The 71,624-nt window shown below is 43.1% G+C and overlaps 2 protein-coding genes across 6 annotated transcripts in view; both read left to right on the top strand.

The window, feature by feature from the left end:
- NARS1 (asparaginyl-tRNA synthetase 1) overlaps positions 1-13,108 on the top strand; it is an 18,625-nt gene extending 5,517 nt beyond the window's left edge. The window contains exons 8-15 of the mRNA XM_032802579.2: positions 107-193; positions 2,140-2,361; positions 2,534-2,733; positions 3,680-3,815; positions 6,540-6,653; positions 9,414-9,545; positions 10,611-10,742; positions 11,477-13,108. Of these exons, the coding sequence (XP_032658470.1) occupies positions 107-193; positions 2,140-2,361; positions 2,534-2,733; positions 3,680-3,815; positions 6,540-6,653; positions 9,414-9,545; positions 10,611-10,742; positions 11,477-11,608 (1,155 nt within the window). The 3' untranslated portion in view covers positions 11,609-13,108. The remainder of the gene's footprint in view (positions 1-106; positions 194-2,139; positions 2,362-2,533; positions 2,734-3,679; positions 3,816-6,539; positions 6,654-9,413; positions 9,546-10,610; positions 10,743-11,476) is intronic.
- A 26,143-nt stretch (positions 13,109-39,251) lies between these two features.
- Positions 39,252-69,688, top strand: FECH (ferrochelatase). 5 transcript variants are annotated; one of them, XR_012656070.1, is made up of 12 exons: positions 39,252-39,500; positions 45,289-45,406; positions 47,102-47,221; positions 47,659-47,807; positions 55,707-55,841; positions 56,737-56,843; positions 59,036-59,134; positions 61,379-61,486; positions 62,643-62,807; positions 63,254-63,313; positions 63,812-66,125; positions 69,508-69,688. XR_012656070.1 is itself a non-coding variant. In XM_032802580.2 (11 exons), exons 1-11 carry the CDS (start codon positions 39,437-39,439, stop codon positions 63,944-63,946), a joined length of 1,260 nt encoding a protein of 419 aa, XP_032658471.1. In that variant the 5' UTR covers positions 39,252-39,436; the 3' UTR covers positions 63,947-69,688. The 5 variants fall into 5 exon arrangements, 2 of the variants coding, with proteins under 2 accessions (XP_032658471.1, XP_032658472.1); XR_012656069.1 differs by having other exon boundaries at positions 63,812-66,227; XR_012656068.1 differs by having other exon boundaries at positions 63,812-66,237; positions 69,490-69,688.
- The last annotated feature ends 1,936 nt before the right edge of the window (positions 69,689-71,624 follow it).

The following is a 71,624-nucleotide window of genomic DNA, read 5'->3' as shown; positions in this document are numbered from 1 at the left end:
TCACAGAATGAGTTAATAATGAGATTATGAACCTTCTTTCTTTGTCCCTGGACCGTAGTATTCTAGCTGTAAATTAAAATAGTTTTGTCTGTCTCTTTTTCTATAGTGTCAGTGTTACAATGGAGTGATCCTCTCTACAGAGAGCAGTGTGGCGGTGTATGGTATGCTAAACCTTGTTCCTGAAGGCAAGCAGGTGAGGGAGTTAGTTGCAGCTGTGAGTTTGGGGTTTCCCTCCCACCGACCTATCACTCAGTCAGATGGCACAATATGGCTCTTTTTGGGAGGGGCAGGGAAGGTGGAGGGAATGGGGGAAAGAATTCCATAATTGATTTCAATGGGGATTGCTGCTCAAAAATTGATGGCATGATATGGTTGAGAGAGAGCGTGTGCGCGCGCATGGGTTTGTGCTTGTGTTCGTTCTAACTGGGTAATATTTCTAGTTTATCTTTTAGCTGAAGTTGCATTTCCTTAGTATGGAAAAGTATTGTCTTTTTAAATGTAGACACAGCTTTAATTTTCCTAAGAAGTTAGATGAATTTTTTTTTTTAAAGAATTGTTTTAGTGGTAATATGGTGATTCTCAACTCTCCCTTCTAGCTGAGATTTGTGCTTGTAGGCTCCCCTCTATGCAGGATAACCTGTGGGAGCACAGAGACCTTAATCTGGCCTTCCTTAAAAATTTTATTTAAGGAGAACACACAACCACATAGCCTGAAAACTGAACTTTAACACTGTTCATGTTCTTTAATGATAATTTCAGCATCATTTATAACTGCTGGAAATGTATACAAATACAGTAAGGTTGTAGACCAAAAACCAAATAGTGTTTATACTTTGGTGCCTTTATAATTGATCATGTAAATTTGAGATTAACATTTACAAAGTCTTTCACATCTGGAGCTAGGGTCAGTTCTACAATAAGTAGCTTCGTAAAGGATGCCCATAAAAAGAGTTCAAACTGAAGGTAGAGCTGCAGAATTTTCCAGGAATTCATATGTGGAGAGAAACTGGATGAGGATGATCCAAAGTTTCAGGATATTCTTTAAAATATAGTAATGTATAGTAGATATAACTCTCAAAAAACTAACTAGTAGGACATTTGTTTTCTAATATCTTCTCAGTTGCTCTTTGTCTAATTAATTCAATTATAAAATCTCTTCTGCAGAATAAATATAAATCCATATTGTAAAACCGATGCTTGATGTAGTTTCTTGATGTTGGATTTTTCTGTGAGAAAAAATTCAGAGGATGAACAACAAAAGAAGCTATCCTGATAGTGCTCTAAATAGCTACTCAAGAGCCAATTTTGAAGATTAGGCTGTTCAACTAGCGACTGTTGTTGGGACAGAGTGGGACAAATTCTGCCTAATTTACACTCTCAGTACCCCCATTGATATTCAGTATACTGGGTTCTGCCCTCTGATTCACTGAGTTCCCATTAACTATGGCACAATCTGCGGTGAGACTTTTATGTTGTATACCCTTCCTGGACAATAGTTAAGTATGAGCTTTGTTAGAAAGGTGTTAATTTATTCAGAAATTTCATCATACAGTGAAAATCTGTTTACTTGTACACAAACATTTGTGTGTGTTTTATTGAGTCTAGAAAGTTTGAAAAAGGGGGAAAAAGAGAGTCCAGATTGTGACTTGTTTGGCCCTATCTGCTCTCTTTCACAGAGTTTAGGAGCCATGTTTGAATACAGTTCAGCAAATCTGTTTCCAAAATGCACTTGCCAGCCAGTGTGTGAACAGAGCCTAACAGTGTTAGAGTTGTGTTTTTAAAAACCTGGGCTACAACATGCTGTCTGGCAGTGTCCACGCTGGTGGGCAAAACAGAGCTAGAAACCTGTTAGCTGGAACCCTGTGTTTAAAACAGGTTGTAATCCTCTCTGTCACTCTGAGGAGACTGACTGCATCCATAAGAGAACTTGTCTAAAGAATCCAGCCCCAGTTGTATTGGAGCTTATAGCTGCTAGTATCAAGTTAAGTTATTTCTGACCTTATAATATCATTTTATTTTAAAAGCACAGTAATATCCTTTGTTAGTAATACCTGAGGATATTAAACTCTAACTTCTAATTATTTTTAGGTAACTGTACCAAACTTCTAATGTGTATGTTGTTTCTTCTAAAACCCATAGGCTCCAGGGGGCCATGAGTTGAGTTGTGACTATTGGGAGCTAATTGGTCTGGCTCCAGCTGGAGGGGCTGATAACCTGATCAATGAGGAATCGGATGTTGATGTGCAGCTTAACAACAGGTATATGATGATCCGAGGAGAGAACATGTCCAAAATCCTCAAAGTGCGCTCCATGGTCATACAGTGCTTCAGGGATCACTTTTTTGACAATGGATATTATGAAGTAAGTATAGTTTGCTTTCCTTCTTCAGAGCCTCAGTGACGTTTCTAGATATACTGTATAGACTTTGATATTGAAGTGAATTACACAAAAATTAATTGTCTATTGGGAGACCACTTTCTGACTGGTTTTATGGACGCAATTCTTATCTTAATAATGAGGTTTTGTTTAACAGATCACTCCACCAACACTAGTCCAAACGCAGGTTGAAGGAGGCTCCACGCTATTCAAACTGGATTATTTTGGCGAAGAGGCATACTTGACACAGTCATCCCAGCTGTACCTGGAGACCTGCATCCCTGCATTGGGAGACACGTTTTGTATTGCCCAGTCGTACAGAGCTGAGCAGTCCAGGACACGCAGACACCTGGCAGAGTATGGGAATCATTTTAGTATAAGTATGCATGTGTTTAGAGGGCAAGGGAGCAGCAGTCAGTCAGGAACAATAGGACTCTACAAAAAGGAAAGTAGAGCATTATGCTAATATGCAAGGGGCTGACCTAAGCTACTTGGGAAATATCCTGTTCCCAAGGTCAGGGGGTGGGAGGCAAAGCATTAGAGGAGACTTTGACTACAGGGAACACTGTTGGCATGTAAATACCTTGCGATACCAGTTACAAAAGTGCCATGCGAATGCCTATTCTCACTTTCTGGTGATGTAAATAAGAAGCAGGTAGCGTTATGTCTCGTAATTTTGTTTCTTTGCGATTGGCTGAGCAAGAGGTAGGACTGAGTGGATTTGTAGGCTCTAAAGTTTTACATTGTTTTGTTTTTGAGAGCAGTTACATAACAAAAAACCCCTACATTTGTAAGTGCACTTTCACAATAAAGAGATTATTACAGTACTTTGTATGAGGTGAACTGAAAAATGCTATTTCTTTTACCCCTTTTTAGAGTGCAAATATTTGTAATAAAAGATAAATATAAACTGAGCACTGTACAGTTTTTGTATTCTGCATTGAAATTGAAATCAATATATTTGAAAATGTAGAAAAACACCCAAAATATTTACTAAATTTCAGTTGGTATTCTATTGCTTATCAGTGCGATTTAAAAAAAATGAATCGCGATTAAAAAAAGCAATCACAATTAAAACTTGATTTGAGTTAATCGTGTGAGTTAACTGCGATTAATCGACAGCTCTAGTTATAGGCTAAGAGTGTAGGGATAGAGGGGGAAAAATAGCAATTGAGATGAAATCCTCCCCTCTCATAGGGAGATTGTCTTCATTACTCAAGTCCAATTGCTTGTGCATGGCTGATGAAAGGAGGGGAAGTGTCTTCATTCTGATGACTAATGGTGATGTGACCTTGTTCTTCAGATATACTCACATTGAAGCTGAGTGTCCTTTCATGACCTTTGAAGACTTGTTGACCCGTCTGGAGAATTTAGTGTGTGATGTAGTGGATAGAGTCTTGAAATCATCTGTATCAACCTTCCTATATGACCTAAACCCGGTATGTGGTGGTATGGCACACAGCCCTGAATATTCATCTCTGTTTGGTGAGAAATATGACTTAATGTCCCTCAAAACCTCAGCCTAGCTTCCTTTTGGCAGCATATTCTCATGGGGGATGAACAGAGCACAGCAGTGAGCTATGATCATTTGTAAGACACTGAATGACGTCAAAAGGAGTCCAGCCTCTGTAAGGCTGATACCTACGTCATGCACGGATTGGGGTGGTGGTTTATATCTTAAAGTCTCAGGACAAGCTGTTGCTGTTTGAATTCCAGAAGTGCTTAGCAGCCCTATTCATGGATCATGTAGCCTTTTATTTTGCTTAGAGTGAATTTGATGATGTATTACACCACTATGCGTTCAGCTTTGGTTGCTACAGTTTCAAACTCACCAGAGTGAAATTGCATCTGGTGCTTTTCTCAAATTTTGGAGACTCTATGAACACACAAAGCTGAAGGATAATGACCACAGACACGATCACAAGTACAAAGTCTTATCTGTGCTGCGAGCTTTATTAAGCAATAAGTTACAATTACCCATGCATAAAGAAATCTGACGACAACCTATGCAGTAATTATAACTAGTCACACTCACATCCTCAAAGATATTCTAGGGTCGAATGGACCTCTTAATAGATGATCATCGCTAGAGGGATGGTTCTTGCTAGGGCTTCCTGTGGGCTCATCCCTTGGGACTTCCCACATTTATCCAACAATGGAACGCTCTTTTGTAGAGTAATTCTTACCACACTTAACACCTTTCACATATGCATGAAGGTGTCAAACTCTCTTTTCCTTATCTGTACTTCCACACCCCATAAATATGTCCTGTTTTTCATAGGTTGTGTTTAGTTCCTTTTATTCTCATTAGCATCTATGCATGCCATGTATTCTGTGGTCAAGACAGTCATTGAAAGATGTTCCAGTCAGGTGTTTTGCGGTCTTGGACAATACATTGTGGTCTATTGCAATCCATTTTTTCGTAATATCACCTATTGGCACAGGGTTATTCCTATGTCACCCCTCATGTCAAGTCTTCTTAAGGCTATGGCCTAGTATGGCTAAGCTAAAATCTTATAGGTCTCCGCCTGTAGACCCTACGTTCTAGTCATGCTTTTCTTATATACTTAATACACACTCATCACTCCTAAATATTTATCAGTCCTATACTTCTGTAATCCTACAATTTAAATCTAGTTAGCATAAATTGATTATATATGAAATGGCATATAAAGTGACCATAACATTCCATCATACAGTGACAAATGGATAGTAACATGAACTAATTGGTACAGCAAAAACCCCACTGTGCTAGGTACTGTACAAACAGAACAAAAAGCTTGTCTGCCCCAGTCTAGTATCTGACAACAGACAAAAGTGAGAGACAGACAGGGAGCCTGAGGAAACAGACAATATTAGCCAGTTACTTGTGTGGTTCCTCCTCCTCATCCTGTCTGCAGTGACCCACCTTACTTCACTGTCTCCTTAATTTCCCCCCAAAGCCAGCCAACAGCCTCCTACAGCCAGACAGTCTCCTCTCAGTCACTAGCCAACTCCTTCATGTTGTACAGAGACTAGAGCATCTCTGGTTTCCTTGGTTTATTCTGATAAGCACTGCCTTCCTCCTACTTGTTTAGTCTCTGCTCAGGACCTGGGAACAGGGTAAGTGAGATACAGCACAGGCCAGAGAGTAGATCTTTCCTTAAAGAGATGGATATCGCAAGTCTGAACTTGTTGCAAGTACCCAGCCCCGTGTCTCAGCAGATGGAAACTTTCTCTTGGCATAGTGTCCTGTAGTGCTATCTGCAGTACGCTCTGGAACTGGTGCTGATGTACCAATGCATCCATGTACAGAGGGGCTCAATGGCCTGAGTGGTACTGTATCCCGGTTCCTGCAGAGAGCATTCTGTGGGTTCAGAACATTGCATGTGGAGAGGGATAGATGCTTTGTGTGCACACACTCATTCAGCACCCCAGACATGACCAGGTATTTACCTAAGGCTTCCATAGAGGCAACTGCATTGCATTAGTGCACACATCATGCAGGTAAGGTCCAAGACCTATAGAGGGAGCCTCATTGGCACAGCTCTTCTGGCTGGGAGGTGTAAGGGAGACCGTGGAGGCGTGAATTAATTATTTAAAAAAATACACAATTTGAAACAATCCACAATAACAAAAGTAAGTTAGAAAAAGCAATTCCTCTATGGTTTGTTGTTACAAACAATTAATGGAGAAATCATAAATTTGCTATATATTAGCCCAGAATTGGTTTGTTGCCCCTCTCATTCAGACAATTTAAAGCATGGTTCAAAGGATTCTTTGTCAAATTTGCCCCGTCTGTAAGTTCTTCCTAAGCATCACAGACTTCCTGGGATCTGAAAGCCAAGCTGTATTCATTCTGGCTGCAGCATCTTTTCTAGTTTGTTTCAGGGGAAGAATCTTTATAACTAATCTGTTAAAGCATGAGCTAGAAAAGCATCTGGTATGCTCTTTCTATGCCCTACTGGCTGTGCACTGCTAAGAGAAAAGCTTGTGGTGTTCACCAAAGTGAACAGAGAGGACTCTGAAAACAGACAGAGAATAGATCTCCTGAGTAGGAACGTGCTTTTTTTTTTTTAATTTTTTTAGCCTAGCTACTTTCATAACTCTAACTGCACTGCTAAAAGAAAATGACCTTTCAAATAACACTAATGTTTTCATGTGTGTCTAATCTTACATTGCAGAACTTCCAGCCCCCAAAACGACCTTTCAGACGAATGAACTATACAGATGCCATTACATGGCTAAGGGAACATGGTGTGAAGAAGGAAGATGGCACCTACTATGAATTCGGAGAAGTAAGACCCTTTTGCCCTGTATTGTTTTGATATCTTAAAAGAGGTTGGAGCTCAACTCTGGAAGTGTATCATACTTTGGTTTCTTTCCTAATTTTGTGACTGGATCATAATGCAATAAATGCAAACAGTGGTTTTATAAAGTACTTACTGACTATTTTTGGAGTATGGCCTGGTCTTCTAGCTGTCTAAAGGGTAATGTTGATCAGTGGCACCAGGATTTCTTTAAATCAATGTCTTTGTCCTCCTGAATACTGAGTTTCAGAATCTATTCTTTAGTTTGCAGACATGTGGAGGGAATATGGCTTTTAAGATGCTCTGAGCCTGAGGATCCATAGAGAAATGCACGAGTCTTGAGTGGAAGAGGAAACCTAATGCAGAGACACATCCACTCTGCATGGCATTCCCTCGTGTGTTGTGCTAACATTTTCCTCCCACTGCTGTGTACTACATTCGAGGTAGCACAGGATAAGTGGAAGGAACTGATGTCACTGGGTTTGGAAGGGAGCCTCCCTTGTGGGCAAACAATTAAAATAAAAATGGCAAAAACATATAGTTTAAGATCAAAATTTGAATTAAAACTTTTGGTCAAAAATGTTTCAGAAAATTGAGAAATTTGAATGAAATGTTTTGGTCAAAAAATTGTATGTAGGGTATACTGAGATATAGGATGAAAATGTAGGTTAAAAAAATTGGATAAATTATATTTTGCCTTTAAAAAAAAAAAAAAAAAAAGTGGCCAAAGTTGTAGTATTTCAGTCAAAAACCCAAGAAATTTGGATCAGGAAAATTTTATTATTTTGGCCCAAAAAGCTTTTGATCGAAAAGTAGAGAAATTTGGGTCAAAACTTTCGGTGAAAAGGTCCAACCTCCTTCTTCTCATTCTCTTTTAACCTCCAAACTGTACAGTACCTGTGCTTTTAGTTGTGGGTTTTTTTCCCTCCCTGGGTTTAGGGCCCTTTGTACCCTTTTGTCTCCTTTACTGTGCACAGAAAATTGCACTTTTGTGACCTTGATATAGTCCAAATCCTGAGAGGGGCTGTGCCTCTGCAGCTCCTGGTGCAATCAATGAAAGCCCAAGGTGCTCCATCCCTTTTCAGCACCTAGCTCTGAGTTTCTAGTGTCTGGTTTATCTTTTAAGTTTTGCCACACAATGTGGCATTCTTTATTCATCGCAAATAAGACTGAAGCTGCCTTTAGTTTGAATTGTCATGTTTTTGGTGCTGTCAATGCCTGCCTTAACCCAGGATTAAGAGAGAAATCATGTTCTATTTTAGATTTCTAATACTTCTACATGTATTTAAATCACAGGCAACAGTGGAAGTGAACATTGACCAACACAAATGGTTGTTACATTTGTCATTAATTGAAGACTCATTGCTTGTATCTGTTAGAATTAGACTTAGACCTGGTCTACGCTACAGAGTTAGGTGAACATAAGGTAGCTTATGCTGACCTAATTATGTCAGTCTACACTACGGCCTTGCTCCCACTGATGTAAGAGCCCTACTACATCGACATAAAACTCTGCCTCCATGAGAGACATAGGGCTTATGTCAGTTAATTAGGGTGATGCAGTGCTGGAAATTGACAAGAAAAGCTGTTAGGCTTCCTGCTGTGAACCCTGTGCCTGGCACACAGCTTGGGCTGTCACCTCAGGACAACTAGGGGGCTCCCAGCTCCCAGCCAGGCTACCCCTCTTAAGCTGGTGGAAGCACTGCTGGTGAGGATATGCACCGCTGAAGGAGGGCATTATGGACATGAAATACTGCAGCTGTAAGTCAACCTAACATAGGTTGACTTAAGTTTGTAGTGTAGATGTGCTCTTAGTTTCTTTGCATCCTGCACCACCTATTGCAATCGAAGGGAGCCATTTAGGGAATGGTCATAAAAGGTGGAATTCCAGCCTGGATGAGTTGAAGCTGTGCTTTGATTTTGATGGAGTTGAGACCCCATGCTGGTGATGTTACATTTTTGTATAAAATAGATGAAATACTACAAAAAAGGGATATTTCATTGTAGTTGCATTTTATGTTAGATCATGTGAAACATATGTTACCATAGATTTGACTGTATGATACTTAATGATTATTAAATAAAGTTACTTATAGCATAGGCAGAAAATACTAGCAATCTAATAAAGATATTAAACTGTGCCTGGTTTTTTATTAATAGTAAAACTGCTGAATTGGTTTTTAAAAAAAACAAAAACTTCTGGAGTGTGAAGGTGTCCTTCAACATTCCATAGTAACTTCAAAGTTAGGAGGGTTTTGATGCAATGGTACATATAATTGGTCTTTAACTGGTCATTCAAGATATTCGTATTTGCAATATATAGATTAAAGGAGGTGCTTAAACAGTTCTCAGCAGTGAGATCTGATTCCCATGGAATGTATAGCATACCTGAGTTTTTAGGGCCAGATAAAACTAGCCTCTGTGTAACAGTAACTGATCATCTGAAAGAACTCCACTCTCTTCTCAGCTTCCAGTCTGTGACTGGCTTAGTTTTTCCTAGTGTCTTAGTTATTCCTAACTGTTACCCTCTGATATGTAGTGAATATTCTGATGCAAAATAATTTTTTCCTGATTTAACTTCTCAGAGTTTGATTAAAATTGCTTCTCCCCACCCCTGCCAAAAGCCTTCCTCATATTTCTGTTATACTGTATGTTCTTTTTGCCTGACATCTATAGGAGAAAAGCCTAGTGCTGAACTCAAGCAGCGTGTCTGGCCATAAATGTTGTTAAAATCTTGTTTAACCTTAGGATATCCCAGAAGCTCCTGAGAGACTGATGACAGACACCATTAATGAACCAATCTTGCTGTGTCGATTTCCTGCAGAGATAAAGTCATTCTACATGCAGCGTTGTCCTGAGGATTCCCGGCTTACTGAATCTGTCAGTTTGTGTCTCAGAGTATTTGTAGTTTCTTTCTGGAAGGGGGATGGGTGCTTGTGTGTGTTTAATGCACAGGAAAATATAATAAATGACTAGTGGGAGAGTCAAGTGGGATAGCTTTCACTGAAATTATATTTGTGCATGGCCTGTTTGCTTTAAAAAAAAGAAATATTGAAGTAACTGTATACCTGCCTTGAAAAGAATAAATGTCAGCACTTTACTAGGGCTTTCGTTTAGTCTGATCACACACAAATGCTATATAAAGATAGTATTCAGTCTAATAGTGAGAAAAAAAAGAACAGTCTTACCGTTAAAGCACAGGACCAGAAGTCAGGAGAGCTGGGTGCTATTCTTAGCTGTGCTACATTTTGAGTGTATGAGGAAAGATTAAAAAGACAGGGACTGCTAAGCTTGGAAAAGAGAAGACTAAGTGGGGATATGATAGAGGTCTATAAAATCATGAATGATGTGGAGAAAGTGAATAGGGGTCATCTGATGAAAATAATAGGCAGCAGGTTTAAAATAAAGAAAAAGAGGTGCTGCTTTACACAATACACAGTCATCCTCTGGAACACGTTGCAATGAGATGATGTGGAGGCCAGAAGTATAACTGGGTTAAGAAAAGAATCAGCCATTGTTGGACCTATCCTCCATGAAGCTATTTGCCAAGATGGTTGGTGACGCAACCCCATGTTTTGGGTGTCCCTAAACCTCCAACTGTCAGAAGCTGGGACAGGATGACAGGGGATGGTCACTCAAAATTGCTGTGTTTTGTTCATTCCCTCTGAAGCCTCTGAGACATGATAGTGCACTAGGTGGACAGTTAATCTGACCCAGTAGGGCCATTCTTATGTTCTTGGATAAGTCAATCAGCCTCTCTGCTCAAATTCCCCTCCTGTAACATGGGGCTAATAGGACATGCCATCCTCCTTGGAGTGTGCCTTAGAAGTGCTACCAGGCTAACCTTTTCAGCCTATGATTGGTTTTGGGTTGGCTTTTCTTTTTTTTCCTGTTGCAAGTAGTTTATATGTAACAGTTTGTGACCTCCTGTCTTGTCTGTTTTAGGTTGATGTGTTGATGCCCAACGTTGGTGAGATTGTTGGAGGCTCAATGCGTATCTGGGACAGTGATGAGCTATTAGAGGGTTATAAGCGGGAAGGTATTGACTCCACACCTTACTACTGGTATACGGATCAGGTACGTGAATAGACTTTACTCCCTGCATGTCAAATACAGAGAGTGTGGCTTTTTCAGATCATGCTAAAATGATAGTAAAAACTAATCCGGGCAGTTCATTTGAGAGAGATCGGGACTTCTCTATCTTTTGGCGACTTGACCCACTGCATCTTGCAATTGGTTGCTATCTGTGGCAAGGTAGTTTTTAGGCTATTGAAATTGCTTTTGCTTGCTGCGGTGCATACAGCTTCTATTAGAGCTCCCTGCTTGGAGGCTCCAGTGCAGCCTGGAAATGGCTGGGCATGTGAGTGCAATCCCTCGGAAACTCTTCTGCCTGCTCTGCCTGTTTGAAAGGCAGTAGTTCCTCTTGGCAGCTTCCAAGTATAAAATATTTTTGCTGTCAGTGGACAAAAGAGTAACTTAGTCTGTTGGAAAATTAACAGTCCATCAGCAGTGGTTGCAGGGGGAGGGGAATGGGGTGGAGAAGGACAAAAGGGGGAAAGAAAGGAGTGTAGTGTAAAGTTGTCTTTCACCTTCCTCTTTCCTTCCTGCTCCGTCTTTCCCACTCCTCTCTTTTCTGGATAATAAATAATCAGGAATCAGACAGACACACACTCATTCAGTAGGGTGGGCCCATTTTAGTTTCCCCATTTATCATTCAGGATATGAGCCCAAGTGTGATATTTATCCCAGTGTAGATGAGTAACAGGCTGATGAGTTTTAAAAATATTTCATCTTTGCATTTTGTTCCATAGCGTAAATATGGCACATGCCCTCATGGTGGGTACGGCTTGGGCTTAGAACGCTTCTTAACGTGGATTCTGAACAGGCATCACATCCGTGACGTATGTCTGTACCCACGCTTCATTCAACGCTGCAAACCTTAACCACTTCCTCAGGAGAAATTCAACAGAAAATCAAAGCAACTTCTAAAATCCTACATGTTGGGGAGGGAAACAGTGCACTATGTCATCCGACAGTCCGTCTAAAGGCAAGAGCTATTGCTCCTTGTTGCTTGAGCCATAAAGTAGTACAGTTTTACTAAAACAACTATCTAATGTAGTAGCTGAAAAGGTGAAATTTTGCTTATTTGGAAGGTAAAATCACTTAAAAAAAATCTACAGAAAAATTGCTCTTTTGTCATTTTAAAACACCATCTGGTTGGGGCATTGCAGCTTTTAGCTCATAGCAAAGTTTTCATATTAGATTGACATGTGAAACATGCAGTGTGTACCATACTTAACATGCAACATTTATTTCTCCTGTGACTTTAACATTCACTCTATATGTATCTTAAAACATTGGGGCACTTGATTTTCTTTTAAAAGTAATTTGGTTTATGTTCTATCTGTTTTGTGGGTTGTTCTGGTTAAATTAAATGATCTGCCTTTTAAACAAATTCTGTTTTGTATTAATATGAGAGTGTGCAGCAGAAGTTAATAAAGATGGAATCATGTAAACTGTTAAAAATACGTTAGAACATTTGGGCCAAATCCATCACTTACCTAAGCAAAACTCTCACTGCAGTCAGTAGGAGTGTAGAATTGAGCACATCCTCCTAATACAAAAAGATCTGCTTTTTTTTGAGAGAGTTCATTAATTTGGAAATGATGGCTTCAGTTTTGAAAGGTACAGAGCATCCTCCGCTGCTTTTGATGTCTGCCAGAGATCAGAAATCTATACCTTGCAGAACTGGGCCCTTTAACAGGACCAGCCATTGTACAGCCTACGTGCTGAAATAGAGCGAGGTGGATATGTTAGAATGTTGTGTCTAGCTTCTTAGAATGTTGTGTCTAGCTTCTCCTGTACACCTGCATGTTTGAGTTCCCTTCATCAGTTGCTCACTGTTGCTTGACACATAGGAAGAAAACTGAATTTTAAAGACACTGATGCAGTTTGGTAACTTTGAAACTGAAATAGTTTAATTTCAGCATTATATGATTATTTGGATTCGTGTCCTCTTTAAGAGTATTTTAATCTAAGGAGCATTTTTTCATAGGTCAGTAATGTATTGTCTCCTAGATGGCTCTATACTGACTAAAGTTTTGGTAATGGGTTCAGTGTACTGTTTCTGCTTCTCCTCTGTGGGTTCCCTCAATGATTGTAAGGAACTGTTACTTAATTATTAAGTGTTTTGAGCTGTCAGAATGCATTTTAGTCATAAATTAGATAAATCTTACTGGAACAAATAGTAGGTGGGTTATTTGAGACCTACTTGGATACTTGCCTTGGGACCTAGTCTGGACTTTTCATCTACACTGTGTATGTAAACTGTTAAATGTCACGTTTCTGTAGCAAAACTTCATTTTTTCTTTTAGAATTTTGCATGTTGTGCACACACATCAGTCCAATCTGCCAGTCAATAAATTTAGCATAACATACAGAAATGTGTTCAGTGTAGTTTTTGGCCTGTCCCCTTTTTGTATTTGTCCATTTGTTTTCCACTGGTATGTTACTTCCTTAACATACTCCACCCTGTCAAAGGACATGTCTACACGGAAGATTCGGGATAGTTTAACTGAATTAACTAAAGGTGTGAACTTAAAGCACATTAATTAAATAAAGTACAATAAACTTCCTCCTCTCACTCAGAAGTAAAATGGCATTATTGCTTTAGTTTAATCTCCTTTGAGTGTGGTTACATGGGAATAAAAAATCTGCAGCTGGCCCAGGTCAGCTGACTCAGGCTCACGGCCCACAGGCTCTGGGGCTGAAAAATGACTAGATGTTTGAGCTTGGGTTGGAGTCTGAGCTTTGGGATCCTCAACCCTCACAGGGTCCCAGAGCTTGGGTTGCTGTCAAAATCTGAGCCCCGCGAGTTTGAGTGAGCTCACCTGGGACAGCTGCAGCTGTGCTGCAGGGCCTTTATCCATCCCTATGTAGATGGACCCTTTGAAGGCACTTAAGACTAAAATGAACTAAGGTTACTTCCGAATGTGTGTGTCCACACAGGCATTTAATGTGCTTTAACTACCGTACTTTAAATTCATACCTTTTAGTTATTTGCCTTAACTTTCCTAAGAGACTCTGTGTATACATGCCCAAAGAAAAGTGGGATACTGCCTCATTTTTATGTGGGAAAATTCCACATGGTGGATAATGTCAAGTGGCCAAGGCATCATCTGTGCTGGGTTTGTATTGGCAGGAGGAAGAGAAGAGTCTTAGGTGCTCCAGGAATTGCAGACATCTCGTGAAATTCCCACTGTTCCTGTTCAGGAGCCATGCTGCCATTAAGGCCCACTGCATCGTTTGAGTAGTGCCCCTTTTGAGGAGGGGGTTTAAAAGCTACTGATGAGTTAATGTTTCTCCAAGAAATTAGGATTGCGCAGGTAGCTGATTAGGATAAAGTTTTTTTTCTTCTCCAAATCCTCCCTTGACCTCACTTCTTCCTCCTTATTATCCACTATTAACTGCTACTCCTTTGTGGCCTATTTCTTTCTTCTGGACCTACCGCACCCTGTATGGAAAAATACCAGACCTTACAAGATTCGCTTACTATAAAAATAACTACCATTAGTTTAGTTTCCTTCATCTATTCTTTTTCCTGGTTCTTCCTGCATTTTTTTGTCTCCATGTTTGTCTACTTGAGGTTACAAAACTCTTCAGAACGAGGTGGTTGGTATTTTAATCTGTGTAAAAGTCCAGGCAAAGTTGTAATGCTATATAAATATTTAACAATAATAGTAGACTTCCCAGGGTTTTGAGGTGCTTTATACTGAATTTATATATAATCTGATGCAGGGGCCATAAAAGAAAAAAATCAATATTAGTTGTCTCGTTTTAATATACCATCAGTAGCAACCTCCTTTCAAAATCTGCGCTTGACATTCTAAATTATATAACATTCAGACTATATATTAACTAAAAACTGGAAAAATATAATCCCATTCCCTGGAAGGCAAACTAGGCCCACGGGCCAGATCCGGCCCATCAGGACTTTCAATCCGACTCAGAGGATTACCACCTATGTGCGGCCCCTGGCGGGGAGGGGGTGTGTGCAGAGGGCTCCATGAGCTGCACCGCCCACCAAGCTCCCATTGCCCGGGAAGGGGAACCACAGCCAATGGAAGCTTTGGGGATGGTACCCACAGACGAGGGCAGCACATGGCGGAGCCACCTGCCCCACCCCACCCCCAGGAACCACTCCTGGACATGCTGGCCACTTCTGGAGCAGTGCGGGGCCAGAGCAGTCAGGTCAGTGGTAAGGTAAGCAGCGCTGGGCCAGAGCCCACGTCCCAAACCCCTCCTCACCCCCTGTCCTGAGCCCCCTAACGCCCTGCCTTGAGCCCCCTCCTTCACCCTGCATCCCATTCTGCACCCCAAACCCTTGCCCTGAGCCCCTTCCTGCATACTATAGCCCTTCCCACACTCCCTCTCTCCTGCACCCCAACCCCCTCGCCCAGCCCTACATTCATGGGCCTCCATACAATTTCCCCACCCAGATGTTGCCCTCAGGCCAAAAAGTTTGCCCACCCCTGGGCTAGGTACACCTAGAGAATCCTGTTGCATCCCTCATCGTCTTGACTAATAGTCATTGATGGATCTATCCTCCATGAATTTATGTAGTTCTTTTTTGAACCTTTTTATAGTTTTGGACTTCACAACATTCATGGCAATGAGTTCCCCATGACTGAGTTGTGTAAAGGAATGCTTTTGTTTGTTTTAAACCTGCTTCCTGTTTATTTCATTGGGTTACCCCTGGTTCTTGTATTATGTGAACAAGTAAATAACACATCCTTATTCCCTTTCTTCACACGGTTTGTGATTTTTATAAACCTCTATCCTAACCCCCCTTAGTTATCTCTTTTCCAAGCTGAAAAGCCCCAGTCATCTTGTTCTCGCCTCATCTGGAAGCTGTTCTATAGCCTTAATCATTTTTATTGCCCTTTTCTGTACCTTTTCCAATTCTAATATATTGTTTTTTGAGATGGGCTGATTAGAACAGCTCACAGTATTCAAGGTGTAGGTGAAGCCTGGATATATGTAGTGGCATTGTGATATTTTCTGTTTTATACATCTTTCTTTGTCCAGCTTTGTAATGTTTAAAATCAGGACTGATGGACTAGCACCATGGTTCTCAACCAGGGGTACGCAGAGGTCTTCTGGGGGGTATATCGACTCCTCTACGTATTTGCCTACTTTTACAACAGGCTACATAAAACGCACTAGTGAAGTCAGTACAAACTAAAATTTCACAGAGACAATGGACTTTATACTGCTCTGTCTACCATACACTGAAATTTAAGTACAATATTTATAGTCGTCTTCGAGTGCTTGCTCATATCCATTTCAGTTAGATGTGCACGCACCGCGTGCACGTTTGTCGGAAGATTTTTACCCTAGCAACACTTGGTGGGTCAGCAGGGCGCCCCATGGAGTGGTGCTGCTATGGTGCTGGATATATACCCCTGCTGACCCATCCGCTCCTCAGTTCCTTCTTACCGCCCATGTCGGTCGTTGGAACAGTGGAGCGTGGCTTAGCTATCCTCCACTTCCCTAGCTTTTCATTCGTTTCTAATCGTTATTGTGTATATAGTTCAATATTCTATATTGCTAGTTAGTTTTATTAGTTCTTTGTAGTAGTTATTGTATATAGTTAACAGGGATCGGGGATTAGCCCCTTCCCCTCACCCGGTACCGGGGCCCATGCCCAGTTCACCGGGCTTCAAACTGTGCTTGGCCTGTCGTAGGCCGATGCCCACAGGAGACCCGCACGACTCCTGTCTCAAGTGCTTGGGCGAATCCCACCTTGCAGACAAGTACCGCATCTGCAAGGCTTTCAAGTCCCAGACGAAAAAGGAGCGGGACATTCGTCTCAAACAGCTCCTGATGGAGGCAGCTTTAACTCCTCCATCTTCGGCACCGACTGCCGCACCGGGGACACGTGCCTCTTCCGCACCGGAGCGCATGAGCACCATGAAGGGTCCTCGGCACCAGCCATCACTGGCTCAGGCTCCTGCCCGGCACCGCTCTCTCTCCCCAGGGATCAAGAAGCATAAGACTCCTGTGGCTCCCATGCCAACGCTGCAGTCAGAGCGCCTAAGTCGGACCGCCCGGCACCGTCAACTGCCGCAGCACCGACGTCTTCTGCACCGTTGATTCTGGTCTCGCAAGAGCCGTCGAGTCCGGTGCCTACCAGCTCCCCGGCACACGCTGTGGTTGAGCTTATCGTGCCCTCCGCACCGGAGACGTTCTCTATGGCAAGGGAGTTGATTGCCTTGACGGAGCCCAAGCTGCCTCAACCCCCGGCACCGCTGGTGCAGGTTGTTCAATCATTAGGCAAGCCCACCCTGCTGAGACCATTCTCGCCCGGCACCACTGAAGGTTGCTGGTCACAATCCAGGTCCCGCAGACATTCTCGGTCCTGTCATCAATCCCGGTCCTGATGCCGCTCGGAGTCCCGGTACCGCTCTCCATCTAGGTACCGGTCGTACTCGCAGCACTGTTCGAGATCCAGGTCCTGGCACCGCTCGCGGCACCGTACCTCTTGCAGCCGATCTTGATGCGGAGATTCAAGGCACCGGTCGACCTCCCGGCACCGTGTCGATCGCAGGTCCCGGTCTCATGGTACCAGTATGACTCCCGGTACCATGCTCCGGTGCCCCATGGAGATGGATCGAATAGACACAGAGACCCTCCCCAAACGGTCTCAGCTCCTCCGTGGCCTTCTCATCATCCATCCGTATCATCCCATATGGACAGTGCTTCCTATGGGGATTCGGATACTCCAGCAGGTTCGCCCCAGAAACCCATGGCCCAGACCAGGCACCTCATCAGTGGTCCTTTTGGACGCCTTGGGCTTATCACCAAGCCCATGGTGAACCCGCTATGCCATCACGCTCCATTCCTTCAGAATACAGCATGCCACAGGACACCGTCAGCCGACCTCCCCCTGCTGCTACAAAGGAAGCTCCTGTCCCCGCACCGGACCCCCAAGATCTTCCAGCTCTGGATGTCCCCCAGGATCAGAATTCAGTACAGGACCCACTCGTCCCGGGACTTTCATCCTCCTCCTCTCCGGATGAAGCAGTAGCGGGGACATCATCGTCGGGCCTGCCTCCAATGGACCTCAGGTCACACCAGGACCTCCTGCAGCATGTCGCCCAGAATATCAACTTGCCAGTAGAGGAAGTTCCAGAGGTGGAGGACCCAGTGATAAGTATATTGTCAGCGGAGGCTCCAACCAGAGTGGCCCTGCCGTTCATTCGTTCGATTCAGGCTAAGGCAGACACCATCTGGCAATTCCCAGCATCTATCCCATCCACAGCCAGAGGGGTCGAACGGAAATACATGGTGCCCTCCAAGGAGTATGAATACTTATATGTGCACCCCCCTCCCTGTTCATTAGTTGTACAGTCCGTCAATGAATGGGAGCGCCACGGCCAACAAGTTCCTTTCACCTAAATCAAGGGAGGCTAGGCGAATGGATCCATTGGGACAGAAAATCTATTCTGCGGGAGGCCTCCAACTCAGGGTAGCGAACCAACAAGCCCTGCTGAGCAGATACAATTACAACACCTGGGAGGTGGTAGGGAAGTTCACAGAGCTGGTCCCGCAAGACTCCCGCCAGAAATTTACAGCATTACTGGAGGAAGGAAAGAAAGTAGCATGGACCTCCCTACAGGCCTCACTAGACACCACCAATTCTGCAGCTAGAACGGTCGCCTCTGGAATCACCATGCGACGTATATCATGGCTGCAAGTGTCAGGCCTGCCACCTGAACTTCAGCACACTATTCAAGACTTACCATTTGATGGCCAAGGTCTATTCTCACAGAAGACGGACCCTAGGCTACAGAGTCTGAAAGACAATCACATAATTATGCGTTCGCTTGGAATGCATATGCCACAGACTCAAAGAAGATCCTTCCACTCCCAACCTCAGCGCCCTTACCCCCCACCTAGGCCAAGACAAGACTTTACCAGAAGGCGAGGTCGTACCAACTGCAGACGTCAGTCTGGACCTCAAGGGGGTAACAGTTCTGGTCCCACCAAGCCAACAGCAGGACCCAAATCAAACTTTTGAGGGTGCGCCCGAGAGCAGTGTACCAATTGTCTCCCAGGATCCTTTTCAGTTTTACAACTGCCTTTCCCCGTTCCTCCCTGCATGGTCCCGATTAACCTCGGATCTTTGGGTCCTACGCACGGTGGAGTTTGGATACAATCTTCAGTTTACTTCACCCCTTCCCTCCCATCCCCCCTCCTCGTCCATCTCACGAGCAACTCCTCCTGCAAGAGGTTCGGAGACTCCTTGCAATGGGGGCTATAGAGGAGGTACCGAAGGAATTAAGGGGCAAGGGGTTTTATTCCCGGTATTTCCTAATCCCCAAGGAGAAAGGGGGCCTCCGGCCTATCCTAGACCTGCGACGACTGAACAAATTCATGAAAAAGTTCAAGTTCTGCATGGTATCCCTGGGGACCATCATCCCTTCCCTGGATCCCAGAGATTGGTACGCTGCTCTCGATATGAAGGACGTGTATTTCCACATTGCAATTTACCCTCCGCACAGAGGGTATCTACGCTTTGTGGGTGAACCGTCAACACTATCAGTTCACGGTCCTTCCCTTTGGCCTCTCCACAGCCCCTCGGGTATTCACGAAGTGTATGGCGGTAGTCGCCGCCTCCCTCCATCATCATCGAATACATGTCTTCCCATACCTCGACGACTGGCTTATTCCCTGGCATGTGCAGGTCTGCCCTTCCATCCGCCACAGCCTTCCGCGTCCCTAACAACGGACGCGTCATCTCTTGGCTGGGGTGCTCACCTAGGGCACCTTTGCACTCAAGGCCTTTGGTCGTCTCGGGAGTTGGCGTTGCACATAAATGTCCGAGAACTGAGAGCAGTCCGACTGGTGTGCCAAGCGTTCCAGCGCCATCTACAGGGTCGTTGTGTTGCACTGTGAACAGTGCAACACAACGGCCATGTATTACATAAACAAGCAGGGAGGGACACGATCCTCTCCCCTTTGTCAAGAGGCGATACAACTATGAGACTTTTGCATAGCCCACTCCATAGACCTGGTGGTGTCCTTTCTCCCAGGAGTCTGGAACACTCTGGCAGATCAACTGAGCAGATCCTTCCTGTCTCACGAGTTCTCCATCCATCTGGACATTCTCCATTCAGTCTTCTGGAAGTGGGAGTTTCCCCACATAGACCTCTTTGCCTCCCGAGAAAACAGGAAATGCCACGTGTTCTGCTCCCTGCAAGGTCGCTCCCCGGGCTCCCTCTTGAATGCATTCCTAATCCCGTAGAAGGGGCACCTATTTTATGCCTTCCCACCCTTTCCTCTCATCCACAGAGTCCTACTCAAGCTCCGCAGGGACAGAGCCCAACTAATCCTGATCGCTCCAGCATGGCCGAGACAGCATTGGTACACCCTGTTGCTCGACCTCTCTCTGGCAGACCCGATCCCCCTGCCGTTATGCCCGGACCTCATAACACAGGACTTCGGCAGGCTTCACCACCCGGACCTGCAGTCCCTTCATCTGACGGCATGGTTACTCTCTGGTTGAGCCAATCGGAGTTGCGTTGTTCCACCTCAGTTCAACAGGTGGTACTGGGCAGCAGAAGGCCTTCCACGTGGACGACATATCTCGCCAAGTGGAAGCGCTTCTCCCACTGGTGCGCTCAGCGTAACTTTATCCCCGAAGGTGTATTGATCCCCATTATCTTGGACTATTTATGGTCCCTCAAGGAGCAGGGCCTGGCAATCTCTTCTATAAGGGTGCATCTTGCAGCTATTTCCACTTTCCACCCTGGGGAAACTGGCAGTTCAATCTTTTCTCACCCCATAGTTTCCAGATTCCTCAAAGGCTTGGAGCAGCTGTACCCTCAGGTCAAGCACCCGACCCCTACCTGGGATCTAAACCTGGTGTTGGCTAGGCTTATGGGTCCCCCCTTTGAGCCTTTAGCCACATGCTTGCTGCTGTACCTGTCCTGGAAGACAGCCTTCCTCGTCGCTATCACCTCGGCTAGACGAGTCTTGGAACTTCGAGCGCTAACCGCGGATCCCCCGTATACGGTATTCCACAAGGACAAGGTACAGCTGCGACCACACCCGGCATTCCTCCCTAAGGTAGTCTCTGCCTTCCACGTTAATCAAGACATATTTCTACCACTCTTTTTCCCGAAACCGCACTCATCGCTTCGGGAGCAACAACTGCATACCTTGGATGTCCGCAGGGCTCTCGCCTTTTATATCGAGAGGACCAAACCCTTCCGACGCTCGCCTCAGCTCTTTGTAGCTGTTGCAGAGTGCATGAAGGGCATGCCAATCTCTTCCCAATGAATTTCGTCTTGGGTGACATCTTGTATCCAGACATGCTATGACTTGGCTCACATTCCGACTGGCCATCTCACCGCCCATTCTACTCGGGCTCAAGCCTCATCTGCCGCTTTCCTGCCCCATGTTCCCATCCAGGAAATATGTCGCGCGGCTACCTGGTCTTCCATCCACACCTTTGCATCACATTACGCACTGGTTCAGCAGTCCAGAGACGATGCCGCCTTTGGCTCCGCGGTCTTACATTCCGCAACGTCTCACTCCGACCCCACTGCCTAGGTAAGGCTTGGGAATCACCTAACTGGAAAGGATATGAGCAATCACTCGAAGAAGAAAAGACGGTTACTCACCTTTGTAACTGTTGTTCTTCGAGATGTGTTGCTCATATTCGTGCCAAACCTGCCCTCCTTCCCCTCTGTCAGAGTATCCGGCAAGAAGGAACTGAGGGGCGGATGGGTCGGCAGGGGAATATATCTGGCACCATAGCACCGCCACTCCAGGAGGCACCCTGCCGACCCACTGAGTGTTGCTAGGGTAAAAATCTTCCGACGAACGTGCACGCAGCGTGTGCACACCTAACTAGAATGGATATGAGCAACACATCTCGAAGAACAACAGTTACAAAGGTGAGTAACCGTTTTTTCCCAATTGGTTTATTTTTTAATGACAAAGCTAAAAATGAGAAAACAAGCAATTTGTCAAGTAATAGTGTGCTGTGACATTTTGTATTTTTACGTCTGATTTTGTAAGCAAGTAGTTTTTAAGTGAGATGTAACTTGGGGGTACACAAGACAAATCAGACTCCTGAAAGGGGTACAGTAATCTGGAATGGTTGAGAGCCCCTGTTCTAGCACAATCACATTAAATGCTCTTTATGTCAAGTGATGGAAAAGATCTTTAAGATTATAGTTTAGTCATTAAGAGCAAACATGGCCACAAGTGCTGGGATGTAAGCTTGGTAGAAATTTGTTACCATGCCTTGAAGACAATTGCTTCTCCTTTTAATCACTGTAGTCCTTACTGTCAGATAAACTCCAGTGATGCAAACACTGATGAGCTAAACTACTGGGCCAAGCATCCAAATGTATCATTAAACATGAGCTAAGAATCTGATTTATAATTTATGTGGGGGGAGGGAGGTCTGAACACACCTATTTTGGAATCTGCACACCAAGACTAAACTATATATAAAATCGCTCAAGAATGTAACACACTCAGCACTGAGAGACAATTTATAATGACATGGCTTTTTTACCAGAGACCGTAGCCCAGCTCCACGTCAGCACTGCAACTAACTTTTAGGCAGCGAGCCACCCACTGGAATCTGCAAACCTTGGGTTAGGCACCTAGGCTCCCTGTACAATGAATGGGGAGAGAGACACCTGAAAACGGGATCCACAAATGCCAGCACTCTGAGGGGGGAGCCACCTAAGCTAGTCAACAGCAGATGCCAGTGAAAGGGGTGTGTCCTAAGCCCCCTCCCTCTCAAGGAGTTAGGCATCTCCTTGAAGCCCAGATGTAGGTGCCTATCTCTGCTTGCGATTAATAGCCAGGAACCTCTTCCTGTATCATGCACCTAAGCTTTTCTTCCAAGAACAACTGCGGTGCATGCCAACTCGGCACAAGTGGATTCCCTTATAGTCTTTACCCAGCGGTTAGAGCACTCACCCTGGATATTCAATTCCACCTGCCCCATTCTGCCTAATAAGAAGGGATTTGAACAGGTGTTTCTCACCCCTGAGAGGTAGGAGTTGCCTAGCCCTTGGACTATGGGACATTCTGATGTGGGTCTCTCTCAATTTCTACTGTTCAAGCTATTTGATTTGGTTTAAATACAACAGACTGTATTTATTAGCAACCTCTCAGTTGCCAGCAAAAAGTTGCTGCTATTCTGCAGTTACTAATAAGTAGAAGTCAAGTGATTAAAAAAATTAATCACTATTAATCACATGATTTTAAAAAAATGGTGTGGTTAATTGTGCTGTTAATAATATATTTAAATATTTTGGAAGTTTTCTACATTTTCAAATGTATCTATTTCAGTTACAACACAGAACACAGTGTAGAGTGCTCACTTTATTTTTATTACAAATATTTGCACTGTAAAAAACCAAGAGAAATAGTGTTTTTCAAATCACCTAATACAAGTACTATAATGCAGTCTCTTTATTCTGAATTGCAACTTACAAATGTAGAATTATCTACAAAAGATAAGTTTTACATTGTGTTTTATTTTTAATGCAGTTAAGTCTACTCAGTTCTTGTTCAGCCAATTAACCATAGAATACTAGGGTTAGAAGGGACCTCAGGAGGCCATCTATCTAGTCCCACCCTCTGCTCAAAGCAGGACCAATCCCCAGACAGATTTTTACCCCAGTTCCTTAAACGGCCCCCTCCATGATTGAACTCACAACTTTAGGTTTAGTAGGCCAATGCTCAAACCACTGAGCTATACCTCCCCAAGTAGGTTTACATTTGCAGGAGATAATGGTGCTCACTTCTTGTTTACAATGTCATTTGAAAGTGAGACTAGGCATTCACATGGCACTTTTGTAGCCAGCATTGCAAGATATTTATGTGCCAGATATGCTAAACATTCATATACTCTTTCATGCTTCAGCCACCAATCCAGGTGACATGCTTCTATGCTGATGACACTTGTTTAAAAAAAAATAATACATTAATTAAATTTCTGACTAAACTCCTTGGAGGACAATTGTATGTCCGCTACTCTGTCTTACCTGCATTCTACTATATATTTCATGTTATAGCAGTCTCAGATGATGACCCAGCACATGTTGTTCGTTTTAAGAACACTTTCACTGCAGATTTGACAAAACACAAAGTCTGAAAGGGACAACGTGTGGAGTATGCTTTCAGAAATCTTAAAAGAGAAACTATAGAACATGAACCACCAAAAAATAAAATCAACCTTCTGCTGGCGGCATCTGACTCAGATGATGAAAATGAACATGCATGAGTCTGTACTGCTTTGGATCATTATCGAGTAGAACCCTCATCAGCATGGACGCATGTCCTCTGGAACGGTGGTTGAAGCATGAAGGGACATATAAATCTTTAGTGCATCTGGCATGTAAATATCTTGCAATGCCGGCTACAACAGTGCCATGCGAATGCCTGTTCTCACTTTCAGATGATGTAAACAAGAAGGGGGTAGCATTATCTCCTGCAAATGTAAACAAACATATTTGTCTGAGTGACTGGCTGATCAAGAAGTAGGACTGAGTGGACTTGTAGGCTCTAAAATTTTACATTGTTTTGGTTTTGAGTGCAGTTATGTAACACATCTACATTTCTAGGCTGCACTTTCAGGATAAAGAGACTGCACGACAGTACTTGGATGAGGTGAATTGCAAAATACTATTTCTTTTGTTTATCATTTTTATAGTGCAAATATTTGTAATAAAAATATAAAGTGAGCACTGTATGCTATTCTGTATTGTAATTGAAATTAATATATTTGAAAATGTAGAAAAACATCCAAAAATCTTTAATAAATTTCAATTGGCATTCTATTATTTAACAGTGCAATTAAAACTGTGATTAATTGTGATTAATTTTTTTAAACACAATTTTTTTTGCATTAATTGCATGAGTTAACTGCGATTAATCGACAGCTGTACTAATAAGCCAAAGGCATGTTTGTAGAGGCAGCAACCAGGGACAGAAGCACTGAGACATGCTTTCCCTGGCTGCAGCCCTGCAAACCGGTCTGCATAGAGGGCAGGAGAGACTGGGACTTTTCATGGGGAATGGGTCCTGGGCCTACAGAGCTGCGTGTTGCTTCCTGCATGCTCCGGGGGGTCATTGCTCAGCACATCCCAGTTTTCTTTCCCTGTGAGAAGTCCCATGGCAGAAAGGGTTGCCAAGTTTGTAATATTTAAAAAATGGACACACTAGCAGGAGTGCCAGAACCACCTCTTCCTCCTGAGGCCCTGCTCCTTGCCCCCACCTTGCTCCCCTTCCCACCCCACCTTTTCCCACCTTTACTCCACACAGTCAGACTATGAGAGTACACAGCGTTCTCCATGAGTTTTGACCACATGGGTCTCTCATTACATCTACTTCCAAGGATTCTCATTGAACTGGCCTCTAGGGATTCCACAAACGCTCTTTACATCTGCATGGCAGGCCTTTGTGTGGTAGCCCCCTCTGATGTACGAACACTCCTTTACCCACTAGTCCAGTAGCTCTCAACCTTTCCAGACTACTGAACCCCTTTCAGTATCCCCAAATTACATCTCACTTAAAAACTACTTGCTTACAAAATCAGACATAAAAAATACAAGTGTCACAGCACGCTGTTACTGAAAAATTGCTGACTTTCTCATTTATACCATATCATTATAAAATAAATCAATTGGAATATAAATATTGTACTTACATTTCAGTGTATAGTATACAGAGCAGTATAAACAAGTCATTGTCTCTATAAATTTTAATTTGTACTGACTTCAATAGTGTTTTATGTAGCCTGTTGTAAAACTAGGCAAATATGTAGAGGAGTTCATGTAGCCCCCAGAAGACCTCTGCATACATCCCGGGACTGAGAATCATGGTGCTAAAAGTCAAGTAAATCTAAAAACAAAAATGAAGGCAAGAAATGCATGTTCAGCATCTCTAAAAGAAAAGTTGGTAAAGTTCCCTGATTCTAAGATATGTGGTCTCTATAGTTCTCCCAAATAAGGAGACACAAATAATTGAATTGTTTTCGGAGCATCTATTAGATAAATAAGTAATTTGTTTTGGATTGAGATTAGATTAACTAAACAGGATTTTCTGGACTAATCATATTAATTTTATTTTTAAATTAATTTAAAACACTGAAGAAATGAAGCTGTCGGAATTTTCACTCAGCCGCACTAGTGTGGTATAGAATTCAGAGACCTTGCTGCAAAATTTAGGTCTAGCTGGGTGCATGGCCTTATTGTTATATATACACTATGGCAATGCCTAGTGGACCCAGATGAGATCACAGCTTCCTTGTACTAGATGCTGTATGTACACATAGTGAGAGCTAGTCATTGCCCCAAAGAGTTTACATTCTAAATAGACGAGACAGGGAAAGAGTGGAAGGGAAACAGGCACAGAAAGGTTACCCTGCAAATCAGTGGTAGAAATAGAATCAATGTATCCTGACCTCCACTTCAGTGTCCTATCCACTAAACCATGCCACCTCTGCTTAATATATGGCATGTACAAACAATATTATGACATGAATACATGCAAAAATACACCCAGGCCTGTAATGGCATGCAGAGGTGCTAGAAGTCATAAATCTAGACATGTGGGTTTCTGCTACCCAGCAGAGGGACTTTGTTCCTCTCTGTGTGTGAAGGGAATCTCATCATAAATGTATCCAATAAACAGTGTGTATCTAGCTGTGCAGTCTCAATGCAAAGCTTCCCTACAGTGCTCTGTCAATGGCAAATTTTATGCTTTGAAAAGAGTATCCTTTCTATGAATTAGAGAAGATTTCAGTCTGCAGAGCACAGAAGTGCCAATCATGGCAAATAACGATTCAGATCTTGTTCCTGAAGCACTGAGCTGAAATCAAGATTCATTTTATTTAGGACTACAGGCTGATAGCAGATCTGGGGTCCCATTTGTGCCAGGCTAGAGCATTATCTACTAATTAAGCCTCCCAACCTCAGGTAAAGTCTCCCTTGCCACTCCCCGCCCTGAATTCCCTGCTTATGTGAATGCACACAGATTATTGTTTTTCGATGATCTCTGATTTTTGTTCCTCATTTGCATTCTCAAATATCTCCACCCCTCACACACCCCGCTTTCCTTAAGTACATGCAAAGTACTGAACTGTGATTTCATCATGGCAATTTAAAGAATAGCTTAATGGAAGCGATCATGGTGCAAAGCGTTGCTTAGTGCACTACAGAAAGGTGCTCAGCTGCTACGCTGTGAAGACAGTAAAAGAACCTATATAGAATAGAAAGGGCAAAATTCAGAGAAATACTCTGTCATATAAATAAATGGAAAATGCACAGGTATTGCTTTTGTACCCAAATTAACCCTTATTCCTCCTTATTACTGCACATAAGGACATGTACTCAGATAACATTTCTAAACAAGAGCTGCTATGGTAGAACCTACTTTTACAACTCAGCCCTCCAACTTTCCCCTTTAGGTAAAGGAGAGTAGTACCTCCAATGCCTCTTGGGGAATTAAAGGGGCACAGTCAACTTAAAAATCAGACTTCATTTTAACTGTTGTTACAAGTATCACCTAAGATTACTATGACTGACAGCAGAATATGATATTTTCCTGTTTTTTTCCATGTTGTTTACTATGTATATAGTTCATTTCACTGTTTCCCTTGTCTAGTCAGTCACTTGATTCTGTTTGTGTGGATTTTTCACATAGCAGCAGGGAGAGGAAAACGTAGTTGAAAACCCATAAAAATTGGCGAAGGGACTCACAGACAGGTCTAGTATCATTTTTTTTTTTGAAATAACTCGGTTAATTCCGAAATAACAGGTTAGTGTAGACCAGGCCTTAGTTATTATTTCAAGTTGATCATGTCCCTTTAGAGTATCCTTTATGTGTCCAGAATGAGGCAGCATAGTCTATTTGATAGGGAATTGTACCTTGTCATAAACAGATAGTAGAAGTTAATAGCACAGAAGTACTTTATATCTCTTTGACTGTAAAGGGTTAACAGGTTCAGTAAGCCTGGCTGTCACCTGACCAGAGGACCAATCAGGAGACAGGATACTTTCAAATCTTGAGGGAGGGAGTTTTCTGTGTGTGCTGTAATTTGGTTGTTGTTCACTCTGGGGGCTCAAAGGGACCAGATGTGCAACCAGGTTTCTCTCCAATCTCCCTGATACAGGCTCTTATAAGTTCAAAAATAGTGAGTACATAGATAGAAAAAGCGAGTTAGGCTTATGTTTGTTTTCTTTATTTGCAAATGTGTATTTGCTGGAAGGAGTTCAAATTTGTATTTTTGCTGAAAGGATTTTAATTTATTTTGAATACTTAGACGGAGGGTATTTCCAGTGCCTATAGTTAAAAACCCTGTACCTAATCCATCTTACATTTATAAAGATAATTTTTACTGTTTTTCTCTCTTTAAATTAAAAGTTTTATTGTTTAAGAACCTGATGTTTTTTTTTTTTATTTTGGTGAGACCCCAGGGGACTGGGTCTGGATTCACCAGGGAATTGGTGGGAGAAAGGAGGAAGGGGGAAGAGGGAAGGCTAATTTCTCTCTGTGCCAGATTATTGTCTCTCTCGAGGAGAGTCTGGGAGGGGGAAAAGAGAAGAGAGAGGAAGGTGAATTTTCCTCTCTGTTTAAGATTCAAGGAGTTTTGAATTACACAGTGATCTTCCAGGGTAACCCATGGAGGGGAAGCCTGGGAGAGGCAACAGTGGGGGAAAGGGTTTTCTTTCCTTGTGTTAAGATCCAGAGGGTCTGGGTCTGGGGGTCCCAGGCAAGGTTTGGGGGGATCAGAGTGTACCAGGCACTGGAAATTCCTGTGTGACACTAACAGGTTCCTAGGAGCTGTAATTAGCTTAGAGGAATTCATGCTGGTACCCCATCTCTTGGATGCTAAGGTTCAGAGTGGGGAATTGAATCATGACATACCTGGAGAGAGGTAACCAGGGTTCTGTTAGCAGCTTTGGCGTTCAGTTGCAGTGTGACATAGGGCGAGTCACTTAGCTTACCTCTGCCTGGAGACAAGCCGCATTTACCCTGTGGCATCCAAGAAGAATTCGGCTTATTACATCTATGAATTTACCAATCATAGCAGAGGAATTCATTTTTGTGTACATAAGAAAGCTAAGTAAAAGAGAAACCTATTTAGACCTTAATTACCCTATCAAAACATGAATTATTTCCCAGTGAAATTATTAAAACGACCTATATACAGTGTGGCCTATAATCTGCATTCTTGATTCACGTTTATATCTCTGACATGTGTTAAGTAGTTAGCAATGTGAAATGTGACAGCAGATGAACACGCACCACATTTTTTTCTCCCAGTTGTCTGTCTGCATAGCTGCAGTATTGCATCTCTCTCGCATGTAAAACAGGAGGGTGACTGCTGGAGATTTTAAAACCATCTAAAGAATATCCGGTAGACTTTTGTTAAACATTACAGAGGAACAGCTGTTCCAATGAAGGTAGTAATTATAAAGCAGACATTCAAAAATAAACAGGAACTAAGAGATTCAGCGAGCCACTCCTTTAGAACCAAGGCCTGATGCAGCAAACCTCCCCTCCTTAAGGCCCCAGCTCCTGAAGCCATGTAAATACAAGAGCATCTCAGCTTTATTATTTTTTTTTAAGTACATGTTTAGCTTTTTTTGGCTGCAAAGAAAAGTTTAAAAATGTGACCAATGTAAGCTAAAGCCTCAAAACCACAAGGTGGCTAAAAAGAACTGTTTAAAAGAAAAATCTTTTGGTTTCTAAGCCACTCCATGCATTTTGAACAGTTGGAATTGACAATAACTGTTGTATAGGAATATAGCAATATTCATACCAGGACAGCCCACTAGGCCATCTATTCTAATATTTTGCCTGTAGCAGTGGCATTAAGATTCTGCTGGATACTTCAATGAAAGACAACTCTCTGCTCTAACCCATAATGCATCTAAGCAGACGCATAATACTATAATCTTTGGCAGGGATGATTTACAGCTGTAGAGATTATGGTCCATTGTTAGGAAGAAGCTTTATGAACTCATCCTGCCAATTTTTTCCTTTGTTAATGAAATCTTAGTTATGTAATTAGTAAATAATGGGAATTAGCTTTTTGAGTATCTGCGACAGGAACAGAACGGAACTATCACATTTCCTAGCATTTACTTGCTAGAGTTTTATAGGCTTTGACTGTTCTAATAACGGAGTGAACTTCTTTTGAACAATATGACATTGAGTCATGAGAATATCCATGCTATGGCAAAATAGGGCAGGGTAGAAGTCTATTTGACGTGCCCTTCATTCCATCAGGTACTTGGGCTATTAAAAAGTTCTGTGTTGTTATGAGAGAACTACAACTAAAGTGATATTGTTGCCAGTGAAAGTGGATTCAGGTGCAGAGTTCCAGAAACGAAAGAGCAGGAGGATGAACAAAAGGTGGCAGTCATGATAAGAGGAATATGATTTCCAACTGTTCTTTTATAAACTGTGAAATGCCAAAGACAAGGAACAATTAGGGGTTTTGTGGACAAGGAGCAGGGCTACTTACTTTGCATTTGATGGAGCCAGGATGAGAGGCAGTTTGCAGCCTGGCAATTAGTGAAACAGAGATCTGCTTGTAAACATAACAACATGGGAACAGCTGTGAAATAGTGACCATGACCTGACTGGGTTTACAATGTAGGATCAGGGAAAGTGTCTCCCTCTTTCCCCCCACCCCATTAGCATTTTGTTAATTCTATAGATCCCTGTCCCAAGGATCCTACAATCTGAAAATAAACAAATATCCCACAAAATATGGAAGTATTCATGCATTACTGAGCAAAATCAACTGGGAAAAAAGGAATGGGAAAGACGCCATGGGAAGACAAGAATGAGTCAGAGAGAAAGAGAGAGAGATGTGTAGTCTGAGTTGAGTGTGAGCTGAGAATTCCCACTTCTAATTCTGAATTCTAGCTCTAGCTCTGACACTCATACAGGCAATCTCCTATTCCTGTCATACACCTCTCACTCCTGAGACCCCAGGTTTTCTCCCATTCACCTTACCAATTGTAACCTTTCAGCAATATCTCTTGGGGATGGGCAGTTCATTGCCCAGGGTCTTTGAGTGAGTCTCCGGTTGATGACTTGGAGGAATATTCTAGCTCGTCTTCATGAACTAGCCCCAAACATCTTAAAAGTTAAATCTCTTAAAGAAAGCAGTTTAATCAGAGAAAAAATATATCTAATGTCATGAGGGGGACAACCTAGCTACATAAGAGCCAGTGTTTACTTACATAGTATTGCCAACTTCAAGAGGATCAAAAATCCTGAGTCAGACCCCGCCCCCAAAATCATGACATTTTAATACAATATTATATTGTGTTTTTTAGGTCAGTCTCTTGATTTTTGACCTCCCCTTGCCCATCCCCAGGGCGTGTGCATGTGACAGTTAGTGTCACTCACTTTCTCACAGGTCCTAGATAAGGTGATTTTTTTTTTTTTTGGCCCCTGCTGCAGGAGCTCTCTCACCCTCACATCTGCCTGACTCCTGCAATTAATCCTGTCCCCCATCATCACCACCCAACAGTTCAGCCCCCCTGCCCCATCAACCCCCACCGCCCTCAGTTCACCTTCCCAGCACTTACCCCATCTGCTCAGGACCCACCATCAATACAGCCCTCCCACCCCATGAGCCCTCACTCTCCTCACTTCAGCCTCCGGAGAGCCTCCAGCTTCACCTCTGCTTCTTAGGGTTCATCACCCTCCCCTGGCCTGGGGGCGGGGGCAAGCTGCAGTGGAGTCCTCTCTTCCACTTCCCAGGCTGGCAGCGGAGCAGCTGCCGGGGGCGGCTGACAGGATTTCTAAGTAAAATTAAACCTCACTTTTAGAATGCTCAGATGGTAGATTCCAAATGTACTTTGGAACTAACTGCCTTGTGGAGAAGCCACATTCCTTTGGTTAAGGTGGGGTAACTCCTGTTTGACAGGAAACACATTAATCTGTGCTCTGGCTGGGAAAAAAAATCCTGACAGTTGAGAATTGTATCATGAGATCATGAGTGATGCTTAGGCCAAGTCTATATAGGTACAGCACTGCAGCAGTGCAATACAGCTGCACCACTGCAGTGCGTCTGGTGAAGATGGTCTATATAACAATGGAAGAGAGAGCACTTGGATCAAGAAATCCAATATTTACAATACAGATGGGCAAGAAATTAATTTTTTTCCTGTGACATTTTTTAACAAACACAATTACTTGTTTTTTAATTTTTGTCAAAAACCTGTTTTTCTTTGGGGAAAAAATCAAAACATTTTGATGGACAATTTGTGACCATCTCTAATTTACAATAAAAGGCAGATTGCTTAAGAAGGGATGACAAGCAATTACAAATATATAGAGCAAGAAGCAACAGGGAGGGTATGGCTCCCTGAGGGGATGGTAAAGCAAATGGTGACAGAACAAGTAGTTATTACAGAAACCCAAAGGACTTCTTTGAGGCAGTGGGGGGAACATGAAACTGAAAGGTTTCTGGGGGAAGTAAAGCTTTGGCTTCAACTATGCACAAAAGGAATTGTGGTTTAACTATACCAGTATCGTTAAAGAAATACAATTCCTCTGGTGTGGACAGTTATGTCCATATGAAAGTGCTTATATACATCTATTCACAAAAGGGAAAAAAGTTACTCCAGTATAAGCATATTTATATGGGTATAACTGCATCCTGCGCTAGGGGTTGTACCAGTATAACTATTCTGGTACAAATCAACATTCTACCTGACACAGTTCTACCATACAAAATCTTGGTATAGATCAAGCCTTGCTGCAACAAAGAATTTCACTAAAGCTGGTCAAAAATTTTCCAGCAGGCCATTTTTCCATTGGAAAGTGCCATTCCATTCAATTGAGACTTTCTGCAGGAACATGTCAATTTTGACGAAATTTCATTTTGGAATAAAAAAAGGAAGAGAATCACTTTGATGAGGTTGAAATGTTCCTGTTTTGACTTATCAGAATGGAACATTTCAATTTTTCATTTCAAAACAGCTTTTCATTTTGAAATGTATTTTATTTGCTACGGTATGATGCAATATAATATATTTATAAATAATATAAAATAAAAAAATCAAAATAAGAATGAAACATTTTGATTGTATTAAAACAGAACATTTATGTTGACCCCAAACACAACATTTCTGAAAATTTCATTCTATGGAACATTTTGAAATTTGTTGATTTTCTTCCAATTTGATATGAAAACAAATTTCAAAACATCAGAATTTCCTGTGGAACGGACATTCTGAGTTTCTGCCAGCTCAAGATCTCACCATGTTAAAAAATCAACAGAGCAATTGAAAAATAGATGCTGCAGGACAGGAGGCTGAGAAATGCCAGAATTCTGAAAGAAACAGCAAAAACAAAAGGAGGCGCAGAAGCAGATAGTTTTCAGGTCTCATTAGAGAGCAGAGCGAAGAGGTATATCTCGGGACTTCAGAGAAGTTATCTTTGACACTCCTGTTTAAAAAGGAAATAAGGGAAGATCTGGGTAGCTTCAAACATGTGAGTATGACCAAGAGCCTACGGTATAATTATTGATTAAGGAAAGAACACAGAATACTTGGACAGGTGTATGCTAGCCAAAAAACCATGGAACTGGATAATTGCAGAGATTGGTAATAGTACTGTATTGAGAGTCTTTGTCTGTAGGGCATATCTACCTGAGGTAGGGATTGAAAGTCATTACCATTTATTGACTCGTTAGCAGTTTAGATGAAATGAACCGATGGTCTCAGTTCAGTTCCTAGTGAATAGCCTTCAACATCACAAAAATAACTATCAGAACTGACACCGGCAGGAGAGAGGCCAAGGTTTGAATAAGCAGAGATTAACCTGCTCTCTCATCCCTACCAGTGATCCTACTAGACCAGGTTTAAGATGAGGTAGCAGGGGAGCTTGCACTCCTGCCTTTTGCTAAAGCTGTTCTGAGGATGGACAGAGAACTTCAAGAAGCAGTAAATTATCTTAACCGAGAGTTAAGTTGCTAGACTGTATAGCCCACCAACACAAATCCTAAAAAGAAATTAAATAATCTCCGATCTAAACCTTATTATTTAGTTCCCTTTCTCTGCCTCCACTGCTTTGGTTCCCTCTTCCACAGCACACAGATCGCCACCCTCATCCTGAACATAAGTGTTCTATCTTTCTCTCCTGGACTTCCATAAACAACTGTGTTACATAGTGGAAAGATATATGGCATCATTAGTTTGTTATATATTTTGAAATGTGAAATAAAGAGCCAGTCTGAGGCAATAAGAAAAGCACAGATAATTCATCTCAAGCTTATCCTTCATGTTTAGAAGGCCCCTCTGCTCTGCCCTCTTTTTTCTCTCTCTCGCCCCTGATGGGAACTTTTTAATCATAGATCTCTTTAACAATTTAAAAAATCTGGCTACTCTCTGATCCATGCCCTTTATAGCAAAAAGATAAAGTTTAATTGACCTCCTGGCTAGATCCTTACTGGTTATTTGAAAAGTGCATCCTAGACAAGTTAGGTGGGGGTAACACCGACTGATGTGTCTCCACTATGTATTTGGCTGTCTGAATTTAAGATTATTTTATTGCCCTTTGATGTCTGGGCAGTCAAGACACATTAACTGTGCGATAACAGTTAATGTTTCTGGCCTGTTGGACACAACAGGACTCTCTGGGGGGTGCCATGTTTACTGACCTGATACAATCACCACACTTACCCTTGTTTAATATCCTTGAATATGAGCATGTTTATGCCAGTTTCCCCAAATACAATACATCCCCCACCAAGACATGACAGAGTCAATTAATACACACCTCTGGCTTTTGAATAAACTTAGCCTGTGGCCTAAACCTCAGACAGTGTGTGAAATGTGCATTAATGGCTCCAGAAAATACACCGTGGAGTATTGGATTGTTTAATTATAAAACAGACAGAGGAACTGAGTGATCTGATGGAGTGTAAGAATTCTGAACTATTAGTGTCATCAGTAAAATCCACTGCCTACTGCCTTGAATTTTGAATTGTTCTGGTTATTACGAACAGATCAGAATGTAGGAAACTCTATTTTGACTATTTTAATTTTCTTTAAAACCAATGTTTTATAATTGCAATAAAATACTCCATTACCAGAGCTGGGATACATTTTAATGCATGCCTTGTATTGTACCTACCAACAAACGAGGAGTCTGATCCTGTCCCTTCATCACAAAAGTAGTCTTTTTTCCCCTGAATAATCCTGGGGAGTTCTGTACTATGAATGTAATATTGCTCCCCTGGGTGGGTTACCAGTAATCAAACCTGGAACTTCTGGGTTTTAAAGCATGAGCCAGTGCTAATCTGAGCTAAGAGATTTATCTCTGTTAGCCAAGCCTGTAGGAGGCTCATCAACTTCTAGATGTGGCCCAGTTACCAATAGAGGGGGACAGATTGATTGGGGTTACTTCTACTTCTTCCAGTGATGGTCTCTATTGTATTTCACTGAGGGCTTATGCATGCGCTGCCACCACTCCCCAGCCAGGTTCTCTCAGACAGCTGCTGCAGGTAGCTCAAGTAGTGACCTGGGAGGGGGAGAGCTTGAGCCGTGTGAGAAGCAGCTCTCTCCTGCTCCCTGCCCAACTGCCAGGGAGAGTGGCTGAATGTAGCGTGGTGTGACGTGTTGGGATAAGGACAGAGCCCCCCGCCCCGTGCAGGTAATGTGGGGTGGGAAGAGTGCGGCAGCCCCTGGCTGGGCACAGGTGGGAGGTGTCGGATCAAAGGTCAACTATCCTGTTTGGTTAACTATTTTGTTTTTCAGAAACCTAACAGGTCTTGGGTTGACTGCCTGTTATCTTAGTTGCTCCCTATAAGCACGTATGCTATTTTCCCATATATGTAACCACAATAGCCGGTAACAGATGTATCCTAATGACCCTAGAACGGAATTCAAGAAATGTATAGATTAGCAAAATGTAAGCACGTAAGGTTGTTTGTCACACAGTATAAAAAGGCATGCTCTGTGTTATTATGGTGTGTATCCTCCTCTAGCAGTAGCTGAGGGGAACACCCAATNGCCTTGGGTAGCCCAGCCGGTGCAACCCAAATGGTGGGTTAGTAACTTAAGTATAGTGCATGATGGAACAGAACTGTGGACTGAGGATAGTAGTCCCTAGCGGCTCTATTCTTCGGGAATAGGCATCTTTTGCCTTAATCGGACAAGACGGGAGGGAGTGTATGTAGGGGAAAGCAAGTGTGATTGGACTCTATCTCCAGGATTTACCCAACTATTACCCGTACGATTGTTCGGGAATCACACGGTATGAGTCTATCAATGGGCATGGCAGCACCCTAATGGAACTCGTACTTATTTCAAACTGTTTTGGTCTAATACCAATCGACCAAAATGGGGCTGTAATTGTGTTTGGAAGATAGGGGCTGGGGCATGGAAGTGTGATTATTGCGATTCTGATGGTTCACCGTCAGCAGTTATGGGGGGGCCCTTAGGGCCAGGCAATTATTTATACTATGAACAGCCAGCGGATTCCGAATCCTGGGATGGTCCCTTTGCCAATGGAACTTGGGCCCTAAAAGGCCATTATTGGATCTGTGGGTCCTACGCTTATCGCAGATTGCCTCCAAATTGGTCAGGAATATGCTACATTGGATATATCAGACCCTTGTTCTTTTTATTGCCCCAACTGCGTGGGAGTAAATTGGGAATCAAAGTATATGATGATCTAATCAGGGAAAGGTGGTTCGTGGACTCCACTTTAGCCGCTGGGAGCTCCCAAACCAGGGGAGCTCAGGAATGGCCCCCTGAAAGGATCATACAACATTATGGACCGGCCACTTGGAACCCAAATGAGTGGATATCAGGGGCAAGAGAACCCATTTATAACCTAAATCGAATAATTAGGTTACAGGCTGTTTTGGAAATATTAACCAACCAAACAGCCGCGGCTCTTGACCTTTTGGCCGATCAGTCGACTCAAATGAGACATGCGATCTATCAGCACCATATAGCTCTTGATTATTTGTTGGCAGAGGAAGGAGGAGTTTGTGCAAAATTAAATGAGTCTAATTGCTGCTTGCAAATAGATGATAATGGGAAAGTGGTAAAACAGCTAACGAGGGAAATGAGAAAGTTAGCCCATGTTCCAGTCCAAACTTGGGGTGGATGGAACCCAGACTGGTTCACTTCCTGGTTGCCACAATTAGGATGGCTCCGAAAAGGTTTTCTCCTCTTTGTACTCTTTATTACAGCCCTACTAATCTTAGCTTGCCTTGCTCCCTGTTTAGTTGCGTTAATCCGACGAATGGTTAGTCAAGTTGCCTATCAGCAAATGATGGCGCTATATAGGCCGGTAAAGGCCGACGACTGGGGGTCCTAAGTGCTCTCAAAATGCTTTTAAGGGGGGAATTGTCGGATCAAAGGTCAACTATCCTGTTTGGTTAACTATTTTGTTTTTCAGAAACCTAACAGGTCTGGGGTTGACTGCCTGTTATCTTAGTTGCTCCCTATAAGCACGTATGCTATTTTCCCATATATGTAGCCACAATAGCCGGTAATAGATGTATCCTAATGACCCTAGAACAGAATTCAAGAAATGTATAGATTAGCAAAATGTAAGCACGTAAGGTTGTTTGTCACACAGTATAAAAAGGCATGCTCTGTGTTATTATGGTGTGTATCCTCCTCTAGCACTAGCTGAGGGGAACACCCAATCAGCTGATTGATAATAAAACGTTGGTATCCGTCCCTCTGTCTTCCGTGCCTCCTTGGGGTAATTGAGTAGCTCCAGGGGGAAACGAGCCTGTTTGGCTAACAGAGGTCACTGGGCAGGAGAGCCATGTGGGACAGTCATATATGCTTCGTTTTAGATTGTGCCCCCACCCCAGGACGGAAAGGCACAAGTTGTCTATGGCCCAAAGTGTAAGTTCCACTGCCCACCACCCTCACAATGCTACAGGTCCCTCCAGTTCTACCCTGCAGTGGTGGATAGACCCATGTCAGTTATGTGGAGGGGTTCCCTTCCTCCTCTCCTCTCTGTACAAGAGGATCATCACCAACACATCCCTCGTCGGCTGGGGAGCGCACATGCACAATTATGTGACACAGGGAACGTGCTCTTCTTGAGAATCCAAGATGAATATCAATATCCTGGAACTTCGAGCTGTAAGGAAAATATTTCAGTCCTTTCTCTCCTTCATCTGTCCTCACCATGTTGGACAACACCACCACTGTCTTCTACATCAGCAAACGGGACGAGATCAACCGCTTTATGTGCAGAAGCAGTCAGTCACTGGAATTGGTGCATCACTCACTGGATCTTCTTGTCCACAGCCTATCTTCCGCTCAGCAGACATTTTGTGATTGACCATGAGCGGGAACTCTGTAATTCAGTAGTTCATGACATCTTCACCTGATGGGGGATTCTGACCAGTCACCTCCCATATAAACAGCAAATGCACCACATACTGTTCCAGGGAAGGTCTCAGCTACCACTCTCAGAATGACACTCTCCCTTTCTCCTGGTCAGACCAAATCAACTACGCCAGGGGTCGGCAACCTTTCAGAAATGGTGTGCCGAGTCTTCATTTATTCACCCTAATGTAAGGTTTTGCGTGCCAGTAATACATTTTAATGTTTTTAGAAGATCTCTTTCTATAAGTCTATAATATATAACTAAACTATTGTTGTATGTAAAGTAAATAAGGTTTTTAAAATGTTTAAGAAACTTCATTTAAAATTAAATTAAAATGCAGAGCTTCCCAAACCAGTGGCCAGGACCTGGGCAGTTTGAGTGCCATTGAAAATCAGCTCGTGTGCTGCCCTTGGCCTGCATGCCATAGGTTGCCTTCCCCTGGCCTAAAATTTGGTACCTAAAGCACCAAATCGGTAAACCCTTATTTATGGACTTCCTCTTAAGTGTTTGCAAGATTAGGGCCTAAATAAACAGCATGTGTTTCAGAGATGCTGAGCACCAGTAACTGAGCGGTCCAGGCTCAGAACCTCTGAAAGTCAGACAACCTATTTAGCTGCCTAAATATGAATGTAGGTGCTTAACTTTGGACATCCATGATAGAAAATGTTGGCAACACTTTTTAGAATACTTGATATCTCTTTGGTTTAAGCAGCAAAGAATCCTGTGGCACCTTATAGACTAACAGACCTTTTGGAGCATGAGCTTTCATGGATGACTACCCACTTTGTCAGATACATGCTCCAAAACGTCTGTTAGTCTATAAGGTGCCACAGGATTCTTTGCTGCTTTTACAGATCCAGACTAACACCACTACCCCTCTGATCTTTGGTTTAAATTAATTTGGGACTCAAATCCCTCAAAAGAAAAGGAAACCTGTTTACAAATCACTCCAACGTTTACGGTTGGCTCTTTGTCCCAACTCTTCAGCCATCTGCAACCAGCAGATTCTGGTCTTTGTTCTGGGATCCTGATCACACTCGCTCTCATTGCGCTGGCAGCAGGTTTGTTGGTGGCTGAGAGTTGGGTCTTTCACAGAGAAAGGAAGGGGGAGGATCTCTAGCTCTGGGACCTGCCTCTCTCCCTGTCCCCACCCCTTCCAGGCAAAGCAAACGCATGTCTTCCTAATGCAAGAAAGCGGCGGGCAGGCTGACACGGAAGGATCTTGACAGGGAGAAAAGAGGAGGCAGAGAGAGGCGAGCCCACTCCAACTAGTGCTCGGGCACTTTCAGCAGGGGAAGGGAACCCTTTTCCCCGGGCATCTGCAGACTAAGGGAATGTATTTAATTCACACAAACATGGCTGCTGCCTTCCGAGCTGCAAACCGAGTGTTGTGTCCATGTAAGTTGCCAGCTGCATTTAAAGGGTTGCCGGGATGCCCTGGGCTGAATGAAGCGGGCTGTGGACATTGCAGCCTGCCCCAGGGCTCCGCTACCGGGCGGGCCGGGGGCTCTCCTGCCGCTCGCTGCACTTGCTGGCTCCCCGGGAGTGGTCGGGCTTGGGAGAGTCGGGATGTTTTCTTGCACCTGCCTGACCCCCAAACCCTCCATTCCTGGGGGGCGGGAAGTGACCCCCGCCGCTGCATTGTGCTAAGGGAGCAGCAATGCCGAGAGGGCTTTGTGCAGGAGGCAGATTAACGTCTGGCTGCGTTACATAAACAAAGGGCTTTCGCACGGAGCGCGGCCGGGCAGTGCGGAGCATGTTCCCGCTCCCCCCTGGGTGGGAAACCCCCGGGGGGGCAGGGACGGAGGAGCATTTCTGGAGCAAACTGTCCCCCCTTGAGCCCCGGGCGGAGGATGGTCTGCGCGCAGAGAGGACAAGAAAAGATTTAACTTCTCCCACATGCTGCCCACTTTAGATCTGTGTCCCGGGTAGCCCGGGCGGTGCTGGCACTAGCCGCCCCTCTCCAGGGCACATGTGACACTTCCCTGTGCTGGGTGCAAGCAGAGGGCACGAGGAGAACCCCCCCCCCCCCCGCCTCCGGGGGGCTCTGCAGCCGGGACTGTGTTGCGCAACGCGCCCTTTCAATGAAAGGCGTTTGCATAACGCTACGTGATTAGCAGCAGCAGCAGGAGCCCCGGGGTGTTGGTGCGTCCTGCTGCAGCGAGGTAGTTAGTGGCTGGCAGCGGGAGCCCCTGTCGTGCAGTAGGTGATGCTGGGTGCTGGTGGCAGCTGGAGCCCAGGGACAGTGCGCCCTGGTGGGGCAGGGCCGCTTTCTTTGGAGGCAGCACTAGGGCATCGTGCCCCGATTCAGCAAGTGCCTCCTACTGAGGGCTTCACTCGTGCAGTAAGTGGCCTGGCCAGTGCTGTGGCACCCAGAGCCAGGGCCCCAGTTCAGTGCAAATCTTTCAAGCTTCTGCTTTCCTTTGTCTCTCCTATTTTTCGTGTTGTTTGTAAATTGTAGGCATCTTCTGTCTCTTTACATAGTGCCAGGTACGCTGGGGGCGCTTAATCCATTCTGGTCAAGCATGCTGCCCTTGCATCAGAACCCGTCTCTGGTGCACGGGATCAGAAGCGCTCTCTACAGGCTGTTGCAGGCGGGTAACCAGTGTTGTGTGCTCTGTCTTGGTGCAGTGTCTCTGGAAGCCAGGGAAGGAGTCAAATTCTGCCATCAGTTACAGCCATCAACCTCAATCAGTGGGCTTCTACCATTAAGTCGAGTCTGGCCCTACATCTGTACTAATTGTTTGCAGGGAAATTGGAACTTCTGCAAGCAGACACAATTACAGCTTTGGTGACACCAGTGTAAAAGCAAACCCACTTCATGGGAGACTGGGAATCAAGTCTATCATAACTGGGTCTTGCAGACACAGGTTATCAGAGAGTACTTAGATGAGTATCTTGCCTTTATGCAGTGGTGTGGTAGCCACGTTGGGCCCAGGATATCAGAGAGCTAATATATTTTATTGTACCAACTTCTATTGGTGACCTGAAGAACTCTATGTGGCTTGAAAGCTTGTCTCTCTCACCAGCAGAAGTTGGTTCAATAAAGTATATTACTTTACCTACCTTGACTCTCTAATATCTTGTCTTTATTCATTCTGTCACATATAGGGTGACCAGATGTCCCGATTTTATGGGGACAGTCCCAAGTTTTAGGTCTTTTTGTTATATAGGCTCCTGTTACCACCCACTGAAATTTCACATTTGCTGTCTGGTCACCCTAGTCACAAAGTAGAGAGCCTTTTGGTGCACTGACAATCCTTTATGTTCCTATTGCAAGCCGTGGTGGTTGGGAGAGTTTATGTTTAGCTGCCTTAACACTTGGGTATGGGTGTCTCTGTTTTTTGCATCAAAAATAGATTTTTGGTTTTAAAAAGCCAGAAACTCAAACGGCTGAAGAGCTACAAAAATTATTTTATAAAATAGATCAGTTCTCAAAGTGCATGGACAGTGTATTATTTTGGAAAGGATACAAAAATTTTCATAAACCCAACATGAATGAAGAGACCTTTCTAACTCGCCAAAAAACAGACCCTCCCCACTTAACTTTCCCCGCCACTCGCCATACCCTCCAGAAATTCCTGGGTCAGTCCTCTAACACTATGCAGTATGCTAGTCCTTAATCGGCTGCCTTCAGCGGTAGAACCACCAGGATTTGTTGCTGTACAATAGAAATTATTATTATTTATTCCGTTATTTTCACTTATAAAATGTAGCCACTTCGGACATCTACAGAATTTAATTTAAAAGGTCATTTGTTATATTTATGATATTAAATCAATTTAAAAGGAAACATGCCCCTCCCAACAGACTACAGCCTGTGGAAAAGAGATGAGACTTGTGCCATGCCTTTACGATCAACAAACTTGGCTCGGTCAAGCCAGTGGGGAAGGGACTGCCCTTGAAAACATTCTGTTACCAACCACCTGCCATATAAATTTGGGGATGAATGGCACTCCCCAGCTTTCCTGGTAGTCTTTGGGTATGGGAAAGGAAAGAAGTGGTCTCTCAGGTGTCAGGAAACATGCCATGTAAGCTGAGATATGTGAAAGTCACTTCTATGGAGTTGGTCCCCCAAACATTTTAGAATTTAACTCATACAAATAAGATGAGACACAGAGTGCAGCAGTTCAGTTGTGGAGATGAATACCAAAGGGCTGAGCTGGGCATGTAAAACTTCATAGATATTAAATCCAGAAGGCTCCATTAGATAATTTAGTTGGACCTCCTGTATAATGCAGGCTGTAGACTTTCGTCCAGTTACTCCTGTAATGAGCCCAATGGGTTGGGTTTAACTAAAGACTAAGGTTCAATTGGGTCATTGATTTTAGTATTTAACCCAAAATCTGCCTCTTTTTTGTTACAAAGATGGAATTTGAATCCCCTTCTCCCTCTCAGCTTTGATTGAAAAGGGTTTAATATAGAAAATGTTAGTAATTATTGAGCACTAGACCTGTTGGTTGTGAAACAGAGCACGTCCCTCACTACACATTCTTTGTGTGTATCTTTTTTCCAGTGTCTATGTACGTGAATGGAGATTATGGTAGGAAATTGATTCAAGTGGTACTGTTAAAAAAAAAAAGTTTAAATAAAAATCCCTGAATTAAAGTAACCGAGACGTACAACCAAAAAAAGCAAGATTATTCTCTGCTGAGAAAAAAACTATTGTAAACTCAGCCTGTTTGCTGAACACCACCTGTGGTAAAAGTGAGTAACTGATCTAGTGATCCAACTCGCTGATGATGCCTAGGGCCCTGGGCAAAACATGGGACTGTTGAAATGCCTTTTCCTCAAGATTCCTTGGCTTTTGTGGTCTGTCTTTAACCTTAACATGGTTATTTGCATATTGTGGGAAATGTTTTATTAAGATTGTGTGGTCTCTGACTTTTTGCCCCTTATTTCTCACCAGACTCTGTGAAAATCGCATACGGAACAGTGACTAACATTTTAAGTAAATGCTAACAGTGGTTTAAATATAATTAGCAGAGCACTTTTTATTTTTGTTTTAAAAGTACATCTATAGGTTTTTTCTTCTGAAATGTTACTGAGTCAGTATAACAATGTATGCCCAGATAGTCTCACAGTTTTTTTAAAAGGAAGAATGCAATATAATTGATGAGGAATATGATTTAAGATAACTTGAGTGTGCAGATGTATGGTTTTATTTTATTGGGTGCACGTGAGTGAGGAAGTGGTAGTATGTATATGTAGATCTAAAAGAGCTACTTAGAATACTGGGAATAAGAAATACAGCAAACAAAATTCTTTAGAGATAAAAATGTCTAGCTGGATTATTTGGTCATGTGAGAGGTGATTGACACACACAACTATTGTTGTATTCTGTTTGACTTACAAAGTTTTTATCTAATTGAAGAGGAATGTGAAGCCTTTTTAACTACAAAAAATGGAATTTGCAGGTATCTAGCTTGGCATTTCAAAATGTGGGTTTTTTCCCATCTCTGGAACCTGGTTCAATAATATCCTTTTCTTCCTTCTCTTAAAAACATTTTGCTGTAAATTATTACTCATTGAAAAATTAACAAGATTGTGCTTTAGAAAAAAAGTCAGATGCTGAAAAGTTGTGAATAGTTTTTACAGTTTGTAAAGCAAATGTCCTGTAGGCTGTGGCTTAGAATGTGAAATCCTTTTATATAGTCTTGTAAGTGGGGGACCCTTTTCTATTCTCCATTGCAGTGTAAGCAACGGTAAACATGGAATGTGTGATATAGTTGTGATATGTTAATATGGCAACATGTTAAGGAGGCATTTCTGCATTTGTGTATGCTGTGAAAGTAATTGTGTGTGCATATTCAAGGGCAGAAGTGGCCTCTTAAAATTTTATTGTGCCCTAGCTCTGAGGGATAAAATGTTTATGGTATTTTGAAAATTAAATAAGAAAACCTGTGTTAACATAACATTAAGCTTGAACGGCTTAAATCACAAAAGATATGTGAAATAGAGTTCCACTAGCAGTGTTGTGCATCCAGTGTATTCTGTGGGAAATCCCTTATGAAAAAGAGAAATAAATATAAAAAACACACATTTAACCAGTGAAACAATGAGTTATACATATTTACAATGCAGCTGATAGCTTCACTTTTGCACTGTATGGTATAATGTTGACTGTACTATACAAACTTTATAAATCTAGTAAATTTAAGATTTTCAGAGAAGGAGAATAAACAATCCTTCAGGCAGGGAAAGTGCTTAAATCACCTCAGTCCCTTAGATCACAACCTTTTAACCCACTATTAATATTTAGAGTGTCTAAGTGCTTAAACCACTAATAACCCCCATTAACAAGTGTAGTCTTCCTATCCATCTCTGCCTTTGGGTTGGGCAAAGTCTGGCTGAGACTAGAGCCATGGAGTGATGGGAAGAATCCAGTGAAAGCAGTGAGAGAAGTGGCTGCCTAGAGTGAAGTTAAAGAACCCTGGCTGAACTGGCCCTGAACTGATCCTATGGAATTGCTGGTTCAGTCTGTTGCAGCACAGGGTCAAGCTAGGACCAACCCAGGGCTCAAAAACATTAAGCTACATTGCAGCAAATGTTTAAAAGCCCTGAAATTCAGGGGCTGATTTTTAAATGTTTTTTAATCCATATAATATTTATATATGGATGAGTGTATTTTAATGTTTTGTAAATTTAGTGCTTGTGAAAGGTTCTGGCAGAAGCTTGACAGTCTTGATAACTGAAGTCATTTGTCCATAGAATAGTTACAATATTGCAGTTTTCACTGTGCCTCCACTCTGAGCTGAAGGTACTTCACTTCCTTTCATGCTGAAGTGGTGTCTCTTGCAGCATTGCCAGCCCCAAGTGTTCAAAACTCACGCGTCAGGCCCTAAAAATCACGAGATTGACTTTAAAATGATAAGATGTTTCAAAAAAATAAGTTTTGGTTCTTTGCTTCCTGGTTTTTGAGCCTTTAAGGCACACTCAGGTCATGTTTTCCAGCTTTTCTCTGCAACCACGAGGGCTGGACACTCACCCTTTTAAACAATTGTGTGAAATCCATGATTTTTCCTTAAATCGCTTGGCTCAGGAGATGGGGCTTGAAAAGAAATGCCAAATATCAGGAGACCACCAAGCACATTTAAAGAAATATTGGGGGAAGGCAGCATACGTCTCGTAAACAGAATCCTCTGCCCAGTAATAAACTAATAATACATTTTAACCTTCTCTCCAGTAACAAAAAGCAGCAGCTGCAGTCAAGTGAGAGTCCAAATACAATGGAGAGGTCAGTCAACAGCAGCAGCAGCCACACAAACAAAAAGCACAGAGCCTCAAATTCAGCCTGAAAAGAGGTAAGGACTTATTCCCGGGCCTCATCTGTGCTGACAGCAAATGAAGTATGTGTGTGTCCTACATATAATTGCTCTCTGTCTCCCTCCAAAATGGTATTGCTTTACTTTACAGTGCTCTGGTTTTAAAGCATTACAATCGTCTCACTGTTTCCTTGTGCTTCCCCCATTTGTATGTCTGTATCCATCTGTTGTCCCTTGTCAGATATTTAGATATTAAGCTCTTTGGGGCTGAGATCATCTTTTTGTTCTGTGTTTTGTATAGCATCTAGGACAAGGGTGTCTTCATGACCAGGGCTTCTAGGCGCTATTGGAATATAGATAACAAAACTATTTACCCCTATGCCCTGTTACATCTTGTGCAGTGTTTAGTAGGGTGGAGGGGAGAAAGGAGCAGGGAAATAAACAGTGGTTAAGATTTTTTGAAGTAGTCTATGGGATTTAGGCCAGTATCTTTCGTTTGAAAGTTAGTGTCTAAATCCCTGAGACTGTTTTGAAAATCTCAGCCAGCCATCCTGAAGCTTAACTATTTGTATTTTAAGAAGATAATGTATAGTAGGGTGAGATAGCAGCTTAATAATGCAGTTATTGCATAATTTGAGATACCATTTAGTACACTCTTGTTAGTAATAATTAATGCCTTTCATCCAAGGATCTCAAAGGACTTTGCAAACAAGTGCACCTATGAGGTGTTTACAGATATGGAAACGGCAAAAAGGGGAAGAGAGGCTCCTCGTCCAAATCCTATGGATCTCAGACCCTGTACAAAGTCCAAATGCTCAGATTTCCCATTCTAAACTTGTTAGTTACCATAACAGTCCTTCGTCTGATGCAGGATCTTTGATGGACCCTATTCCAGTGGTAGGTAGGACAGCAGTGGCTCTGGCACTCCACTGTTCCAAGTGGGAGGGTAGGGTGCAGCAGAGCCAGAATACTTGCTCCAGCAAGGAGTTTTCTTCTGATAGGGGAATTCTCTGCTGGCCATTTGCTCCCTGTTTTTGGTCTGTCTGTGCCCTCTGAGGTGCACAACAGGGCCGGAGGAGATTCAAGAACCCAGGATTTTCATAAACAGGGATTAATGCCTCGGCGTGTGGACTGGCCCTTCATTTCAGAAAGTAGTTAGAGATGGAGAAGATATACAGGGCTAGGACATCTTATCTAACTCACCCTCTGCCTGGACAGGATTGTTCTCGATAGTGTAATATGTTTTCTGGTGAACCTAAAATGTGCAGCTGGCATTTAGCTGAGGTACGGAAACTTGTGGTGTTTATTATTAAAGGATGTATACTGGAAAGTTACTTCAGCTATGGGATGCAAAATACTTGATTTAAAAAGGCCACATGTAGGTGTGAGTTTGCTGGCTCTGATGCATGTTGAGCATAAATAGAATGCACTTGCTGATTCGGCACATAGTGTTTTGTCAAGTGTCTCAGGGCCAGATTCTTATAACCTTATTCTTGTTAAGTAGAAACATACATCTTGAATAGTCCCGTTGATCTCAATGGGATGGAGTAAGGGACTGCTAAATGTGAATAAGGATATCAGCATTTAACTCCTGATGATTAGTTTTTTAACATGATCCTCAGTTTGCACAAAGAGCAGGGGCTCAGGCTGATTAGCCTGCAGTTGTAAAAGGTAGCAGCTGATTACAGGGCTAAATAGAAATAGATTTCCAACTATTTTTTTGTCTTTTAATAGGAAAACTAAAACAGGAATCTTGATGTTAAACATGGGTGGCCCAGAAACACTGGGAGATGTCCATGATTTCCTACTTAGGCTTTTCCTAGATAAGGACCTGATGACGCTTCCAGTACAAAAGTAAGAAACACTTGGTTCACATAGCGTGTTAGTATGTGAGTGTTGTTGTAGGCTATATACCTGGACATCAAAAAATCCTTCCAGCTGGCTGCAGTACTTTAGGCCAAGAACTCTGTACTGACTGTCTCATGTGAACTTGGTAATGAGAAATTATATTGCAGTCATCCAGAAACTGGGGGCTACAGGATGAGACCTTTAACCCGTGATCACAATTCTTTGTTTACTGCCAACTGGCAAATTTATTCACATGAATTAGATTAAATGGTAGTATAAAACAATACAAAACAAGCCATGCATAGAATGAGACTGAACATTATTAGTTTGCTGTGTTTTGGAGGCTGGTGGTGGGCTGGATGATTCTTTTGTTGTTTTTAAGATGCCGGAGGGGAGGTGATGGGGGATATGTTACTAACTCACCCTGCTTTTGAACGTTTCAGTAAGCTGGCACCATTTATTGCCAAACGTCGCACACCGAAAATCCAAGAACAATATAGCAAGATCGGAGGAGGGTCGCCAATTAAAAAGTGGACTGTAACACAGGGAGAAGGCATGGTGAAACTGCTGGATGAAATGTCTCCTCACACTGGTACTTATACCCTTCCGTACAGTTGTTTAAGAGATTGTTCTGTTTGTTGCAGTGGGTGTGTATAGGGGGAGAAGACTGGGCCATGGGTGGTCATACCTATTGGGAAGAGCAGGAGTCAGGCCTAGTGGGCAGAGCTAATCCAAGGGTCAGGGCCAGAGGCTGAAACCAGCAGCCACACCAGGAGTCAAAGCCAGAACCAGGAACTAAGAGCCAAGCCAGGGGTCAGAGCTGGGATCGGGAGGTAGGGTCAGGGTGAGGAAGCTGAAACTAGGTGAGGTAGCACGGACTGAGCAGGAACAAGGCAGGGAAACAAGGCAGGAATGGGTTTAGGAGCTGGGCAAGAGCAAGATGAGGAGCAGCATACAGCAGGAGGGTCACACCTATGGGCATGAACGCATTGAGCAGCCAGAGAGTTGCTGCTGGGTTTAAAAGCCAGTCATTTGCCCTTCCTGACCAATCAGGTGGTGCAATCAGATAACCAGCTGCAGGCCTCTTGTGCTTGTTGGGTTGCCAGGAGACAGACCCTGCTGCAGACCCTGATCCCTGATAGAGTGTGTGTGTTTAATACACAAAGATACGACTCCTGACACAAAACACTAAGTTAGACATATGCAGTGGATGGAGCATTTGTTGTGTGTGAGAGAGAGATCATGACTCCATCTAGTGGCTTCTTTGAGTAGCTATAACGTCCTACTAAAAGTCTCACGGCTATGATTATGTTCTGTCTGGATCCTTTAAACTGTTCTTGAATCTAATTGTCAGTTGTGGCTAAAAGGCTTAATGCAAACTCAGCTTGATCTTATTAGAATCATTAGAGAAAGGAGGTGGCACAGAAAGATGCTGTTTCACAGTTTAATTCTGCAGTACTACGCAAGATCACTGCTGTCAGCACCACCCCAGGACATGAGGGACCCTCCCTTGAAGCTAGAGCAATAGATAAGGCCTAACGGTTTGGTTTGGACGGCATCCACAAGATACAGTATATACAGTCTTTGTACGTTCTCCTTCAGCTAGGGTAATGTTTGAAAATGGGAGAAAATTGTTATTCCATGTAAATGTCTGTCTCCCCCCAAGTCCTAGGGCTTCTGTCAGCTTAGCCACTCAGCTTTATCAAGAGAAATCCATATCAAGGAGAGGTGACTCTTGTTGCGATTAACTCCCACACAAACTAACGTAGGTTTTACCAATAGTGGTTTTTCAACCCGTCCAAACCTTCACTGTTGAGCACTCTTAAATCCTCACTGACTTAAGCTAAATTCATGCAAGTCATGTTTAAACCATTTTTAGAATGTTCTTGCAGGACTCTGCACCAGTGTCCCAGGGTGCTCCACTCACCACTAGTTGGGCTCATCCTCCTGGATGCTCTGGGGATTAGCTCATGAGATCAACACACCATCATTGGTCTCTCTCTGGTCTGCAGCCCCTCTCTTGCTCCTCCTTCTCGTGACTTGGCCTTCCTTCTGGGAGGTTCAGTCTTTCAAACCCTCTGTCACTCCCACAGTGACCCAGGCAATCTTCCAGTTCACAGCCCCATCAGTGCCTAAAGTGTCCCCTCCGCCACAGGCATAACACTGCCCTGCTTGGGCTTCTGGCCTCCCTACCCTGGGACCTCTCTTCTTGCCCTAGCCTCTCTGGCTCTTGCTCACCCCTTGGAGGATCTTGAGCAAGTAGTACTGTTCTTCAGCTAATTGCCTCATATAGTGCCTCCCGCTCTTGCTGCTGGTTCTCTAGAATCTGCCTCATTAGGGCCTGTACCCCCCTTTGTTGCTTGTCAGCCCCCTTCATAGGGAGCGGCAGCTCTGTGGTCCAGCCTGGGAAGGTACACCTGCCTTCGGCAAAGACAGCCTCCATACATGGTGGCTCCATTGTCCCTTTGCCTCAAGTGTCTCTCATCTAGCCTTTCCTGCTCCCCTTGTATCACAGACAGCTGTCTAAACAGCTTCTCAGTGTCTCACACTCTCCTTGTATCGGGGGCGACCATCATTGCTCACATTCTCCACCAGCTGAGTCACAGAGTCCAATCGCTGCAAGCGGCACCTCCTGCTGGCTGTCTTAGGAATTAGCATTGTCAGTCATGTGCTCTTCCTCCGGTGGTGTCTTGCCCCATTTTGTCTTGCTGTACTGCACTGCACTGCTCACTCCTGGATCATCAGCTTTCTCTTCATGCCTTGGCTCTCCAGCCAGGTAACTAAAGTCCTTCTCTTCCAGGTATTTCAGTCTTTCCAGACCTGGTGTCTCCAATGCCTTTTGCCACACTCCAGTGGCTGGAAGGGGAGCCCAGGCCCACCCAGCAAACTGGGTTCCAGCCAGGGGCCCTATAACAAGCAGCCACAGTCCTTATGCAGTCCTACTCCTTGCTGCTGTTTCTCTGGACTTCTTCCTACATATCAGGCTCCCCCACCATTTGCCAACCTCCAACTCCCTCCATGCAGGGAGTGACTGAAGCCTTTCATAGCCTCTGCAGCAAGCCATCTGGCTTTATATGGGCTTCCTGCACAGGTGAGTCTGTCCTTATTTAGCCATCTCCAGCTTAAATCTCCCCTGCTTGCAACCTATTTAGCTGATTGGGCCCAGCTGGCCTAATTCAGCTCTTGCAGGGCTAGTGTGGGGAGTCTACTCCATCACAACCAGTTTAACTGAATCGGTTTAAAATCGGATTTGAGTTAAACTGGTGCAAGTTTGTGTGTGTGTAGATTAAGCCTAGACTTCTGCATGTTTGTCTCATGCTGTTCACAGTGAGCAGCTGTTGGAAATTTGAAACATTTGTACCTCTCCTGGATTTTTGTGAGGATAATAGAACTATGGCACATACGGTGCTATAAGCCAAGAATTTTTCTGCATGAACTTTATGCTATGATTGCAATATGCTTGTCTGGCAGCATGGGGAAGCCAATTTCTCTCTGTGTCAATAGAATAGGTTCAGCAGTGCCAGGCTTTTCCTGTATCCCTCGCCTCTTGAGGGAATGCCCTGAAAAGGCACCATAGTTCTGCCTTGTGCCCATTGTTAAGTGCAGTATGCTTGGCCACAGTTGTCTTCAGGATTGGACAGTTCCTTGTCATGTCTAGTCATACCCATTTGGTAGTTACCAAAAAGCAATGATCATCTGATGGCTGCTCTATTTGAAAAGAGCCACAGGGCTCACCTTAGTTCTAAGTAAGCCAGTCTCTGCTGCATGTTTTGCTCCCTTTGGATAGTCGGCAGACAGGCTAAAGACTAACTTGATGGGGAAGAGTGGGGAAGCTTGTTCTGGCTTCCATAGAGTACCTTTGCTGTGGATTAATGCCAGAAGTCCTTTCCCAATCGTGTTAACCTGATATTACAAGCATTAAAAGTTATCGGGAGAACTACAAAAGCAAGACAAAGTCAGTCTGTGTTTTTGGCCCACGAGGAGAGCTTCTGTTCAGCCCCATAACTTAACTGTGGTTTGAGTCCACAAACACTTGTTTTCTGCCCATTTCCTTGGCATTGGAATCGGCTGCTGAGTCAGCTGGCATGTCATGGAACCCATATCTGTGTCTGGAAAGAGTACATATGCTTTTGACTCCACGTTATTCACGATTCTTTGTGTTTTAGGCCCCATTAAAACTTGGGTAGTTGAGGCTTAGATATGAAAGTTGTAAAGAATTTGGAACTAGGAAGCAAAAAGTTGCAATCTTAAAAGGTAATCATGCTGAAGCCAAAATGGTCTCTACTTTCTTACACCACCGCTGACTCTCGAGTTCGTTTTGTGTGGATTGTATTCAACCCTTTCTTTCAGACACTGTAGTGTGACTCCATTGAAACTAAAATCCTTGCAAGTGTAGCCAAAGAATAAACTTCGTCCAGAGCTTGGGCTCAGAAATTACACCCTGCTATAGCAGCAAATGGAGTAGTTTATTTTTTGTATAAAAGTAGTTTCTAAATAGGTCAGGTTTGCAACAGATCCTGAAGCTGATGGTTTTAGGGAGCTTTATCTATTCTTCTCAGAGTGTATCACTCCCTCTTACTTTACAATGTGGTCACCAAAAGAAAGCCACCCTGTCTTTATCTATGTGTGCAGCCTTTACATCTGACTTGGTATCCATTATTTAGAAATGTACTTTACTATCTAGACAGTAGCTGCAATTTTAGAAGTAGGGCGGGCTAACAATTTGTTGTTAAAGGTGACCTTGGAGAATTTAGTGAGGCCAAATACATCACTGCATTGCTTCAAAATAGCTAGAAAAGCCAAAAGTGCACCTTCACCAAGAGCTGTAACGTTTCTGGAGTGCTTTTCAGAGTTCTGAAATTTCATTATGCTTGGTCTGCACTTAAAAAGTTTTACTAGCGTAACTGTGTTGCTGAGAGGTGTGATATTTACTGTTATGGTTATGCTGGTAAAAGCCCAAGTGTAGATACAGCTATACTAGTATAGTGCACTTTATACTAATTTGTCTTATTTTACTTTGCCAAACAAGGATAAGATATGCCAAAATAAGCACTCTTATACTGGTACAACTGTGTCTCTGCTGGTGTGGGGAGGAGGGGGTAGGGCTGGGGTGGGCAAACTTTTTGACCTGAGGGCCACATCGGGATTGTGAAATGGTATGGAGGGCCAGGTAGGGAAGGCTGTGCCTCCCCAAACAGCCTGGCCCCTGCCCCCTCCTGCTTCCCACTCCCTGACTGCCCCCCTCAGAACTCCCGACCCATCCAACCCCCCCCCCTCCTTGTCCCGTGACCACCTCCTCCCTGACCCCTATCCACATCCCTGCGTCCGACAGGCCCCCTGGGACTCCCACCCTCTCTCCAACCCCTCCTCCCTGTCCCCTGACAGCTCCCTCCTGGGACCCCCGCTCCTAACTGCCCCCTGGGATCCTACCCCCTATCCAACCGCCCCTCCCCCCAGCCCCTTTCAGACTGTGGCCCTGCGAACATGGACGGAGGACTCAGGAGGAACAGGGGCAGCGGCATAGCTGGAGAGAAACAGCGGTTTCCCCTTTAAAGCACCGCTTCTCTCTGGGTGGCTGTGCAGCCGCCTGGTGCTGCTCCTGAGTCTTCCGGCCTGCGCTCACTGTGCTTCTGCTGCTCGCACCTCCCTCTTGCTCCCCTGAGGCTGCAGGTGAGCCTCCCTCCCTGCTCTCCCCTGCCTCTTCCCCCCCACATACAGGGAAGTTCGCGGGTGCTGAGCTGCCCAGTGGCGCAGTGAGCTGAGGCTGCAGGGGAGTGGAACAGCAAGGGAGGGGTCAGGGGCTAGCCTCCCCATCCGGGAGCTCAGGATGTGGTCCGCAGTCCGTACTTTGCCCACCTCTGGGGTAGGGGATATGGGGTGATGACACTTCAACTATTCCAGCGTAGTTAAAGTGGCAAATTTTTAAGTGTAGACAAAACTTTACCCTAATCTGAGTCTTCCTGATGTTGTGAATGTAAGTTATGGTAAAAAAACCAACCCCCCCCCCCCCAAAAGGCAGTTTTTTAAAGCAGTACACATATTTTGGAGTGTTTTAACAACCTAAACTTTCAAATGAAATAGCAATTTTGGGTGCCAAAATTGAAACACCTTAAAATCTTCGGATGATACCTTACAGGGGCCTGATTTTCAGAGAGTGGATGCTCAGCACTTTCTTAAAATCAGGCCCTTTTAAGACATTTCAGGTTTGGGACCCAGAAAAATCAAGGCAACCCTAAACCACCAGATACTTGGAAAATTTAGGCCTTGAGCATTCTGGATTCCTGTTGCTTCCTTAAGACTTGACCATCAAATACTTAAGAACAGGAGTAATTTTACATATGCAGGAATATAATGAGACTACTTATGTGTGTAACGCAGGGGTGAAAGTAAGGCGGTACGGGCCAGTACGGTGTACAGGTAAAAAGTGGCTGCCGGCACTGGCCCCTAGCTCTTACCGTACTGGTAAGTTTTCAATTTTACTTTCACCCCTGGTATAAAAATACTTATATACATGTTTGCAAGACCAGGGCCTTGATTGGTCAGAATAATGCTGGCTTTTTTATCAGAGCTGAAATATCTTTGTTTAACATATATGAATTGTTAGTAGAGACAATAACTGGTCTGTATAGCTGCTAAAAAATTTATATTTCTTCATCTCCTGTTTGTCTGTACTGTTTTTCCCAGTTCAGCAATAACTTTTACCAAATCTTTTTGTTTCTGTTCCCTTTAAACTGTTGCTGTTTGAAGACATAGCTCAGTGTGTCTTAACAGAGGTTGTTTGAGTCCTTCCCTTAGAGTTGGATTTGGCAGCATCCTTTGCATTGTTGTTTTGATTACAGTCATTTTGGGTTTGATTACCAGACTGGTAGCACAGAGTTATGATCTGATAGTTCAAAGGACATTTTGCATTTTTCTATTCTCCAGCTTTTATCTTTAAAGTATCAGCATATAGTCTGTTCCAGGAGTGGAAACGTGGATTATAGGAAAGCACATGTAGTCTCTGCTTTAGGGGTTCTGGGTCACCAGCGATCTAGTTCTAAAATTATAATTAATAGGTTTTTTTGGAGGAAGCAGCTGTATTGGGATAGAAGCCTGGTCTTAAAATGTATCCAGATTTTGATGAGCAGCCTTGGTTGATCCCAGTGCTCCTCAGAGTTCAGCTAGGAGCCGCAGTAGCAGACCTCACTAACTCTTTAAATACATAAAGAAAGGATTTGACTAACCATGGGGAAGACAGTATTGCTTCAACGTAGGGAAAAGCACAGTGGGGATCATGGGAACTGCTTATGTTATTTTGACTGTATTATGTTTTATCTTTTGATCATAGGCAGTGGGGGAGAGGATGTGTATATATTCTTATTTACTATTTGTATTGTGATAGCCCCTAAGAGTCTCAGGATCCTAGTGTGATAGGTACTGTACATACACAGACTAAAAGAATGGGCCCAGCCCCAAAGAGTTTACCATCCAAGTAAATAACACATGCCCTGATCCTTTAAGCTTTTTGTTCTTCCCACAGCAAGCAGGGAACCGTAAGAAAATCACAACTTGTAAGACATGTAAAGAATTGCCAGCTTTTTTATTTTTAATTAGAAATGTGCATTTTTACAATATACTTCAGTACCAGGAGGTCTGTTGAAAGTGAATCTTACACCAGAGCACTGGAAATGACCGCCAGAAGCAGGCGGATAGATCACTTGATAAATTGCCCTGTTCTATTCGTTCTCTCCGAAGTACCTGGCACTGGCCACTGCTGGAAGACAGGATACTGGACTGGATGGGCCATTGGTCTGACCCAGGAAATTAATTCTTATGAAATTGATTCATCTATTGATGTGCTTGTGTGATCTGCATTAAGCTGTTTGGTATGTTTTGCCAGACATGCTCACGTTCCTTAACCCAATCATTTGGAATACAAGAATTCTATTCCCATTCAGCTAACTGCTCTTGGGAAGTCAGCTGTGTTACAATTCTTGTATTTTAAAGTGACATGGTTCCCATCTGGCATGAGCCAGGTTGATCATTTCCTTTTAACTTAGTTGAACATGCCTTCTTGATACTGCACCATTGTCAAAAATGTAACATGCCATTGTACTCTGTCTCGTGCTGGCCCGTAGAATACATTTAAATGATCTCCATGTTTGGAGGGGAGGGAGAATTTTACAGATTAATGCTGCTACTGTCAGGGCTAGAATCTTCAGGAACTAAAATATATAGATTTCCAAAAATCTGATTCACAGCTCATGGTAAGCCTCTAGCATATAAAGTCTAGCATACAATTATTATTTCTCTACAGCCTAATTTATCACAAACCGGGAAGAGACTTTCAGCATCTTGTAAACATCGTGATTGTCATTTTGGCTGTTGTTAAGTCAGGGAGAGTGTATTCCTGAGGAGGCTGGGCTGTAGCTGGTCAGAATGGGATTTTAAAATCAGAGCGTTTGCAGATAAAGTGATCAGCTGCTATTTCTTTTTCTCTTTCTGCTGGCAGCTCCTCACAAATACTATATTGGATTTCGGTATGTCCATCCTCTGACAGAAGAAGCAATTGAAGAGATGGAGAAAGATGGCGTTGAAAGGGCTATTGCATTCACACAGTATCCGCAGTACAGCTGTTCTACCACGGGTGAGTGTGTCTGCGAAAGTGCAGTAAAAGAGGAAGATAAACAGCATATAGACAAATATATTCGAACAGCTGAGAGTCCAAGCGCAAGGGGCTTATGAAAGCATGTGGGAACTTTTGGGATGCGATTGAAAACCCAGCCTGCCTTCCTCAAAACCAGCTTCCTGGTTGGCCTGCTTTAAGTTTCCCAATTATAAGTAGAAGCCTGTTCTCTAGCAATAAGGAATTTTAAATGTATAGGCCTTGTTAAACCTCCATGCCTCACAACATCCCTATGAGGGGTCATACCAATTTTACAGATAGGTAAACTGAAGCACAGCACCATAGAAGGGCACTTTCCTGAGGTTACATAAGTGAGTTGCATAGCCAGAAATGGAACCGAGGAGTCCTGACTCACAGTCACCTGCTCTAACCATTAGAGCCACTATCAGTGCCAATGAAATCAGAAACCTACATAACAGGAGTACGTCCATGTTCTAGAGGTATATATTTCCAGCCCCTCCCCTGGCCCTAGGACAGGTGATAATTCTTTGTGTACATTTCAGTGTAAAGCAGAGACCCATCCTCCCCATACAAGATAACACGCTTTTGGGTTTTCTGTAGCTCACAGTGATGCTTAGTGTAATGCTCCCTTAATAGCTCCTGAAAATAACTTTGCTTTAGTTGAGGATTAACTTGGCAGGTAGAAAAGGTCTCTTAGTTATATAGACTTCATGAGGTAAGTATTTTTTTCTACACTTGTGCTCTCAGTTCTGATTTGCAGTGTAATGTATTTGATACCGAGTCCTTAAAATAGTGAAGTGGCTGGTTGTAAAACTCTTTTTGTCTGGCAGCAGCCACAGTTCTGATGAATGTGTAACTAAAGCTCCTGCTAATCTCCTAATTTTGTGCATTTCAGGAAGCAGCCTAAATGCCATTTATCGCTACTATAATAAAAAGGGGGAGAAGCCAAAGATGAAATGGAGCATTATTGACAGGTGGCCCACACATCCCCTTCTCATTGAGGTATGGAGTTTGTATGCAAACCATTGTGGCTGTCAGGAAAACTATCTCACTGCTTGTCAATTGAGCAGATTGGACATGGAGTTATTGAGGGTACGTCTCCACAGCAAGAGAAGACACACAGCAGTGAGTCTCAGAGACCAGGTCAGCTGACTTGAGCTCCTGCAGCGGGGCTAAAAAATAGCTGTGGAGACATTCAGGCTGGGGCTGAAGCCCAGCCTCTGAAATCTGGCAAGGGAGTCTCAGAGTCTGGGCTCTAGCCTAAGCCTGAACATCTACACTGCTCTTTTTAGCTTTGCGGCACAAACCCCATGAGCCTGAGTTAGCTAACCCAGGCTCTGAGACTCGCGGCATGGGGTTATTTTTTTGCTGTGTGGACGTACCCCACGAGACCACTTGTCTTAAAGGGACACAGACTTGTTCCCTGATTTAGATTGTTTCAAAATTTTAAAAACCTCAGAACAAAAGGAATATTTCAATTTTATGTTGTATTTCATAATATAAAATATATATCCTATGTGCTAGGTCTGAAATTACTGGGGGCAGTGTTAGTTCAGGATTAATGTGTGGAAGCTTGCATTGCTTCCATAGACCTCCATGTAATCCGTGCTAGTAATGTCACCCTGAGATCCACAGCCTAAGGGGCTCGATTATCCTCCCATTGAAGTTCACGGTAGATTTCTCATTGACTTCAGTGGGAACAGAATCAGGACTCCCTTCAAAAAGAAGTGAAGAAGAGGGGGGAAACAGGAATGTACTTGACTGAGGGAGAAGTCTCTTTTCTTTTTTTTTTTAGTTTAAAGAGGTGGAGTGCATGTGCTGGGCTTCTAATTACAGCACTAATATGGTTTTGTATTATTCTAAAGGCCTTGTCGGCATCAGAGAGGTGGTAATGCTGGCCACAGCCATAGCTGTGGCAGAAACACTTAACAGCAGGCACATTCTGCTCCTTCCTTTCTTGGGAAGATGTTAGTTGCTGTTTTTGCTGGGGAGAGACAGAGAGAGATGCCAGGAGAGCGTGAAAAGCAGAGTTGGGAGCTTTTCTTCTTCTTCTGCCTTTGACTTTTGCATTTTCACTCTGGTCTCTGACTGACTAGTGCAAGTGACTGAGGGGAGACCAAGGGAGAACAGTAGTTCTTGGCACTTGCGTGTGCCATTCACTTCTTTCACTGAGATGTTTCAGCAGAGTTCAGGAATCCGCTGCATGATCAAATAATCTACCAAATGCTGCTCTCCATTAGATGGATTGCACACAAATACAGCTGCGTTTTGTAAGCTAACCAACATGCATTTCTCCATGCCCAAGGGAGCCTGTAAGTGAAGGGCTGGCTCAGCCTCTGATTGTATCATTGCAGCAGAAATTAAAGTTTAATTTTTTGTAATGTTTTTATCCTGGTGGTGTTGCAACGTGTCTGGTAGGGAGCTGCAGACAGTCACGGCAAACTGTTTTTTTCCTTCTGGCAGCACCGTGTGCAAGTTGTTAAGTCAGCTTCTTTTCCTTTCTGTATGTTTCCTTGCCACCTGGACATGAATATCTAGGGCTAAGTTCTGATCTCAGTCACTGCTGTGACTCTAAGGTCAGAATCATTACCTAATCTGCCATGTGGGAAAACAAGGCTTTGGTTTTCAGGTTTTGATTAACTGAAATAATCTGTCTCCCCGTGTTCTGTCCTATCAGTTAACCTCATATAAGGAACTCGTTCTATCAGCACACAGATTTAAATGTCAGGTTGGGGGCAGAGCATTCTGAAAGAGGGGAACCTGATCTCCCTGTAGGCCCATCAAAGCCCAAGTTTGTTATCCTTTAGGTCATGCATTTTACACAGCGGGCTTCTGTTAGTGAGAGCAGCTTGACTGAGGGTGTGCAGGCGGACACTGATTCAATTTGCTGTAATATCTTAACTTGTGTTCTGTGCCTGAAGTCCAAGTAGCTGACCCAAAGCTCATTGGAGCCTGTCAATGGACTGCAACAGGTTTTGATTTAGGCACTGTAATTCATTATTTACTGAACATTTTATTGTACACACTATTGATCAAACTCCCACTGGCATGCTACTAAAAAAAGAACCTCTGCTGTCTCGTCAGAAGGTCTTATGGTGAGCTAACGAAAAGCAGAGCCAATTTGTGCACATTATTTTTAGCAGATGGGTGCATCTCCTGTTACTGATCTTTACTCTTTTGCCTTCCTCTTACAGTGCTTTGCAGACCACATACAAAAAGAACTGGATCTGTTTCCACCTGAGAAAAGGAAAGATGTTGTCATTCTTTTCTCAGCTCACTCACTCCCAATGTCTGTAAGTAACATGAAGTCACCTCTGAAGTTGTTAAAGCTCCGTCGCATGGGAGAGTCACACAATTGGTCTGATGGGTTGCATCTCTGGCAAAGCAAAGTTTTGAGTAGCCTGCAGCTTGTAGGCCATCAGAGTTAGACCAGGCAAGGAACAGAACCTACTTCTTTGCCCATTGCTTCCACATGAGGATAATGCGGGGGGGATAATTGTTTTCTCACCTTTCAAAAAGAAAATACTCTCCCTGAAACAGTGAGAGTAGAATCTTTGCACCTTTGGAATACACCAGCTAGAGTGGGAGATTTTAACACAGTGGGCTGGCAGTAACTAGCAACTTCAATACAGTGGCCTCTAATTATTTGAGGCGGGGAATCAGTGGCATTGTACCACATAAATTGAGGCTGCAGAATCTGTCTTCATTTGTGTGAAGAGGAACAATCAGGTGATGTGGCAAAGGACAATTTCATAATGAATTCTTCTGTAAAACTGCCTTGTTCCGTAAACACACATTTAAAATGCTTTCAATACTAATATTTCAGAGTGTCCCAGTTCAGCCAAATCATGTGTGTCATGGTTCACCTTCTAATAATGTCCACTGGGGTCTTTTTATTATTATTAAAAGTTAAAAAAAAACTCGTGGAATATGTCACAGTCAACTGGTGTAATTCAAAACGGTGTTCTGTGTTCTGGAAGTCATTCCCGTGCCAGTTAGGGTGAGATGCAGGTTACTGCTGTTTCAGAAGTACTGTGTTAAAAGTAATCTTTGGTCCTTTCCTTTTGTTACTGCCTAGCCCCGGGAAACTTGTATTCTTGGAATATGCTGCCATCTAGTGATTAATAGCAGTGGGAACAGTGGACATCAGCAGTATTATCTGTTTATTTGTACGAAAGTAGCACTTAAGAGTCCCAGCAGAGATCTGGGCCCCGTTGTGCCAAGCACTGTAGAAGCACGTGGTGAGGGACAGTTCCTCCTCTGAAGAGCTGAGAGTCTAAATAGATAAGACAGACAAAAGGTGGGAAGGCAAAGAGAGTCATGGAGAAGTTGAGGTCACGCATCAGGTGAGCAGCTGAACCAGGAGCAGAACTATGACTCCTGACTTCCAAATTTTAACGTGCATTTTTCTTGCTTTTGTTTTTCCCCTATGGGTCTGCAGAGTTCCTACTTGCTCTTTTCAGAGCTGTAAGGACACACATCTTGTTTTCTGCATTAGTTGCTCCCCTTTTCCTGCATTGACTTCCCGGTTACCCATCCTTTGTTTTACTATTTCACTTGAATGCCCATCAGCACTGCTCCTTGAATCAGCCAACAGGAGTCATGTTGAATGGCATGGAACGTTCCTCTTCTTCCACTATTTCATTCCCCAATGTGTTGCTGCCTCCACTGCTGTCCCAGACTTTGCTGGCAAGGGAAGAAATTGACACTGAATGCACTGTGAGTGGCCTATCCTGTAGTGCAGAGTAATACCGCTAGGGCACTGGGCACAACAAGGAGCTTTTCCCCAACATGTTTGTACTGCTGTTTCACTTGAATTGAAGAGAATATAAATAGTAAACATGAGCTTTCTCCAGTCTGAGCTGGGGATAGGATTCAGTACTCCTCGGCTTTATTTCTAGTTCTGCTACTGGCTCACTGTGTGACTTGGCCAAGTCACTTATGCTCTCCGTGCCTCAGTTTTCTCATCCATAAAATATTAAAGTATCTGTAAAATGTCAAACCCACAGAAGTATTATGAGTATTAAATATTTTTTAAATGCTTTGAGATCCTCTGTTGGAAGGCAATTACATTTATGCAATAAAAGAAGTCTGTGAAATGTGAGTTTGATGCTAAAGTAATTGAAAAGAAACCATTTGTGACTCCAGCTAGTGACTGAAAACACATGCATGAAGTCTGTCAGGGAGGAGCATAGTCTTTGCGATGGCAAAGATAGGCCTATTACATGTCAGACTGAGAGTTTATAACTCTCTTAAATTCTAAATTATCCAGTAAAATAATAGTAGTTACGTTCATTATGGTATATGTAACGGTTAACAATTTCTGTTGCCTGCACAAACATCTGCCATTGTGTGAGGCACAGCTGCTGCAGCATGTTGCAGGGGATACATGCACTGTGCTCATGCATGGAGACTTTGCTTGCTTGCTTCCCTTCATTTAGAATGAGTGATTGAGACTGAATGTTTTTAGATGCTCTTTGCACATGAAAAAACGTAACATTCATGAAGAATGAAAGACCAGTGTTTCTGTGCTGCAGGTAGTGAACCGTGGCGATCCATACCCTCAAGAGGTAGGAGCTACTGTCCAAAGAGTCATGGAGAAGCTCGACTTTTCCAACCCCTATAGGCTCGTGTGGCAGTCCAAGGTATGTGGTCAGAAGGAAGTTGTTAAAAGCCATCTGCAGCCCCTTAGTCATCAAAGTTTAGGATGATCTCTTCTCTCCCAACTTTATTACAGCCTCTTCCTCTCTCTCCTACTTTCTGGAAGTATCTATGTTCCAATGGAATGGTGCTTTTTGTACTTGGATGTTATCTTCTGTATATATTTAACAGCCACTTTAAGTTTTTGCCACTTTACAGAAGTTCTTGATGCATCATTCCCAAGTAAACTTCTGATAGCCCAGAGATTCTCCAGTACTCCTCATATGCTCATCCAGTGGTGGGGATTTTTCTCTGACTAGCAGCTGGAAGTAGGAAGCAAATGAACTATGATGAAGTCTGCTGAAATATTGCTTAGAGTCCTTCCAAAAGATTGCTTATATGATTACGTCCATTGTTAAGGACATGAGCCCAATCCAAATAGACTTCATTTTTTTTAAAGCAGGTAACGCAGAATGGGTTGATTTATATCTCTCTTTGCACATGATGTTTATAAACTCCAATTGAAATGAAGGATCTTTAAGAAATGTTAGCCTCATCAGAATTATATAGTGTCAGTAATTTACATTTATCAAATGTGTTACAGTTACGGAGGCAGAGTTGTTTTGTTCTAAAGCTAGGAAGCAGCAAGTAAAATATTGTGTTAACTCCGCATCTGTACTTTTTGGATGTTAAAGGAACACCATCGGCTTATTTAGTCTTAAAAATGGAAATATTCTTTAAAGACAGGTAAATCCTGCTCAGTAGCTGTGGCGGGGGAGGGTTGGAATGAAAAACAAAGGATGCTTATTTTATTTGTGATAATTTTTTAAAGTGCCCCTCTAAAAGCCAATCATCCACTCATATTTATATTAAACAACACACATTTTAAGTAAATGCAGTGTCATAGGATTCTGCTTGTTGTCAGGATGGATTGTCTGGAAGCCTAAACAGAGAGGCAGTGTCTCTTCATCAAAAAGTAATAGATGGAGACGTGGACAAAGATACTGCTAAACATCATAAGATAAACAGACAAATTTGATTCTTCATTGAATAGATAAGAATATGTGTAGGTTAATTAAAGGACAACAGAAGATAATTCTTGTAGAAATGAATTTATCAAGGCTTGAAGAAAGATTTTTTTTTCCTCCCACTTTCTTCTAGGTTGGCCCAATGCCCTGGCTGGGTCCTCAGACAGATGAAACTATTGAAGGACTCTGTAAAAGGGGAAAGAAGAACATTTTGTTGGTTCCAATAGCATTTACCAGTGACCACATTGAAACTCTCTATGAGCTGGATATTGAATATGCGCAAGTTTTAGCAAATGAGGTAAACATCACTTCAGGTCTCATAATTGTTTGGGCAATTCTGGTCCCAAATTTCTTTCCCCTTGTTTTTAGCTCCGATCGTATGGTTAAATGTTGGTATGGGATTTGCTGTTACACTGGTGTAAATCTGAGTTAATCTGAATTGGCTTCAGCGGTGTTGCTTTGAATTTTTATCAGTGTAGGTGAGAGCTGATTTTGACCCATTTTATTTTAACTGAGATAAATGGCTTGTATGATCAATCAAGGTGTTTGGGGAACCTGGTATCAAAGTAAAATGTTGTCTTCTCATTTTAGCTGTGCTGAAAAAATATTACTACATTTAATTCATTCATTTTAGGGCAGCCTCTAAATGATATAGAAAATGATGTTCTTCAAAAAAGATACTGGGGTATTATTTTTTTCCATAACAGCTCTTTATTTTTCTCTGTTCTCTTGTTTTGGATTCAGTGTGGAGTTGAAAATATCAGAAGAGCAGAGTCTCTTAATGGAAATCCATTGTTCTCCAAGGTATCCGTATTGTTACTATAGCTTTAGTAAAAAATACAGCGTACCACTCCTCTGGAAAGAGCTAGCAGATTGTTGGTTTCCTCCCATATTATTAAAACATTCTGAGTTTGACTGTTAACATAGAATTCCCTATACTTTGTAGTTCATAGACCACAAGCTTTTTTCCTTTGTCACTGTGTTATTTTTTTAATTGATACTTATTTTGAACGTTGTTTTAACAAAGAAAAGCCATTTTTCTCTTATCATTTTCAGTCACCTATTTATTGAGATTTCCAGAAAAGCAGAAATATTCCTTTTTAGGGCCAATATTATGCCAATGAATTTTTAAAATCAAGGTCCCCATTGAAATCAAGGGGAAGTTATATTTAAAAAATTGGTGTCACGACACATCCCTTGGTCTGACCGACTGTTGGTCTGGCTAACTTGTTAATTTGGTAATGTGTATGTTTTTTTGCAAGTGGTTCCCTCACTTCTGCTTTTTAATACTCTGTCTTTCAGGCACTGGCAGACTTGGTCTATTCACATATCCAGTCGAATGAAATCTGCTCCAAGCAGTTAACCCTCCGCTGTCCACTTTGTGTAAATCCTGTCTGCAGGGAGGCAAAATCCTTCTTCACTAATCAGCAGCTGTGACATGCAGCGTAGAAGAACAGACTTGATTTGTGCAGGGAAATCACTTAATGGTGCAACAATGCAGCCATCAGAAATTGCACACAGATAGCCAAACTCTAGCTTTCTGGTACACTCTTCTAACCCCAGTGACTTCAGTGGGGTTGCAATTTTGTAACAGAGATGAAAATTTGAAGTTTTTCCTTTTTTTATTTGAGAGATGTGGGTGGAAGAGAAGGAAGGAAGGGCTTGATGCAGTGAGGTGCTGAGAGGTCTCAATTCCCCTGGGACTAATGGGCACTTCATAGCATAAGGCCCAAACGTAAGCACTGAAAAACCTTTGATACAAACTGGCATCTAAAGCTCTTTGCAGGGAGTTCTTTATATGCACTAATGTCATGAATATATTCATTTCAGCCTTCCAGGTAGAGTGTACTATTTTTTTTTATTTTTATTTTTTGCTACTGGTGCAGTATTGCTAACACAGTTACCAGTCATCTTCTCTTACAGATATATTTTCAGATATGTTTTGAATTCTGATTTTTTAAAAAATAATATGTATATTTTTTAAAACATAGAAGATTATTTTGGTTTTCCTGGGAGAAAAGAGATTCTGCAAAAGCCCAAACAGGCTTTCCCCCTTTGGAACAGTGGCATTGTAGAAGATTTGTTTACATTTTCTTGAAACTTTCTTATTGTCTGAAGGAAAATCTCTGTCTGTGGAGAGCATGAAGTGAAAGAAATGACCCAGGACTGAGTTATATTTTTGAAGCACACTCCACTTAAATGGAGTTCTAGATATATTTCAAACCTCGTTACTGTCAACAGCAAACACTGTAGCTGGTTGTAAGGGTTGGCTTATCCTTCAAACCAAATGTTTTTCTCTTCTCCAAAGGACTTCTCTGATTAAGCAAATTCAGAAAGTTGAACTGGCTCTTCTGAGGGGTTATAGATTTGCTCTGTGCTTTCCACTGCGTCAGGACATTGTGGTTTTTGTGGGATATCTATGGAGTTACATGGGCACAATCGATCCAGTTTAATTCATGTTGTCAATTAAAACCCCAGTGATATATTAGGAGTCATTTACATTGTGGTGGGTGTGCCAGATGAGGGGTGCAGAATGCCTCTTATCCTAACAGCTGCTGTGGGTATAAATTTCCTAACCCAGAAACAGAGTTCTGCCCTATTACAGTCCCTGAGCTATTTTTAGGGCCTGATCCTGACCCATCTAAATCTCCATTGATATCAGTCCAGCATTTGAATACACTGGGAATGCAGTCTAGTCCTAACTATTTAAATTATGGAGGTCTTATGAAATAAAGCAGTGGCCATTCAGCACAGTCTCAGCTGCTGGCCACTACTCAGCATTTCTCAGTTTTGGCTTGAAATACATTCAGAATGGAATTATCCTAGAGTCTGGATTAGCAGTCCCATCGTACAGGGGACATTCCCTTGAGGACTAGAAGAATCCATTAAAAGTATTCTGTGGGAGAGCTCGTTTATAGGCATTGGTCTAGCTGTCAGCTTCATGAATACAAATATTTATCTATATAATTAGCACCGAATACTGGAGGCTGTTTGCAAGTTGTTCTAACATGCAATGGTTGCTTAAATTGATAATCAACTAATCATAAGATGTGAAGGGCAGGGGCTGTGATTATTAGACAATTTTATTAGCTCAGATAATTGTGCGATGCACATAGTTTGTGCTCCTGATCATCCAGGGATAGGGTTGTTTAAGGATAACATAGGCCCCTGTTGCCATAAAACCTTGTTTTGCTCCATTTTATGTTGAAAGAGCTGACATTTAGGATGCTGGAGACATAAATTAACATAATTATCAGCCAGTGGGCTAGATACACTGGTATAGGGAGATGGAAATTACACTTCCTGCCTCAGCGCCCCCCTCCCCCTCCTGCCTGTCTCTCTGCCTAATACTCTCCCGGAGGGAGGAACAAGGTTTTTCCACTGTCACCCCTATTTCAGCTTCCCAATGCGTGTGTAAAGGGAAAGGCTACATTTTAACTACTCTGGGGGCTTCATAGGAGGTTGCTGCAGCGCTGCTGAATCAGTACATCATATACAGGGCCTGCACCTTTCACTTCTTTGAACAGATTCTTACAGTCCCCCAGCTCTTCAGCAGAAAGGCGGCTGCTGCTGCTGCTGCTGCACCGGTGTGGGCAAACTTTTTGGCCTGAGGGCCGCACTGAGTTTCATAAATTGTATGGAGGGCCGGTTAGGGGAGGGGGTTGTGGCCCAGCCCCCACCTCCTGTCTGCCNCCCCATCCACACACCCTCGCTCCCTGTCCCCCTGAGTGCCCCCAGACCTCTGCCACCCCATCCAACCCCTCCTCTCATTCCTGATGGCCCCCATGGGCCCTCTGCCCCATCCAACCCCACCTCCTTCCTGACTGCCCCCCCTGGGATCTCGGCCCCATTCAACCCCGTTTCTCCCCTGACCGCCATCCACACTGCTGACCACCACCCTGAACTCCCCTGCCCTCTATCCAACCCCCCCTCTCCCTGCCCCCTTACTGCGCTGCCTGGAGCACTGGTGGCTGGTGGCACTACTACAGCCGCGCCGCCTGGCTGGAGCCGGGCCATGCTGCCCAGGGGTGGCTCCAGGCACCAGCCCAGCAAGTGCGTGCTCTGATGGCAAGCCGCGGGGGCAGCCTGCCAGTTGCTATGAGGGCAGTACTCAAGCAGCTTCACCTGGAGAAACGCTGCCGAATCTGCCTGCCTGCCGTGCTTGGGGCGGCAAAAACCTAGGGCCATCCCTGACGCTGCTGCCACCACCACGCAGCACAGAGACCAGGTCAAGCTGGGCTTTTCCCCAGGAACTCACAGCCCCGCCACCCAGAGCATTGCCCCGGTGGTGGAGCATGCGAGCTGAGGCTGCAGGGGAGGGGCCACGGGCTAGCCTTCCAGGCCAGGAACTTGGGGGCAGGACGGTCCGGGCCGTAGTTTGCCCACCCCTGTGCTGCGCCCTATTTTCATGCTGGACTCCCTGCCGCTGAGGTGTGCTGGGATTAATGCCCGTGGAAGCCGAATGAATTGAGAGTACTCTGTCTAGCGTTCTGATTTTCAACACTTACACTGCATCTTGCTTTACAATCCACACAGTCTGGCCTGTGGGCTTGTATAGTCTCTAGACTGCGACAAATTTCATATAACATTTTACCTTCTCTGTGTACATTATTACAATGGTCTTTGCCCTGCTTAGTAGAGTCTGTGTTGGAGAGACTGAAGGAGTGATGGCCAGGCACTGTATGCTAAATTTGTCTTTCTCCAGGAGCTCCAATTGCCTTTAAATTCCTTCAGTCCCAGTCAGAGTCTATTCTCTTGCCTTCTGAGGAGCCACAGCAAGCATTAGTATGCTCATAACTTCTCTTAGCACTAATGGGAGTTAATCACATACGTTTCTATCCTCTCCTTTTATCCCCTTCCCTGCATCCACCCACTGCACGGATGGGAGAATAGGCCACCAAGAGCCAACTGCTTCCCTCGGATGGAATCAAGGAGAGTTACCCACTTGCATTGCTGGGCGAAATTGAGCCCTAACATGGGAAAGCCTCTGACCATGATTTGAAGAATCAGAACACCAGAATAACAATTCTTGAAGCATACCTTGGAGTATATTTTTAACCTTACACCTCCCATTATACAGAAAACTGCTTGTCTCCAATCCTACTTCTGTGCTTTGACTGTTGTAGGGTAACAGAATATAGTATATTTATAAAATTTTCCCACGAATGCCTCTTAAAAGTCTTGAATATATAGGTCTTATATGCACTGTTACCAGCACAATTAGGAATCTATCCAAAGTTGGAAACGGAAGGCTAACTTTATGTGAACATTGTAATATTATACAAATTGATTTGGCTTTTTATTTTCATACTGAAGAATGTAGAGGGAATATTAGTTGGCATTAATTATGAGGCATTACATTTATCCCCAGTAATAGAAGATATTCAGTTTTTATGTATGCTAACCACAAGTGGGATAATTAACAAACCTGTTCAGGCTATTATTGCTATTAGCCCATAGTGTGGAAATCATTTAATTTTCTAGCTTTTAGCAGTCTGATCCTTTCTCAGTGAGTTGGTGTTTTTTTCTTTTTTTAGAGTATAGTATCTCTCACTATTTCACACATTGTTTTGTCTGACAGATTTCATCACAACATCAAAATTATAATAAAATACGATTACAGTTAACCAGGACTATTAATGATTGTGTTTTTAGAAACTACATTTTTTCTTGCATTTTAAAATAATAATTGTGAAAGCAGAGACCCTAATGATAATGCGAATTCCATTGCAACCAAAGTCATTTGACTCTAGAAGTACGTACTTGGAAGTATACATGGGTACAATAACCAAGAGTTTTCTGGGAACTTTCTGTTTGTGTGCCTCGTCATTGTTTAGCATTCTAATAGTCACCATCTTTTGTAACTGTTGTAGTTGGAAGGTTAAAATCTCTTACCTGTTGGTACATTTGTATGCATTCAGCTGCAGCTGAGGCAAGTTTTAAGTGTTTGGGGCTGCTAACGCCAGTCTTACCAGATTCTGAGCTTCTCTGCTCTGGATGAATTGGATGGGAGTTGAAGGTGTTCCCTAGCAGGCTCAGGTCCTTGGGCAATAATCTAGTTTCATAGTGGTTTTAAATGGTACTCCACAATTCGTTTTCAAGGCATTGCTCAAAAGGCCTATGGAGGAGAGGGCGGAAGTAAATATTTGCAGGTGGGGTGCCTGGGTTTGGGTGTGTAACCCCTATTTCATTAAGAAGAGCTCAGCAATTAAATTCCAACATGTCACTTCAAAAACCAGAGGGAGATGGGAAATAAAAGCAATGGTGTCCTGAGGGAAGAAACTGGAATTACAAACATTTGCAAACAATGTGTTTTGGAAGAATTGGCTTGTGACTAGGTTGTCGGCATGGTAATTTTGCTGTGTATCTGGATGCTGAAATGGTATTCAACCACAAGTAAGAAAAACAATCTCCTTAATTACTTATTTAAATAAGTGATAGCTTCCAAAAGTGGTTCCCTACTTGCACAGTGGAGTGTGGGCTTTTTCTCTAATGCATAAGGGAAGAAACCCTAGCACCAGTAAAGTCAATGAGCATTTTGCTATTGAGTTCAGTGGGGTCAGGATTTCACCCAAGGTATTCAGAGGCTCCTTTTAACTTCCCCCTCTATCCCACTCAAAATGTTGGAACTTAGCATGAACTGAAAGATGTGAAAGAGATAATAGTTCCTTTTATTTCGTAATACCTTACATGGGGGTGGGCAACCTTTGGCATGCGGCTCGCCAGGGTAAGCATCCTGACGGGACGGGCCAGTTTGTTTACCTGTCGCATCAGCAGGTTCAGCTAATCGTGGCTCCCACTGGCCGCGGTTCACTGTCCCAGTCTAATGGGGTGGTGGAAAGCTGTGATCAGCAGATCCCTTGGCCCGCGGCGCTTCCTGCCACCCCCATTGGACTGACACGGCGAACTGTGGCCAGTGGGAGCTGTGATCGGCTGAACCTGCAGATGCGGCAGGTAAACAAACTGGCCTGGCTCGCCAGGGTGGTTACCCTGGCGAGCCGCATGCCAGAGGTTGCTGACCTCTGCCTTACATGTTCCAATATTTGCTTTAAATGCAAGACATGGATATTAGATAGAACAGGAACTTCCATTTAGTGTACAATGAATTATTTGTATAATCTGATGTACCAGTTGTCATTAAGATGGATATTGACATTAAATTTTTTTTTAAAGAAATAATTGAGATGTGTCTCTGAATATGTGAAGGAAGATTTTTTTTCAGAGCAATATCCAGCATTCTCTGTGCTAACTTCTTTTTCTTTGTGTGATAAAGAGAAAGTTTACGTGCAGCAATGTTTAACTTATCTATTCTAGGTGCCCCTGCTTTTCAGTGGAAATAATGGTGTTTTATTCCTGTGCGATAGCCTGGTGTCCTGCAGCCACACGTTCTGGGTACATTAAGGTTGGAGTTCACTAATCACTTTAGATGTACTTCTCTCCCTTCGACTCCCCCCCCGCCCATGGTGAGTAGTGGATTCTCTACACATGCAAGTATCTCCACATGTTTTGGTAAATCAACATTCCCAATAGTCAAAGCTGTTAATTCTGTTAGGGTAGAAGTTTATCTCTCTGTATACCTTCCCTTAATCGATACAATCTAGGTCTGACTTTTTTGGAGGTGTGAGCTCCCATAACTTTCACTTACTTCCATGGGGTTATTGGCAGCTCATGAAAATTAGACCTTAGTATCTTAACTCATTACATAACATGGTGGCTAAAACAATTGAACAACAAGAATTTCAGGTAAGGAGAAACAAAGCCGCAGAAGATCACTTGCAGCACTTTCCTATTGTGTCATTCTCTATATAAGGGGTAAGGTTCAGTATATATGTGGGCTGCTTATGTACAGTCTATTTTCTTATGGATAAATGTTTTCTCTTTCTTACTTGTATCCTCTGCTCCGTTTCTGCCCCCAACATTTGCCATGACCCCAGAGTGTTTGATACAAAGCCAAGTTACAGATCAATGTATGAAAGTAGATATAAAATTTATGCACAATCCCATGTAGCCATGGTCCAGCTGTGAAGCAATATTGGATCACAGAGGATTTCCCATTATGAGAAGGTGTGAAATTTAGCACAAATCCAAGGGCACCATTTGTAACAGTAGGCTCAAAAAAAAAAAACAGATTTGACCTAGTTTCAAATCCCACCTACAACTGTTAATTTATTTGGTTATCTATTAACAGTCTCTAGGCAGCTTACTTTTTATGTTCAAAATTAAGTGCTTGATTGATTATTTTCTAGAACAGTGATGGGATGTTGTTCTATACTTAAGCCAATCCATTAGTGAGCTCTCATTACTGATCTCTTTTCTGTGTGTGTGTGTGGGGGGGCGACATGGTTGGATGGGGGAAGGGAGGCAGAGTTCAAGAGGGTGGTGGTGGTCTGTTTCTCTAGCAGCTCTGTTTCAAGGGCATTTCCAAAGGAATTTTCCATCTTTAAAAGACACTGACTACTTCAATAGATCTAAATAACATCCAGCCATCTGAAAGGAAGCCCCATCGCTTGACACTTCTTAAAACTAGACTGAACAAGCGCTGGAGAACATAATGTAGGGAACAGTCCTGCACCAGCGAGGGGATGAGTGAAATGGACCTTTCATGTCTTCAATTGCTGTGAACATAATTCTGGACTCCCGTGGCATGCTTGGGTAATAGACTGCACAAGGGATATCTTCATGGGGAAAGGGAACAGAATCCCCCCAGCTGTTTGTTATAAACCCTAATTCAACCAAACATTTAGGTATGTGCTTAATTTCAAGCACATGAGCGAACTACTCGTGCCTAAAGTTAAACATGTGCTTAGGAACTGTGCCAGTTGTGATCTCTATCCTTTAGAATGGAGCGTTGGCGGAGTAAGCATGGCAGGATTTGTATTTTTTGTTTTGAAAAATAGATACAGTGGCGTGAAGATAACTATAAATCTTCTGTTAATGACGGTTCAGAAAACTCATTTTTCTCTGGGTGGTAAGAACCTCTTAGGAATCTGAAAATAGACTTTGTATCTCTAATTATCATTTTCTCAAAGTAGAAAGGAAACATTTAAGTTATTTTCTCCATAAATTAGGCATGAAGCACAAGGTAACATGTATGTCTACTTTCTTGTTTTGAGAC

Source organism: Chelonoidis abingdonii, chromosome 6, assembly GCF_003597395.2.
Source record: "Chelonoidis abingdonii isolate Lonesome George chromosome 6, CheloAbing_2.0, whole genome shotgun sequence".
Lineage (NCBI taxonomy): Eukaryota > Metazoa > Chordata > Testudines > Testudinidae > Chelonoidis > Chelonoidis abingdonii.
This window is presented reverse-complemented; position numbering and strand designations above follow the sequence as displayed.

Coding starts and splice junctions, on each gene's coding strand:
- FECH (XM_032802580.2), top strand. CDS start 39,437: ATGTATTTAATTCACACAAACATGGCTGCTGCCTTCCGAGCTGCAAAC. Junction 59,135..61,378: donor CTCACTCACTCCCAATGTCT/GTAAGTAACATG, acceptor TCTGTGCTGCAG/GTAGTGAACCGTGGCGATCC. Junction 63,314..63,811: donor GAAATCCATTGTTCTCCAAG/GTATCCGTATTG, acceptor TCTGTCTTTCAG/GCACTGGCAGACTTGGTCTA.